General features: G+C 42.1%; 3 protein-coding genes across 17 annotated transcripts; 2 read left to right on the top strand and 1 right to left on the bottom strand.

Annotated features, from left to right (window-relative positions):
- Positions 1-10917: 10917 nt before the first annotated feature.
- On the bottom strand, positions 10918-19449 carry tifa (TRAF interacting protein with forkhead associated domain). The gene is made up of 2 exons (XM_023802053.2): positions 19216-19449; positions 10918-12382 (listed from the first exon to the last, which is right to left on the bottom strand). The coding sequence occupies exon 2, from the start codon at positions 12346-12348 to the stop codon at positions 11755-11757; it is 594 nt and encodes a 197-aa protein (XP_023657821.1). The 5' UTR covers positions 12349-12382; positions 19216-19449; the 3' UTR covers positions 10918-11754.
- alpk1 (alpha-kinase 1) lies at positions 15527-36535 on the top strand. Of its 11 annotated transcripts, none has more exons than XM_023802047.2 (14): positions 15527-18049; positions 21503-21656; positions 21945-22099; positions 22619-22817; positions 23100-23159; positions 23760-23846; positions 23978-24054; positions 28498-28593; positions 28855-28959; positions 29162-31439; positions 31611-31758; positions 31944-32106; positions 33747-33933; positions 34729-36535. In XM_023802047.2, exons 2-14 carry the CDS (start codon positions 21548-21550, stop codon positions 34953-34955), a joined length of 3891 nt encoding a protein of 1296 aa, XP_023657815.2. In that variant the 5' UTR covers positions 15527-18049; positions 21503-21547; the 3' UTR covers positions 34956-36535. The 11 variants fall into 11 exon arrangements, with proteins under 11 accessions (XP_023657815.2, XP_023657816.2, XP_023657811.2 ...); XM_023802048.2 differs by having other exon boundaries at positions 21500-21656; XM_023802043.2 differs by lacking the exon at positions 15527-18049 and adding an exon at positions 19405-19469 and having other exon boundaries at positions 21500-21656.
- A 106-nt stretch (positions 36536-36641) lies between these two features.
- LOC140593242 (uncharacterized) lies at positions 36642-60515 on the top strand. Of its 5 annotated transcripts, none has more exons than XM_072717193.1 (7): positions 36642-42510; positions 55329-55449; positions 56426-56773; positions 58783-59133; positions 59466-59585; positions 60183-60229; positions 60374-60515. In XM_072717193.1, exons 2-7 carry the CDS (start codon positions 55419-55421, stop codon positions 60497-60499), a joined length of 1023 nt encoding a protein of 340 aa, XP_072573294.1. In that variant the 5' UTR covers positions 36642-42510; positions 55329-55418; the 3' UTR covers positions 60500-60515. The 5 variants fall into 5 exon arrangements, with proteins under 5 accessions (XP_072573294.1, XP_072573295.1, XP_072573297.1 ...); XM_072717194.1 differs by lacking the exon at positions 55329-55449 and adding an exon at positions 42827-42972; XM_072717196.1 differs by lacking the exon at positions 55329-55449 and having other exon boundaries at positions 36642-36790.
- The last annotated feature ends 9684 nt before the right edge of the window (positions 60516-70199 follow it).

Raw genomic sequence — 70199 nt, 5'->3', positions numbered from 1 at the left:
AGAACTGTTTTATGGATTGTGAATTCAGCAGGAGCTTCCAATTTCCTGAAGAAGGATAAAAGGGATGTTATAATGATTTATATCTGTGTGTCGACACAATGGATAATTATCTGTGTTAATGCACACATTGGATAGTTGATCTTTCTGCAGAGGGAGTAAAATCTTTCCGTGCCACGGGCATATGCCACTCGACATGCCACCGCTACGTGCGCATGGCACTCGACATGTCACCGCTACGTGCGCATGGCAGTGGCAGCTGCCACTCCACATGCCACCGCTACGTGCGCATGGCACTCGACATGTCACCGCTACGTGCGCATGGCAGTGGCAGCTGCCACTCCACATGCCACCGCTACGTGAGCATGGCACTGGACATGTCACCGTTACGTGTGCATGGCAGTGGCAGCTGCCACTCTACATGTCACTACTACATGAGCATGGCACGCGATGTTTCACTGTTATATGCGCATGGCAACCGACCCGGCACGGCCATCGGCGCATTTCACGGGACCCGGCACGGCCATAGGAACCTGTCACTCGACCTGGTGTCTTCACATATCGGCTGTCATTCGACCTGTCACCGCTACGTGCTACTGTCACCACTTAAAGCTTGGTTTATACTCGCAGAGGTGCGCGCGGCGAAAATGACTGCATGGTGGGTCATTTTGCGTGGTGGTGGGCACGGTATTTTTTGTAACTTCGGAGGTTAGCAGAGGATTAGCAGGAATAAGCTTTCAGAGCACTTGTAAATTACCCAATATTGTCGGAGACTATATAAAAACATTCGTTTTTCTATGTATTTTTGTCGAGATGGGAATTCACACGCATGTTATCTTTGACATTTGTTTATGTCCTTGAGTATTGTTTGTTTTTGGTCACATTTCAATACATTGTTTTATGTAGCCTAGTTACACCAACTATTTGCAAATCTGCATAAAGTTTAAATTGTTTCTGAATACCCCTTTATTTTTAATTATCCCTCACCCATTTGTCTGTTCATACCTTAAGCACCAGTGTTTTATCAAATTTTACAAATTCAGAGGCCTATAACGACCCCATTTCCTACACCGTTCATTTGTACACTAGTCATTTGATCTGGTATTCTCTGTATGCATCTGTCACAACATTCTCTCAAATTACTATTAAACAACCAAAGGAGATCAAGAAAATTAAAATTGTCATTAATATTAAGACTACTGTCAAGGCTAAATTAAGCAATACGTTTCAATCTAAATTATAATACTATGTTGCTTTTAATATATAGTAACAGCAACCTAAAGTGACAGAAATAAAGTGACAAGAAACACGATATATATAATCACACCAACCACTTCTTTAATAAGACCTCTATAATGTTCCCTATTTGCATTTCTATGATCAAAAATAAATGATGAACGCGAAAGTCTTTTTTATTGTACCGTAATATACTTAGACCGCAATCTGTTTCTAGTAATTAGCACTTTTGTGTGCTCATAACTGCCCATCCTGTTTCACAGGTACATCATGAATTATCCAATACATAACTGCACACACGTCCGGAGTAATTTACTGAGGGGATTCAGTCTTGAAACGGCAGCTGGCAGGAGGAAGTGACGTCACAGGCACCCGTCAAGACAGGTAGCGGCAGCTGCCACTAAGAAGTGGCAGCTGCCAGTTCTTAGTGGCAGCTGCCACTTCTGTCCGTCGCTAGTGGCGCTAAACAGTGACAGGATCCGTTCGGGAACAGTGCCTGCCGGTAGTGGCAGGTCTAGTGGCAGGTCCCGTGGCAGGTCTAGTGGCAGGTCCAGTGGCAGGTCTAGTGGCAGGTGCCGTTCAGATACAGTAGAGAGGCACCTACCCGCCACTCCTGGAAGTAGCCTAAACCAGAGATTCTGTACATCGGCTTAATGATCATTTTGTGAATATTATAATTATAAATAGTACAACTAAATGCAGGAATTTTAACGTAATTTTATACAAAGCTTCCTTAGCTATAGAAGTTGAGGAAATTAAATAATTTACATACCAAATAACAATAGTACCTAGAGATGTTTCAATGTAATAAGAAATATTATTACATTGTAAAATTAATAAATATAATATAATAAATATAAACAGTACAATCATTGTCTTCTCAAATATGACAATGAAGAGTTTTGCAATCAACAACAATAACATCATGCATAGTCATACAAGGATTAAACAAGTCCTCAATTTATTTCCGTATCCCAGTTTATCCTAGCCGATTCAAAGAATCTCTGGTTTACTTCCATGAGCGGTTGGTAGGTGCCTCTCTACTGTATCTGAACGGCACCTGCCACTAGACCTGCCACTACCGGCAGGCACTGTTCCCGAACGGCAGCTGCCGCTACCTGCCTTGACGGGTGCCTGTGACGTCACTTCCCCCTGCCAGCTGCCTTTTTGGGACTGACCCTTACTGATAATTTATAGTATTTCGTGTGCTCATACCTGCGCAATCTTTTTCGAAGGTAGCGTCATCAGTGTTTACGTGCAAAGCGCATTGTGCCATCTCATAAGAGATTGAGATAGTAATCAGTAGTCTTTTGTGTGCTTGGACTTCATACAGTTTTTACAAATTCTAAGTTGCAAGTTCCATATTTTTCTTCATTACTTATAAAAATGCTTCGTCTGTCGGCACATTTATAATGCATATATCGCATTAATGTCATGCCAGGGTAATTTTAACGACATACATTAATTAATTCGTCTTTTAGCCCTGATAGAACTTTAAAACTGAAAAAGAGATTAGCACCGATTGTTACAGACAGTAAGCAAATGCATTTATTTATTCTTTCAAATACTTTCGGGAAACTGAAATCGCAATTGCTGAATCGAGAAATGGGGATTCACTTGTATTTCAAATTCAATTAATTATAATCAGTGCTTGAAGTGGGCCAGAACGCAGCAGAACGCAGTTCCGGAACTTCTGTATTTTCGTCTTTTGGGTTCCGCCACTTTTTCCTGCGTTCCGGTACTTACTGAAACTGATCCGACGCAGCGATAGTGGCCCGAGAATAGACAATATCACAAGACCGATAAAAGACTACATTACCCACGAGCCACGACAGTGCCCTATCATATGCATCCACTGAGTCCCAACCAATCGCATCAGCTTTAGCCCTAGTCTATTGTATTGGCCTACAAGTATCACACTGGTCTGGTTCATGTTGTTTTAATGGTTTTCAGTATTCCATTTGCGAATTAGAAAAAAGTAGCCTATGCCTATAGGTTATTGCTTGGAAGAATGATTAAATTAAAATAGTTTTTGAACCAACACATCCTAAAGACTTGATTTTTTTTTCACCGCACAAATGTCAAATGACGGAAAATTAGAGTTCCTGCACTTATTTTTTCTCACTGATTATAATATAGGCTACATGTATTTTACGATTCCTCAGACCACACTGTTAGAAAGACGTTTCTGTGCAGACCCGAGGTTGAAACCGTGAAACTCGCTTTCATTTGTAAAACAATAAGTGTTGATTGGCGCTGATGAGGGGGCGGGCAGTTTGTGTGGGGAGGGGGGGGGGGGCTCCACGAGAGGTGCGTCCGAGGTATTTCGTAGGTTTCAGGGATTCTAGTCCAGTGGCGTATACAGACGTGTATAGTCGCGTTGAGACCGATGACAGACACACATATAAGTGGCAGCTGCTGTACTGGTAGCAGTGACGTGCGAGTGGCAGCTGCCAGTGCCATGCACACGTATCGGTGACATGTTGAGTGGCAGCTGCCAGTGCCATGTGCACGTAGCGGTGACATGTGGAGTGGCAGCTGCCAGTGCCATGGGCACGCAGCGGTGACATGTCGAGTGCCATGAGCACGTAGCGGTGGCATGTGGAGTGGCAGCTGCCACTGCCATGCGCACGTAGCGGTGAGATGTCGAGTGCCATGCGCACGTAGCGGTGGCATGTGGAGTGGCAGCTGCCACTGCCATGCGCACGTAGCGGTGAGATGTCGAGTGCCATGCGCACGTAGCGGTGGCATGTGGAGTGGCAGCTGCCACTGCCATGCGCACGTAGCGGTGACATGTCGAGTGCCATGCGCACGTAGCGGTGGCATGTGGAGTGGCAGCTGCCACTGCCATGCGCACGTAGCGGTGACATGTCGAGTGGCATATGCCCGTGGCACGGAAAGATTTTACTCTTACTGTCTTTCTGTTAAGCAGCTTGGCTCCCTTAACTCCATTTCCTGCCACTGGGTGAGACCAAGTCACTGTCGTAAAGTGCCGTGTAAAACTTGATGCTGGGGCCCATTTTCTGCAGAGTATTAACTTAGCACTTCACTGGACATAAGGCAGAGCTAAACTTTTGACGGTGCCAGGCATACACACTGTGCTATAATATGGGCATTTTAGAAATAGCTTACAGTATGTGTCTTTGGACTGTAGGAGAAAACCTTTATGACAGAAGGAGACCACAAACTTTACTCAGACAGAGTAGCGGCAAGATTTAAATCCCCAACCCTTGATATGTCAGGCAACTGCATTACAGGCTTAGACCCCAACACCAAATAATACACATGGTAAACTACATTAATACTTTTGTAAGGAAAAGTATAGTCGAGAAAAATTAGGACGCCCCATTAAATATTTGTAAGAAATTCCAAATATTAAATCCAATCCAAATCCAATATTAAATCTTTCAAATAATATCTGTAGATAAAGGTGATGTAATTGCATCACCTATGCAAAAACAAGAAACAAATTCACTTATTTAACAAAGGAAATTAACTAAGATGCCAATTCCTACTGAGGAAAAAGTTAGGACACCCTGTGCCCTAATAGCTAGAATGTCCCCCCTTGGCTGAAATAACCTCAATGAGATGTTTCCTTTAACCACCCATCAATGTCTGACATCGACTGGCAGAAAGGCTTCCCCACTCTCCAATGCAGAATTCCTTAAGATGAGTGATGTTTGAAGGGTATCCTGCATGCACTTCCTCTTCAAATCACCCCACAGCATCTCAATAGGATTCAGATCCAGGCTTTGACCTGACCATTCCAGAACTCTCAATTTCTTTCTTGTAAGCCATTCCTTGGTAGATTTACTGGAATGTTTTTGGTCATTGTCATTTGCATGGTCCACCCCCACTTCAGCTTCAACTTCTGGGCAGATGTTTTCACATTGTACTCAAGCACCCTCTGATATGATGAAAAATTCATAGTGGCTTCTATGCTGGTGAGCTGACCAGGTTCTGCTGCAGCAAAGCAGCCCCACACCATGACATTTCCACCCCCATGCTTCACAGCTGGTATGAGGTTATTTTACTCAAAATCTGTCTTTGGTTTACGGCAAACATGTCCTCTGTTACTTCGCCCAAATAATTCAATTTCAGATTCATCTGTCCAAAGCACATTGTTCCAAAAGTTCTGGTCTTTGTCTAGGTGGGTCTCTGGCAAACTTCAGTGTTGCCAAGATGTTTTTTTGACAGCAAGGGTTTCCTCCTTGCACAGCTCCCATATAAATCAAACTTGTGCAGTTTCTTTCTGATGGTAGATGCATGTACCTTGACATCAACTGTGGCAAGAGCTTTCTGTATGACCTGTGATGACATTTTAGGATTTTTGGAGACTTCTTTCAGCATCTTGCGGTCTTTTCTTGAGCTGAACTTGCTAGGACAGCCTGCGCAGGTCATACTGCCAGTTGTTTTAATTGTTCTCCACTTGTAAATTAGTTTCCGGACAGTGGAATGGCTGATTCTAGACTCTCTTGAGATCGTTTTATTTCCCTTCCCAGACTCATATGCATCTACAAGCTTCTTTCTGCAGGCCTCAGAGAGCTCTTTGGATCTCACCATGGTGATATCACTCATGTCAACAATCAAGAGCAAACCAAACTAAATGTCTGTGGTTTGGCTCCACCAAAAAGCTCTGTAATGATGTTCTAATCATTTTCACCTGATATAGTGCATCAGAATCTAATTCTAGGAATTTTAAATAGTGATGAATGTCAGGGTGTCCTAACTTTTTCCTCAGTGGAAATTAGCATCTTAGTTAATTTCTTTTCTTAAATAAGTGAATTTGTTTTTTGTTTTTGCATAGATGATGCAATTACATTGCCTTTATCTACAGATGTAATTTGAAAGAAGATTTAATACTGATATGTTGATATTTCTTAATAAAGAACTAAATATTTAATGGGGTGTCCTAATTTTTTCACATGACTGTATATATGGGAAATGACATGACACCTTATTTTTCAGGCCAGAGTAATTTTCTTCCTTATAAAGTGTTAAAATTAAAAGTACCTAAATAAACCATTTTAGTTATTGACAATGTTGTGCCCATGTAAAGTGTCAAAATATCCTGTGGTGCAACTGTCACAACTACTATTAGAAAAACATTGAAAACACTCAAAATGTTTTTGATCTTTTGCTTTTCATATTTTGTATTATTTTATTAGGCTTTTGTATAAATGAGTAAAAGCAGAAAGCATTTTCATTTTTAATTCCATCAATCCATTCCATAATAAATAAATACATTTTCTCCTTCAAATTTGATTTTAAAAATGACCCTTTTGATTACTGGTTTTATTAGGCATTGTTGCATCTTTTGCATATCCATGTGAAAAAGAAGAAAAATCCTCAAAAAGAAGTGAAAATTCTCTTTTAATTTTAAAATACATCATTTGATTATAAATTTGATTATAACCCTTTACAGGAGAAGTGCTTGTCTCGATTAGGTGGTCATTCTAATGATTGTAGATTTAACTAAATTTGAAAAAAAAAATAGCACATCCAGATATCATCTGGTTGGACCACTAAAGAACATTATTAATGATGGATGTACATCACGTATTGCATTTTTCTGTACATTCATGTCAAATTTAAATCATATATACCTTGCACACACACAGTGGGTATAAAAAGTTAAACCCCTGTTAAAATGCCAGGCTTTTGTGATGTAAAAAATGAGACCATGATAAATCGTTTAAAAACTTTTCCCCCTTTAATGTCACCTATTACCTGTACAATTCAATTAAAAGACAAGCAAATCTGTTCGGGGGAAAAATATAAAAAATGCACAATAAGATGATTGCATAAGTGTGCACACCTGTAAAGAAATATTTCCTTGAAGCATCTTTTGATTTAATTACAGCATTCAGTCTTTTTGGGTGGCAGTCTATCAGCATGCAACATCTTTATATTTACCCACTCTTCCTTGCAAAAGTGCTCCAAATCTGTTACTTTGCAAGAGCATCTCTTGTATACAGCCCTCTTCAGGTCATTTTCATGTGAAAAATCCTAAAACAGTTGATAGAATGAAATTTCATGGTGGGGATTATCAATATATTACATTTCTTGCATTTATTTCATGATTTATAAAGACATGGGAGGGAAAACTGTTGAAAAACATTCAATTAAATTCACAAAATTTTATCCTAATCCATCATGAACTCATATTTATTCACAGGTTGGGCCTCATGGCATAATAGTAACTGTACTATCACAATAGTAACTGTAGTAAAAATGATTAATACAGTAACTTTTCATTCCAATGATTGTGCCAAGAGGTACAGGTTGATTTATTGGGTTCATGAATCATACTGCGACTTAGGATTATTCATGTTATAATGGTATACTTCAAGTGAGAAAATTGAAATTACAGTGATACATTTTATTATGACAAGACAAGCTGGTATAGAAAATGGATGGATGGATATTTGGTGACATATACTGTATCTATATTAGCAAATATATGAGTATTTTGACAGTGTCAGCTTTGAGCTGGTCCCAGGGAACAGGGCTGGGGTACATCCTGGATGGGATGCCAGTCCATCAGAGGGTAAACACTCACACACAACAATTTAGATTGAAACATACCAACTCACATCACTGTATGCCTATGGACTGTAGAAGGAAATCTGCACATATTCAGAGCAGGGATGGGATTCAAACCCCCAGCCATGGAACTGGACTTGTTTTGCAAAATAGTCCCATCCAGAAAACGACCAAGTTTTGAAGTGTGTTGGACATAAAAATAGCATATCCACAGTTCCAAAGTTTCTGAATGCAATGTCAGCATAATAACTGTTCATTGGCAGCTACACACATATGTTTGTCAGTACGTGAGATGGTACATAGTAGCAGCACCACTTGGGCTGGGGCATTTCTTTCCAATAGAAGCAAACCTTAATGGTACAGCATGTAATGACATCCCTGACGATCACGTGTCCTAATATATGGCATCCTTTGGACACTGCCCTTTCCTGTTTCACATGATAATGCCCAAAATCCAGCCCGTGCCCAGTGTACCTGGTGCTTTTATGGTACTTTCTCACATTCTATGCTCATACTCCAGAGACTGACATGATCTCAGAAACCACACTTCTAAACCAGGCTGCATTTAATTAAAGTATTCTGAATAATATTATAACTTCTAAGTCTCATAATCTCTCCCTTTCAAAAATGTGACAAGGTCAATGTCTTAACACTGAGTTCTGAAAGGGTCTTTTTCATTCTTAATGGCAATGTTTCTGTAAATATGAAGAGATGTGGGCTATACTCGTCTGGCTGGCTGAAGAGATGTAGATGTGTACATACTCAGGCTCTTCAGCTCTGTCTACCATAACTCCCTGGATTGCTGTGTGGCAATAAGGGCTGAGTATGCAACTACTAACTTATCAGTTGTGTGTTTGAGTCCAGTCACCTCTGTGTTTGTATTTAGTAGTTTTTTTCCCCCCCCTGAGTGTTTTCTTTGAATTATTTCTTTTAGCTCCTGTGTTTTGTGGGTTACATTCTGTTTTGGTTTTTTTGCTTTGTGCCCTTGGTTTTGTTTTACCTGCCTTTGATATTACCCTAGTTTTGGATTCTGTTTCCTAGTTTCTGAGTTCCTTGATTTTATTATTGCTCGTTTTCTTGTGCCAGTCCTTGTTGCTTGTTCTCACCAGTCCTGTGTTTCCTTGTTAGCCCTCTGTATTTAAGTTCCTGATCCTGCTCTATTCCCTGTGGAGTCATTGACTGTGTTTTTGATACTGTGATGTTGGTTTTTCTGTTTTGCTATGTTTGCTTCCTGGTCTGTATTTTCTCAGTAGATAATTTTTGTTCTGTTAGTTACATCATTCCTCTGTTTAGTTTTGACCCCTCGTGGTCATTTTGTTTTGTACAGTTTTCAGTGTATTCAGTTCCTGCAATAAACCCCCTGTTTTTGTGGAGCTGCAAGTGGATGATGGTGTGTAGTGATGGCGAAACTGAACCTTTCACAATTCTGACGGTGTATCCAGAAGCGTAATACTCCAAGCTTCATGCAAGGCAGAGTTAACACTACCATCTGCTGGTAAAAGTCCTCTAATGTCTGATATTGATGGAGTTATATGCCCACATTAAAATGAAGTGATGCTTTATTGCCATTTACCCAAGTACATAGGAATTCTTAGTTTCTGCAGATTCCATGTTGCTCCCCTTTGACAAATACACACACATACAGTTGAAACCAAGGCTAGGGGTCAGAGTGCAGGGTTAGGCATTTAGCTGACACCCCTGGAGCTTTTCAGGGGGTAAGGGCCGTGTTCAAAGGCCCAATCAGCATGTAACTCTTTATCTGAGGACAGGATTCGAAGAGGCAACCTTTTGTTCACTAACACAGATGCCTAACCCTCTGAGTCTGCTATAAAATGTTTCCCTCTCCTCTAAAATGATATCTACTGCTGTCTGATTAGCTACAGTGCTGTGAATGAAACAGTGGAAATGTCCCTAATGCTCTGCAGCCTGTGCAGTAAAACAATGTCTATAGCCCACAAATGTGATAAAAATGATCAGGGGCATCAGAGGGGCATGGATACACTGGCAGATTCAAGGGACTCAGCACTTTACAGTGGCTCTTGAATACTTCAAATATGTAACATTAGAAGGGGGGCCCAGAATTTCTAGGTATGACCCTGAACATGATGTCACATATTGAAATGGAGACCTACAAGGAATTGGAAAATGTAAGGTATGACTCACTTGTCCACTAATAGAATCCAATTCAGAGGTTCTGAATGTGTGAATTTGCTTTCCATTTATGTCAATGTGCATTAAATCTAACTTCAATTTATTTTAGGATAGGGGTTTTATTGCAGAATGCTTTAGTCATGATCTCCAGTTAATTTAGGGTTGTTACGGGCAGTCCACAGGTTAAGAACATCCAACTTACCAACAAGTTATAAATATGAATGGGCTGTAATAAAGCTTACGAAAAACTTGGATAAAACACAATGGTTCGTAATAATAAATGCATGAACTTAAAGTACATAATTATTATTATTGCTGTTGTATTATTACAATATATTTTTTTTATCTGACTTAGCTACAAATTGTACTCAAAGACAGAGTAGCCATATGGGCGTTTATCGCTGTATAACACAGCTGTTCCACTGTAGCCAGTACAAATGATCTGTCAGGAAGCTAGAGTTACTGTTTACTCATCCAAACCAGGATTGAACCAGGGAGGTGTTCCACGAAGCAGGATTCCTTACTTAGCCGAATAATTTGACAGATTTAAGGTATAGTCTGGGCTAATTGTAAGTGAACAAATATAAAATCCATTTAACCCAGACTGCCTTAAATTCGAGAAGTTATCCAGCTAAGCAAGAAATCCTGGTCCGTGGAAGGTAACACCAGCACCTAATGAAGGATATAGTGTAATGAAAGAAGGTGATTTCACACTGGAGGGTATAGTGTATTGAAAGAAGGTGATTTCACACTGGTGTTGAGCAGGGCAAGTGGCCCTACTTGAATAATTAACATAAGTGCAGTTTGCCTTAGACTCCAGTGAATGACTGGTAATACAGGCAAGTGCTTATTGGAGCAAGAGCTATACAATACTTTACAGTACTTCCTGAAAGAGTTTCCAAGTATTGTCAATGGATGGATAGTACATGTCCTCTTATCACAGTTAAATTATTGTACAGTAGATCATAAAAAGCGATAGACAATTCCTTTACTTTCGTTCACTTTATTAAATGCATAAAAGGTAATTTACGTTAGAAATAGTTTTACTGTAAAAAACAACTTCATTACAGAAAATTCATAAAAACTAATTTAAAAACTAAGTTTTCTGCAATTCAGCTTGTACGTAAAAGAATTCACATTTGTTTGAAAATACAGCTATGTAGATAAAAGAATGCCTAACTATACAAACAAAAATGCCATCTGGTGATAAACAATGTATTAATTGCATTGAGTGAAATAAGAAAAAAAAAACACAATTAACCCATTAAAGGTCAACTTCACAGTTAAATTAATATAAAAAATGCCTTTTGAAACAGTTATAAAATGTTCACCCAATGTCATTCAAGTGACCATAAGCAAATACATCAGCAGCAGACAAAGGATTGAGTAAGGCGATCAAGAAAAAAGTCTTATAGGTGGTCAGTATTGTGTGGTGGTTCCTGAATGGCTGTAATCAAACAATTTCCCTTGCATTGTAATTCTCTACCCCTCACACAGAATGCTAGAGTGAAGGTTGAGAGAGTAGTTTACTAAAAGATTAGGAAATAAATAACTTTCCCCAAAGAATGCTTCTGGTTTAGGCTGTTCCCCTTTCAAGTTAGCAATGAAATCAACAGCATATTCATATTTAACTGGATGAACAGGGATGTGGTTGAGTAATTGCTTAGAAAAGCCTGATAGTTGAAACTAAATTCTTGCATGAACACAACAGACTTCATTTCTTTGCATAATTGCATTAGGAACACAACTCAAATTCACATGACATCGGCTCATTCTGTTTATGGGCAAAAGGTTCACTGCAGAACATGCCAGTCTCAAATTGTCTTAGGAGAAGAGTCCTGTACTTAAACAGCTCTCATCCGTTTCCAGGGGAACCTGGCTATTGCCACTGTGATTTGGATAATGGGAAGTCTGGAACCCAGTATCCATAACTGGGCTCCTACAGGGTATCCCCAGTCCCACCTCCTGGCAGGGGGACATATGGGCAACCTCAAACTGCACCTCAAAGCTGTCCTTTGCTTCTCCAGGTTCCTGGCACAGTAACAGCTCATACCCTGCAAAACGGAGCAGTGCCTTGTCAGGCAGCTGAGCCCACTGCAGATAGCCCAGATTGCCACTATTGACAGTCAGGCACCCCCTTTGGCTCAGGTTCTGCACCAAAAAATACAGTTGCGAGCTGTGGGCGGTACAGAAAGCCTGCAGGGCCAGCTGCTTGCGGGACACACGAGAGTCATTTAGGACAAAAGTGCAGGATTCCGCGTCACGGCCCAGTCGCAGTGGGTCCTCGGCTGGGTGCTTGAGGCGTTGGCCCAGGGGAAGCAGGCGGTACATGGACTGGACAGACTGCTGGGGGTGGTATAGCTTAATGTGGAGACATGTCCTGCTCTCTTCTGTCTTCTCGGTCTGAGATACATCCATAATGTACTGATGATAGACTTTCACTTCTGCTAACCTTCAGTGGAAGAAATGCAAGAGAATTTGGTCAAAGAAAGGACAGAGAACAAGCAGGGAGGAGCACAGAGCAGAGACAGGGCCATTTATAGGTATTAATTTGGTACATCTCTCTACACAAATATGCTACAAGGGTGACAGAAATACAGGATTAATTCCTAACCTCCCTAGAATGATGGGTCTCTGACTTATCATAGGGAATCACACTAAATGCCTTCTTATACATGCAAAAATACATACATACTTATTGGGCTATGAAGGTAATAGGAAAAAAAAGGATCATTAAAGGAATGTTGACTTTCTCTGATATTCTCAGATAAATTACTCAAATCAGGGTCGGAATGCAAATGACAGAAATCACAAATAATTAAAACACTGGAACATTAAAACTAACAAACAAACAGCATCTCTTGAATGTGTAATAATGACCCCTTTATTGTGTGGGATCAAGTTTCAGTTGCAGCACATAATGTTTCAAGAGAGTAGAAAACCAGTGCTCTGTAATCCTGGATCGAAATGCAACCATGTCAGTCATGCTGTTTATTATGATAAGAAAAATATATGTTGGAACCCGCCTATTATTCGATACCCCCGCTCTCCCATCCCATCCAGGGCGTACACCAGGTTTGTGTCCTATGCTCCAGGCCCCTGCAACCTTCTGCAACCCTGACCAGGATATGGGGCTGCAGGATGGTAAAGATTCTCTGTCTGCGGTCATAATGGCATCTTTCGTGTACATTTTGTAGAAATGTGAATTGTTGTTGAGTAATTCCATTTTAATGCAGCAAATGGTCCTCGCATCACCATCTGGCATGTGAATTACATGTACCTTCCAGAGCTCAGGATTTTATTCATTTATTTTTTTAATTTCCTCTTTGGGATCTAGGGCCTGTTTTATGGGTAGCAAAAAAAAACAATGAGACAGTTGAGAGTTTTCTTATGGGCTGTAACGTCTTTTATAATTACAGCTACACAGCTGAGCTTTTGGAAAACTCAAAAGGAGTCCTTCCCATCGGCAAATTTAACTTCATGGCCCTGTCGCATTAAATTGAAATTTCACATAAGTCTAAATTCATTTTTTCAAGGTAAAGTTCATCTTCTGAACTACTTTCAAGATCAAGTTTACAGAGAATATAGGTGGGGAGAGACAGGAAACCCCAAATAATATTAAAAGTGGACACTGTAAAAGCCCTACCCTTTGCTATCTGTACTTAAATGCTAGGAGTATTAAAATGAAAATTCATGATTTAGAGGCTTTTTTCCCCCTTCAGACTCATACAACATTATAGGAATAACAGAAACATGGATGAGTGACAATGATGGAGAAGAATATAATATGGATGGTTATACGCTGATCCGTAGAGACCGGATAGGCAAGAAGGGAGGTGGTGTTGCAGTATATGTAAAGGAAAACTTGCAGGCAAGGGAGCTCACTGATAATAATAAAAGAACAGAAGCTGTATGGATAAAACTAGATGCTAAAAACTCAAATGGCCTAATTGTCAGTGTTTGTTATAGAGCACCTAATGTAGCTGCAGAGGAAAGCAGAATGTTATATGACGATATCAGGATTATGAGTAATAAAAATGATGTGGTGGTTATGGGTGATTTTAATTTACCTGGGATACAGTGGGAGACAGTCTCTGGCTCTTCTGTAAATGAACTTAAGATGGTGGAATTGATACAGGATTGCTTTTTTACTCATTTTGTTAAAACCCCTACCAGGGGAGAAGCCATTCGTGATATTGTTTTCTCTAAGAACCAGGATAGGGTTGGAAAATTAGAGGTTTTAGAACAATTGGACGGTAGTGATCATAACATAGTTAAATTTGAGATAAATTTTAGTGTCCGAAAAGCAAAATCCAAAACAAAAATATACAGTGTTAGGAAGGCTAACTTTAATGGTATGACACTGAAACTAGAAACTGTAAACTGGATGGAGTTAAATAGCAAAACTGTTGGAAAGGTATGGGAATTTTTTTAAAGCACGTTGCTGCAAGTGCAAGTGGACTTCATACCTGTTTCCAGTAGAGCTGGGCGATAAATCGATTTAATCGATTAATTCGAATTTACAGTTCAGGACGATGTGTTTTCATGAAAATTGATTTTATTACTTTTTTTACACACGAGCGCCAAAAGCGGAACTAATGCGACGCACCATTCTTCACGGGTAAATTAGCGCGGCGCACCCAAACACTGTAGCAGATTCACTAACAACATTGCAATGACAGGGGAAAAGCTGGCGCTTGTGCCCAAGAAAGGTGTTGCTACATCTGTAATATGGTCGGACACAGACCAAACAAGTCCTCGTTGCAAAGACTTTAAAAACTGTTGCAACCAAAGGAAGCAGCACGACTAATTTATTCCAGCACGTAAAGCAGAGGCACGCAGCGGAGTGGGAGAAGTGCCGCTCCCAGCGAAATGAAAATAGCCGCAGCACCAGCACAACAAACAAAGTTAAGCAAGCAACCGTCCCTGACACATTTTCGAACTATGTGCCATATGATAAGAATCGGGCACGATGGAAGGCGATAGCAAACGCTGTCGCGATGTATAGTGCAAAAGACATGGTGCCCATACATACTGTGGAAAAGCTGGGATTCATTAACATGCTAAAAGTTTTAGACCCGAAGTACGTGCCTCATTTTTCTTAACACTGGCAATTTTTCAAAAGCTTTCTTTTGCACTGTGTCATGCCCAATGGCATAAAGTATTTACTTAATACCAAGCTGACATGATAAAATTGTGTGGTTTTTTTTCTATTATTATTATAATATTACTTATTACTTTTATTTATAAGTTTGAGGGCGTATTGTGTTGTTGCCAGTTTGAAAATAAGCTATAGAGAAAGCTTTCTAAAAGTTTTTACAAGTTTCTAAAAGTGTTTACAATGGTGTGGTCTGCCATCTCACTTACAAGCATCTTTTATGGCTTGTCAGATTGCACTTTAACCCTAAAGTAAAAAAAGCTAAATAAAGTTAAAAATTGTTTTGAACCATTTTTGTCATCTGTAGCTTGTTGAGTAGGGGAGGGGAAAATCGATTAAAATCGGAAATTGGATTTTTTGTGAAAAAATCAGAGATTTTATTTTTAGGCCATATCGCCCAGCTCTAGTTTCCAGCAAAACTAAATCTAGGAAACTGCAACCAAGGTGGTTTACTACAGAAATTAAGAATAAAGTCAGGAGGAAAAGGGCTCTGTTCCACAAATGGAAATTAAGTAATGATTTCAAAATAAAGCAGGAGTACCTAAGTCTACAAGTTGAGTTAAAAAATAACAGACTCGCTAAGAGGAATGTTGAAAGGAAGATTGCATTGGAGGCTAAGGATGACATTAAAAATTTCTTCCAATATTTTAACTCCAAATGAGCTCTAAAAGCTGACATTACTAATCTGCAGGATAGTTAATGTCTTAAGCCTAGCTAAGCTCAAAATAAATAAATCGCAGGGCCCTGATGGCATCTTACCTCTAGTTTTAAAAGACATGAGGGATATTATTAGCCAACCTTTAACTTTACTATTCCAGAAATCCTTATCTGCTGGTGTGGTACCATCTAATTAGAAGCATGGTAATATAAAAAGAGAATAGAAGTAATCCATCAAACTATAGGCCAATCAGTTTAACTTGCATAACTGGAAAAGTAATGGAAGCTATAATCCAAGTGAAAATGGTTGATTACCTGGATTCAAATAACATTCTGAGGGAGAGTCAACATGCATTTAGGAGAGGTAGATCCTGTTTAACTAATCTACTTGAGTTCTTTGAGGAAGCTACAAGAGAAATTCATCACAAAAAGGCCTATGATGTGATCTACTTAGATTTCCAGGAGGCCTTTGATGTTGTCCCCCACAAACAGCTCCTGCTTAAGCTCAAAGCTGCAGGGATTTTAGGAACTGTAGCAGCTTGGATCGAAAACTGGTTAACAGACAAGCAGCAGCGGGTAGTTATTACACGCACAATGTCACAGTGGCCCTGCGTTCATAGTGGGGTACCACAAGGTTCAATTTTTACGACCACTATTGTTCCTAATTTACATTAATGATATTGACACCAGTACATATAGTAAACTGGTTAAATTTTCAGACGATACCAAGGTGGGTGGTGTAGCAGATACTGATCTAGCAGCACAGAGGCTACAATGGAATCTTGATTTAATTAGTGACTGGGCTGATACCTGGCAGATGAAATTCAATGTAGATAAATGTAAGGTAATCTATGCAGGGAGCAGAAATATAAAGTACAGATATTTTATGGGTTCCACTGAAATAAAAGGTAGCTGATTATGAGAAAGACCTCGGTGTCTATGTTGATGCTTCCATGTCCCACTCTCGCCAGTGTGGGGAACCAATTAAAAAGGCCAATAGGATGTTGGGTTACATCTCTAGGTGTGTGGAGTTTAAATCAAGGGTGATGCTACAATATTGTGTGCAGGTTTGGTCACCATACATTAAAAAGGACATTGCTATCTTGGAAAGGGTGCAACGTAGGGCTACAAGAATGATTCCTGGTCTTAGGGAATGTCTGGAATGTCTTATGAGGAGAGGTTAGCTGAGCTGAATCTGTTCAGCCTCGAGCAAAGGAGAGTAAGGGGGGACATGATCCAGGTATATAAGATTCTAACAGGTCTGGATGCTGTTCAACCAAATAGTTACTTCAATATTAGTTTAAAAACTAGAACTCGTGGCCATAGGTGGAAGTTTGTTGGAGGGCATTTTAAAATGAATTTGAGAAAGCACTTATTTACACAGCATGTAGTTAGAGTATGGAATAGTCTTCCTGTTAGTGTGGTGCAAGCTAAAACACTGAGTTCCTTTAAATCAGAGCTAGATAAGATTTAACAACTATGAGCTATTAGTTGAGTTCTCCCCAAATGAGTTTTATGAGTCGAATGGCCTCCACTTATTTGTAAATTTCTTATGTTCTTAAGTCAAGTTAAGTAGGTCTTTAATGCCATTTTTAACCACATACATTTAGTTCGGCACGGAGTTAAAAACCAAACCATGTTTCTCTAGGTCCAAAGTACTAGATAAATTAACATACGATTAACACATCACAGCCTAACAACGTACAGTGCATAGTGTGCAATATGTTCAAACATTGCAGGACAGTGCAAAAAGACAAGACAACTGACTTCGACGAGTACAAACAGCACAGTAAACCCAATACTGATAAGGTGCAGTTTGTTTGTGCAAGGAAGTAGAAATAAAATACATAAAACAGCAATTCTAAACATTTTTAATGGGAGAGACAATACGAGAAATATAGGTAGAAAAACACTGTCATTATTCACTGAAGTTGCAATAAGATAAATAATAATGATAAATAGTAGTCAATAATGAATAGTGTTAATGAGTTTGTACGTGTGCGTGCATGTATTCAATTCAATTTATTTTTATACAGCGCCTTTCCCAACAGAGTTGTCCCAAAGCGCTTTACATGCATGTGTTGTGATAGGCCTACATAAAATATTAGAGAGAGATACAGAATGGGAAAAAGGAAGGAAAGAACTTAAAGAAAGCCAGAAGACAACAGAGAAGAGGAACCAAAAACTCCCAAGTAAACAGAAAAAAAACCACCTCTGGGGGTCTAACGACGACTGGCTGACCAACCCCCCCTGGGCATGCTAACATTACTGAAAACGGAAAGGAGTGGACTTGCTTGCTAAAAGGTAGATATAAGCTCCGATTAAGTATCAGGACATGTTGTTGTGTGTGGCTATGAAAAAAACAGTGAAAGACTTGGAGTAGCAAGTCCATTTTTTATAATGAAATACGAATGTATGCATAATACTTGCATAAGTAATACTTAACTGTTACTCCGTCCCTTTTAAGAGAAATGCAACCTTAAAACGTACAAGGTTTTTAATGGTGTTTTTGAGCCTCTAAAGCCATATGGGGGAGGGGTGAATTTTTTCACTCAATTGACCGATGGTATGCCTTATTTCATTTTGCAAGACTTTACGCTATGTTTTAGGTACACTACAGGAGGACTTTAGGCTGTTTATTTATTAAATAAGTAGTTTAAAGAGACTGGGATTAATGTGTAGTTTCAGTGACTTTTTTGTTCGGAGCCTCTTAACTCCTGCACTCATTTTCGATGTTTGAAATCAAGTAAACAGTACTTTTTTTCCCGATTAAGTGAAACAAATTATAAAAAGTACTATTTCTTAGCTTTCTACTGAGATATACCTCGGTCAAATAGCTATAATAGTAAAAAAAGTTACAGCTCACAAGAAAACACCGAATTATCTTTTGGTTCGCGGTGAGAAAGGGCACTGAATCTCGGAGGAAATTTTAAAAACAATAACAATAAAAATATTTGAGCTCTGGAAGATGTGTAATTCACATGTCAGATTTCATCAAAGTCAAAAAGGTGACCCAAAAGCTATTTTGGAAATTTGTTTAATTAAAACGGAATAACCCTATGTGTAATAATGTATAATACATTTTATTTTCGGTCCACACGTAGCCTAACTAAAGTTCTCAGCGTAAACTGATTTACTTTATAAGTATGAATTCACTTGTTACTTGTTTACACATATGACCGAAACACATTAGTTGCAACAATAAAACTAAAGTCACCGTATAAGATGACACATACTATGAACATATACTATGAACACAATAACAATAACAACGCGCTATAATAAACAAAATTTTAAAAAGGCGTTGAATTTCACTTTTTAAAATATTTAAGAAGATATATGGCATATAACGGAAAAATAATAAGATACCCCATTGAACAAAAAGGTTCTGACCGTAGCCAGAAAAATCTACTCGTCAAGGCGCACCACCGGCACAGCTCCACACAAATCCACAGCAATTCCCTACTTACCTTCCTGCAATGCCGATTGTTCCAGCCGAGCTAAGCAATAAACAGAGAAGTCCAGAAAGTGTATTAGTTTCTTTTGCAGCAAAAAAGACTATCCAACTCGTTTGCAATCTTTAAGACGCCTAGGCGAAGAAACGGAAGCAACAGGATACCCTACACCGATTACGTAATCGCCGTTAGACTGCGGTAATAGGCTCTTCTTGCAGTAACCGGATGCGCTGTTCTTTGTTGGGAAACTCCAACATTACAGAACCTGGGTTAGTTTTAATTTTGCTTTCATTTGCTTCTATTTTAATAATACGATAGTCATTCGACTTATATTACAGTGCGTGAAATGACCAGCAAAACCAGATTCCGAAACAGTTACGTGTGACGTTTTAATAGGTAATTAGAGTTTCTTGTGTTGATTGGGGGACTCTCCATGGATCCTGGGAATTTCCTTAAGCCCAGGGGTCCCTTACCTCATAAGCAGGTCTCCTCGGTGGCTGGAAATTATATCATCATGATCATTTCTGTCATGTTCAAAAAATCTAATTGCTGGGATTAAAAGAGTGGCACTGTGTACTCTTACCGTTACTGTATATGTCATTTATTATACAGCGCAGCAGAACGAATATGTAAGAGTGTGTACATTAATGTAGCGGAGACATTCTGCCTGGGGGTCCAGGCGTGTGCCCTCCTGAGATGAAAATCCCTGTAAAGTACATTTTTTTTAAATACACCTTTCTAGAACAGTCGAACAAAGCTTGAAGAAGGAAAATACAGTATTGTATATCTGTATGTCAATTCGCCCTCATGACGGAAAAAGTAAACGATTTGCAGACGACCTAGAAAAAAATCACAACCGAATCAATATTGATTACTCAGTATTGATTGCAGCAAGTAAGTTCAAACTGAAAAATACTGGCTCTGTTTTAAACGTATAGCAATTTAACACAGACTCCTAGTTCTGCGGTATTTAAAGTTGTTACTACGGGAGTCGACGATACGAAGTAGGAGGAAGCGGTTTAAATGTCCACAGAGTTTGCAATTTCACATGCGGTAGACACTTTTTAAAAACGTTTTGTCAAATTATCACGTCCGGCAGCAATTCTGTTTTTAATTATTTTAGTAGGCCTATGTTTAATTGAGAAGCTGTGTTTATGTTACTAGTAAAATAATGTACGGCAAACTTCAATCAAGAACTATTAAAAACGAAAACTTAAAAAAATGCTGTAGCGGTTAAAACAAATATACTCTAAATAGATCGACCAAAAGGGAGGCTGATTTTAATATTGACTGCAACGTTTATCGCACGCGAATCTAAGTTACTCCATAACCGGAAGAAATATGTCCAGTTTTTGTCTTGGCGTTGCCAGCACTTTGGATCGCTACCGATGTTTTCATCTTGTATAATTGGCTGCGATTTTAGAAGTGAGTACCGACTTTGATTAGAATAATCTGTTTGGGAAAAAATACGTTTTTTAAAATTGCGTTTTATTTTTTAATAGCTTAGCCTATATGGGACAACCCCGTACTACAGTATATGCTACGTGACGGGTGACAACTCTGTGTATTGAGATCCGGTCTTTCAGATTTCTGATGTTTTGAATGAACTGGAATAAAAAGTTTCCTGACTTTTTTAACCCACTGCTTTAATTTCTAGGTTTTTTATGTATATGTAATCGAGTCTAGATTTTATTTCTTAATGCAAGATTACTGGCGGTAGATGTGTTATACATCTACGACACTTGCGTGACACTAAAACGCGTGTCATGAAATAAAATCTGTTACAGCGTTCAAGATACATACACCTTTTTAAATCTCACAAGCGATCAGTGTCTAGTAGGTTACACACCGCGTATTCCGTATTACGCTGTTTTTCGGTTCGGCGTGTGAATACCCCTAATACAGTCGGCATATTTACCGTAACATGATTGACAATTACACAAAACAATTTTGGGGCATAGTGAAGGGGATGGTATATTTTGAAAGAGGATGTGTTTGTCATTTTTTCAAACAGGTAAATGGTATCCACCTATATCCAATGACTCGAGCCCTTTTTATCAAATTTGCTGTTTTTTATGTAATTATAAAAAAAGTATAATTATATATAAAAAAACGTAATATAAAACATCTGCAGTGTTTTATTTGTTGTGCAAGTAGTTGAAAGCACAACGTGGGACGTCATATACCAGGGACTAGGTAGCCAAGTCCTAACCGTGATCCTTAGCCCTCTGGCAAAGAGTCAAGACTGCGTGACTTCCCTGCTCATCTTGCTTTAAAATATTGCTGTATTCTGTACTAGCAGATCTCCAGGAATTTGCATCTACGGTGAGGGCAGGCTTCAGCAGCCATGAACAGCCAGGAGGTGGCGGCCCTGCTGGAGGAGAGCAGACAGGCTGCAGCTGCTGGGCCAGCACAGCCCTCAGAGGAGGACAAAGTGGAGTTCCAGAGATGTCAGGGTGAGGGACCACATGTCACTCTATTTACATTTTTTGAGAAGTCACCATCTAATGAACTGCTGGACCATTCTACAAAATGAATGAATGATATGAAGCTTTTGCTCTTTTAAGGTCACTCCGATAGCTTAATAAATAAACTTTTTAAAATTCTACACATAATGTAAATTATTATTGTTCAGTTAGTGTTGTAAGTCATTGTAAAAAACATATACCAATGTAATTTTTGACCAAGTCAAATCCTAGAGTTTTGGTATATTTAAGTCTGCAACTGTGGACTCTGACTCCCAGCATCCCTCTCTGCTGAACTGAGCATGCTCCTGGAGGAGGCTGTGGCGATGAAGTGGCCCTTTGTCCCAGAGAAATGGCAGTACAAGGAATCAGTAACTTCAGAGGACAAAACCAACCTTCAGGATCTCATCAGCGAGCATCTGCCCCAGTTACTGGTGATGGGATGATCCAGATCTTTTTAAAGTCACTAAAAATATCTGCTAAGGAGCCAATGATAATAATAAAATTACTAACTTGGGAATTACTAACTTGTTTGCGAGTCTAGAGTTAAAATGGAAATATGTACAACACAATTAGTCATATACTGTACTAGAATGGGATTGCATGTACCTTCGTACTGGACTCCTAAAACCTTCAGTGATATTAACGTTGTATCAATTAATTTTAAAGGAAGCATTTAAAGATGCGTGAATTCCTGGAACAGTAATAATACGAAATTTTGCTACATTAGAATCAGGATGCCTTTATCGTCACTGTACTTTGTAGCAAAAACAGAGGCCAAGAAATTAATATTATAGACATTTGAAGGGAAATTTGGCCCCTGGGATTTAAAAGAAACAAACTTATTAGAACCTTAACAGTATCTCATTCAGTGATGGTTTTTCACTATAGCTCATTTACAGACTGGCGAATCTGCTTGGGGTCTCTCTGGTGTCTTTGTCGCTCTTTTGCAGAAATTTCTCAGGGCCAGTATTGCGGTCGGGGACTCGCAGTTTGCCATTTCTGTCGTGTTCCTGGTAGACCGCTTCCTGTACTGGGCAGATGCCTCCAAGAAGCTGCTGTGTATCGTTAAGGCTCTGCACAAGCACTATCCAGCCACTCCCATCCCCCCTCAGGTGGTCATTCGACAGGCCCGCCTCTCTGTTAACTCCGGTACGTCATCTGGCCACAGATCTCCAGTCAGAGGAGACTGAGCGGTCAGTGCATGTGGAGTGTGTGCTTGGAATGGAAGTTCTGGAATCTTGTAGGCCAATAACATGTTAAGTGTATTTTGAACAAAATGACATTTTTGAAGACCCTCCTTATTTTTAATATGTCTTGCTTGTATGAATTATGCCAGTTTCTTTCAAGTGTTTTATTAATTTACAGGTAAAACCAGAATTTCAGTGTTTTATAGAAATCACTGCCATTTTGACATGTTCGTTCTCACTGCAGGTAAAATACAAAAAGCAGAGTATATCCTCAGCAGTCTGATTAACAACTGTGGAGCGACAGGTATGTGATCTTGGTGTCTGAGGGCAACCGCTCTTCTGCGTGTTAGTTCTTCCGCCTTTCTTTGTCTTTATTTCGTCAGTTTATGATACGACATTTAGCAGTGTGTGGCTTTGTAGGTTAGGGCTCTGTGCCAGTGACTGTAAGGTCACTGGTTCGAATCCCATGTCTGGCAGAGTGATGTCACCGTTGGGGCCTTGAGCAAGACCCTTAACCTAAATTGGTCCAGGGACTGGCTGACCCTGCTCAGTGATCCTCACTTGTATGTCCTTTCGGACAAAACCCTCTGCTAAATAGATGTAAATATACAGGTGTTCTCAGGCCAACTAAGAACTGAACCCATATCCCATGTCTAAGATCCACCTTATGGAGATGGATGGGAAATGCTGGTATACTACATTTGACTGCCTCTGTGGGTGTTTTTTTTTCTCTTTTAAAAAGATCAGTGGTCATTGTTGACACACCACAGCACACAGTACACAACAAAGAAATGTGTCCTCTGCATTTAACCCATATGTGACGTTTCGTGCAGCTTTTAAATGTGTGTTGTTTCCGATAGTATTTTTCTTTGCTGAACACCATTACCTATCTGTGTGTCGTCAGGGCACTGGGTGTACCATACAGATAGTGAGCGAACTCTTGTCCAGGCAGTCAGTATCCAGATACGAGGGCAGGTCCTGCAGAAGCTGGGTAAGCAGTGTCTGTGTATTTCTGCTGGATGGAGGCTGTGCTTCCTTCTGCATGTGTATGATTGTGCTCAGCTGGGTGGGTCTGGGTGCACACATTTATTTAATGTTTTGACTGAGTGTTTTGTATTTCAGGACTGTGGCTTGAAGCTGCTGAGCTGATATGGGCATCTCTTGTTGGCTTGTTTGCTCTCCCTCTACCTGACAAAAAGGTACACATGTCCTCTATAAAAAAACGTTCTAGTGCCTTAGAACTATTACAACCATATACAGCTCCCGAAAAAATTAAGAGACCACTTTATATTTTTACAAAATCTGCATTTTTAAATCCTGGTTTAATCGTGGTTCTGCTGGCAGAAGGCTATACTGCGAGGCAGGCTGCTTCCAGGCTCAAAGTTTCTAAAACAGCAGTATACAAGAGCAAGGTCAAGTAAGAGACACTGGCAATAACCAAAAACCAGCCAGATAGAGGGCAGAAGCAACTTTCTAATGCCAGAGATGACCGTAAACTTATCGAACAATCTCATAAGTCGAAGGATGGCCTCAAGTGACCTTCAAAACGAATGTTAAACTTTATGTGGTGTGAAGTGCACTGCTTTAAATCGCTGATCCATAACTGGCTCCTAGAAGCAGGATTGAAGACCCACAAAGCAAGGAAGAAGCCCTTCATCAATGCAGTTAGGTTCACCAGATCAGCACTGATTCTTTCATTCATCACCACTGACTTGGACTTGGACTAGGGCTGGTGGGGGGGGGCATATTACAAGCCTAAAATACACACTCTCCCCACCTCTCCATAAACATGTGACATGATTATGCTCCCCCATGATAAATTTCTCCCACAATTTATTTTGCAGACTGGCTAGCAGACTGCTACCAATTTAAATTTGTTGAGTAGGGGGGCTGGTCACAAGAAACAATATAAACTTTATTATAGAATATTCAGAAAATAATCTCACACCCGCAGTTTAACAATCTCTGCTCTTTATGTTCCTGGGAAATTTTGGATAAAGAGCCACGGAATACGTGTTTATAAGACGACAGCTGCAGGCTCCGTTTTTGCCCTCTGCTGCCCTCTGTCCTGCAGTTCCAATTTTAGCTTGATTTGGGATCTATCATGGGGAAGGTTTTCAAGGGTAGATTTTCATCCATATATTGTTTTTGTGAAATGGTAATAAGATCGATCAAAGATCAGATAGAGTAGAGAAGTGCCGCATAACCACTTACCCTTTGAAAAGTTTGTTTAATTGCTGCTTTAAGGATGATGATATGTCATTGGAAATGTCCTACATCTCCTGATCTGAAAGAATGGGTTGATATAGTAAAGTCAAAGTAAACTTTGTCATCTCAGTTATGTACATGTACAGTGAGACGAGACGACGTGACTCCAGTTTATGCAGTTTACAATAATAAAGGCACATAGAAATACAGAGAAACATACAAGTAACTGTAATAAAGACTAAACAAGCATTTAAAAAATGTGAAATTAAGTACAGAGAATATTTTAACATTCAGGAGTTGTGCAAATGTTCCATCAGCAGCCAGAGTGGAGGACAAAAGTAAACATTATACAGTGTAATTATGTGTGCGTTTTGTGTGCATATGTAGCATTTTAATATAGTATGTAGGACTTGTAATATTGGTGGGTCATTCTAGAATTGCGGGTACATTTCAAATAGAAAAAGAAGACAAAAAATAGTATTTTCTTTTTATGTTAAACTTTTTTATTTTCATAGAACAGACTTCAAAGTTAATATTTTCAATATTTGCTGATCTTAAACTTGTAAGATTTTTAGAAATTATTCTGAAAATCAAAGTACGAACAGAAAAATCTGTCAACTCTGTCATAGACAAACTGGGTCAAATATATACAGTTAACAAATGTGACAAAATTTAAAACACTGTCTGCCGTAAGAGAACTTATGTCTTTTCATCAATTAATTCAAGTTTAAGCCTGATAAATTTTTTACTTTTTCTTTTAGAGTAAAAAATATCAACACTTTTAACTGAAACGTTGCCAAGATATTGTGCATTTTCTCTAAACATAGCTTTAAAAATGACTGAAATTCTACAACATTTCATGTACCTGTAGTAAGAAAACTATTTAGGCTAATCAGTTTCTAATCATTTTTTTAACAATAAAACATATATAATGATATTTTTTAAAGCAAAATCTTAAACAAACATAGTTGACACTGATGGTAACAGAGTTGATATTAATAACAGAGTTGACCACCCATAGTCCAAAAACAACAATGTTTTCTGTCACACTCTGAAACTTTTGAAACCATTTAAAATGTAAAAACAACTATCTAATCTTAAATACTAATTACAGATCTTTCATGAACTTGAAAATTAACTGTGTGTCCGTTAACCGTGTGTCTGGAAAATAAAATTCAACAGCTGCTCTCTCACACCCTGGGCATGCACATCAATTATTGGCAATTTCTGCCCATATGTCTTTGTTTATTTCTACGTGGCGTCCGGTCACTGGAGTTGGTTGAGGGATGATTCTGAGGACATCATCAAAGAGATACCACAAAGTATCCTCACGTTTTGGCCAGAAGAAGTGATTTTTTCCATTTTTATGCATGCAGGATAAAAATTAAGTGCGAATTATGGAGTATACCTTTAAGACACAACATCTTGGAGGAAACAGTTCAGTTATTATGTTGTTAGTCCTAACACAGAACTTAATTTTCCTCAATCTGCATGTGTCTACATAACCTAAATAAATTTCTACTCTTGGACCTAATGTTACCTGGATAACTGTGGTTCAGGGTCTAGTTCAGGACTTTGTGGTGGTGTCATCTCTACAAGTCTCTGTCTTTTTGCTCTGCACCTCTGCTGTGCCTCTCTCCAATACCTGCGCTTGTACCTTTTCTCCCTTTCACACAAATCAGCCACTTCATTTGTGTGCCCTGCATTTTTCCTTTTGTGCCATCTTTCTCTGTCCTTTCTCAAATTTTCTGACTTCCTTACAGGGTCGGCATCTCGCCGTGCCCTGTATTGCCGCTGCCTTTCTGCTGCTGACAGCTTCATTTACCTATCATTAATTTTCCTTAAGCTGTAATGATATACAACAACAAATGTATAATTTACAATAAAATGAATCCATATTTGTAAAATAATACAAAATGCTTAAATGTGGTAGGGAACATTTGACTGTTAATCATTGTCAACTCTGTTATCATTAAACTTTTTAGACCACTAACAGAGTTGACAATAACAGAGTTGACATTTTCCACCATTTTGTGCTTTAGCTCAAGATGCTAACCTCAAACCAGATACCACATGGCATGTCTAAAACAGAAATTTATGTATTTTCATCATATTATTGTTTTTAAAAAAGTGAATGAGAGATTCACTGAAATATCACAATAACAGATTTGACAAATAATTAATCTACTATTGGTGTATCCTAAACATTTTGTACAAATTAATGAGAGAGGAATAATGACATACCTTCCCGCCAGAGGAAGTGATATCACTTGGAGCAAGTCACATGCTTTTTCTATCAGTGCTTTAAAGATTGTTATGCCTTTTTATAATAGAGTTAACGGAGTTGACCAGAACGTAGAGACAGACACAAAATGTATTTTTTAATTACTAAAATTACAAATAATATAGAAAATAGATGTTTTATGCAACTGTTTACATAAATTAGTAGAGTAAACACACAAAAAAGATTAAAATTAGACGTAATTATTTCATGATAATTGAAGATGAATGTATGATTCAGGAGGCATAGACAGTCAAAAATAGGTATAGAGGGAGTCTTTAATTTAATATTTTCAAGACAAAATGTTCCTAAATACACATTATTTTTAGTGATAGCTTGATATTATTTGTGTAATTATTCAAAACTCTTTCAATAAATTTTTTGTTTTTGAAAAATAATAAAAGGTTTATCTCGGAGACGCAAAATGTACCCGCAATTCTAGAATGACCCTGGTGTGTTTTGTGCAGGTAGCACTGTAGCAACGTATAGTAATGGAAACTACTTCATATTAAGTTATGCTGGGAAGACTCAATGGTGAGAGGAAAATGAATGGGGCATGGTGTCTCTTTTTACATTATATCATGTTCAGTTAAACAGTTACAGAATAACTTCGAAAATAAGCGAGATGAATGATAAAGAATAGAGTAGAGTAATAATAACAACAAATGGCTATCCTGTTCACAAGTTTAAGCCTCTTATTGACTTCTTTGCTGACACTGAGTGCATTTTTGCAAAGGTTCCATCAAATGCTTTTTGAGTCATTGTGCTAATGAGATCAAATGTCTGGAACTACATCCCCTCCCCTTTTTTTTGCTATCACTGTACAGCACTGCTTCCATTCTGGTGCAGTTTGTCTCAAAATTTTAACAGGTCCAGATTTGTATGATTATGTTTAAGAGCCTGCAAGTGTATGTGACCCATGATTGACTAGCTTCAGTGTACAGTTTGCCTGGCATATGCTCAAGACCACCACAGCCCTGCAACCCTGACCAGGTAGAAAGGTTGGAAGATAGATGGATGAGAGTACTGTTTGCTGTATAGTTGGATTGTTTGTTGTACTTGAGTAGAATTAACATCTTTGTCTCTATGTTGATTGTTAGACACCCATATGTTGGACTGGGGGAGGTTCACTGGGAATATAATTATCTTGCAGGGCATTGGAACATCCCTTGGGCTGTTGGCTAGCATTCTGGTGTCCATGAACGACAAAGACTTTCATGCTTTTACAACCTGTCCCCAAATTGACTTGGTAAGTAAGCATGCTCAGACCGAGACTACACCCAGCTATGTGGCAAATCCTGTCTGTCTCCATGTGATATTTCTACCTTGCTGTTCATCTTATTATGAAACATTGTCAGGTTATGATTGTTTTGCCTTTTGTGTGAGATGATATTTTTGTAGTAAAGACTGTTTTAATGAATAACCAGATGAATCAGTGTAATAAACTATGGCAGTTTTTTGTATTGGTCAAAAGTAATTAATAATGTGTGCCTGTTTTTTACTTATGAAGTCCTTCCTGAAAGCGAAAGGGCATCGTCTCCTAACAGCAGCTGAGGCAGCCAAGATGGCTGTGGTCTACAGCCAATATACCTCCCTTTATGTGTTGTCCAATGTGGTGAGTTCATTTACAAACAAGAAGCGTTTCAGTACAAAACTGAAATTAATTAAGGGCAGTTAAATGGTGCCTATAGGGAACACCAATGTAAAGACTGTTTAGCTGATTGAAATTGATCGGGTGATTTGCATTATGTGCTATTGTTTCCATCAATTTGTCATATTATTTCTTTCTTACTCTAATTTGCCTTCTTTTCTTGCAGGTGACCCAAGGAACCTGCCTTCTGTCCTTTAGTTTTTCTCCAAGCTGTCCCAAGACACAAAGAGAAGTCTTCCTCAGCCAAGCCAAGGAGGCCTTTGAAATTGGCCTACTAACTAAGACTGAAGATGAGGCAGTGCCCAGTAAGCTAGAGCTTCACTTGTTTGTTAAGGCAGCCTTCTCTTTAGTTGTTACTCAAAGATGGCTTGGATCCCCAGCAGGGCCAGTTGGCCAGGCTAGGCAGATATGTCAAGAGGCTATGGAAAGGCTACACGCCTACAGCTTGGCAAATGGCCCAGACAAGGATCGGTTGAGTATGGAGATTATGTCCTTGGTGGATGAGGTGAAAAAGCTCTTCCAAATTCAACCTTTCTTAAACTCAGATGAGAGGTCCTTCATTCCCAATAGCTATAAATCCATGGAGGAAGTCCCTGTAAAGTTTTCAATGGCAAATTTCTCTGAAGTTATAGGGAGGTTCAGTCAGTACCATGCCTCAGTTTGTGATGCCTTTGCCACGTCAGGCAATCAAGGTAAGAGTGGGTGTAAGGGCTCGTATGGGCCTTGCATCACAGCATTGAAGACGGTCACAGAAACCCCTGACACAGCATGTGCTTTGGGGAACCACTCAGATTTGAGAAAACCTGAGGGATCTCCAACCAATAGTTGGGGGAAACAGAGAGAACAGAGGGATAACATGGGGAAGAATGGAGGGAGCTCCAGGGCTTGCTTACTGCCGTCAAGAAAATATGCTTCCTCTACTTATCTAAGAGCTCCACAGTATCAGGGGTTCAGCTCTACTACTCTTGTCGATGCACAGTGTCCCACAGAAGATGGTGAAAAGGTGTGGCAAAATAGCAGTATTGAATCAATAACCTCTGGAATGACTAGTACAGATAAAGCAAGAGAGGCAGATAAGTACAGAGAAAGGCCAGGATCATCTACCAGCTCCCTTGGTGATAGCTGGGGTTCACTCTCCTCTTGGCAGAAGGCATCACTCTCCGATACAAGCTCTTCACATTGCATGGGAGGGGTCAGTGAGGAGGAATTTACTTCTCTATATGCAGTGGGAGTGGATGGAAGGATTGATATGAACTGTCCCACAATGTTCACTGAAGAGAATGAACAGATAGGCTGGACTGAAATCACAGCACCTGATAGTCTGGTGGTAGGTGGCATGAAAAGCCTGGCTGGTGAACTGATGAATTTTTCCAGCTGTAATACTGGTTCACTGTCTTCGTGGCAAACTCCGTGTCTACTGGAAAACGGGCATAAGGACATTCAAGGGCATGTCAGGTTACGAAGTACAGATAATCTGGAATGGGAAGTTGACATGCTCTGCCCCACAGAACCTGTCAGAGAACTAGAGCAATCTAAACAGCATGGGAACAGTGTCAACGAAAGTGACATCTGGCAACTGGAAGGGTGCAATGAGAGGCTGAAGTCATCCTCTAGCTCTCTTGGTGACAGCTGGGGTTCACTATCTTCCTGGCATAAAATATCACCCTTTGACAACAGTTCTTCACTTACCAAGAATGGGGGTAGCAGTCAAATTGCAGAAGGACTGGATGAGAGGGCATTTATGAGTTGTCTCACAGAATCAGATGAGTTGGACAAACAGAGTGGCTGGACTGAAAACAAGAGAAATTGTGGACCTATTGGATCAGAAAAAGTGAAACCAAAACAGCCAGGTGAAAACCTCCAACCACAAACATCTCCAATGAAGGCAGATGTAGGGGTTAGCCATCCAAGCATGATCAATCAGTCACTCCCTTCAGTTAACTTATCCAAGAGCGTGGCACCCCACACAGGTCAAGTGCTGCTTAGTCAGCACCAAGGACCTAAATACCCGTTGGTCAAAGGATTAGGTGTCTGGAGTGGCTTCAGTGGACTGCATGCAGTTGATCCTGAGGCAGAGACTGAGGATAACATGCCTCCAGATTGCCTCTTCCAAAGTTCACCTGTCATAGTCCATGCAGGTGCCTGCCCGGAAGCATCTCCTTCAACAGACACAGAAAACTCTTTTGTCATCACAGGGGATGAAAAGAGTGAAGGGGACATTGGATGGCCACATTTGAATAACAGAAAGCCCTTGATAAATAGCAGTCCGTCTTGTATGCATTGTCTTTGCCAGTGCATGATGGCTAGTGAAGTCCATGGGCAACTCTGTACACTAACTGAGCAAGACTACAAATCGTTGATGTCAGGAGTGTGTCATGATTGTCTTTTACACAGACTGAACAACACAGGGATATTCAAACTAAAAAAATTCAACAGCGTCTACAGTAAGTACCATTTTTGTGTTCATAATTGTAATACAAAAATACACAATATGTGAAATGCTATAATCTAGGTTTTTACAGAGGTTTGTGTGAAACTTGCAGAATATATAACATTTTGGGTGTATAAGTGTATGGACAATATACATCAGTTAGCTGCCTTTATGTTCATGCCAGGTGCACTGCTTTTGAAGTACTCTAAGGTGGCAGGCTTGTGGACGGCATGGGAGACTGAGGTCTACGTTGGAGATTCTATGAGCAAACAAGGCATGCAGAGAACTGCATTCTGGGTACAGTTTCTACACCAGGAGGAGATGCTGGGCTGGTACGCAGATAGTTTGCTCCATATTATAGCCTAAGAAGAACTGGTCAAAAAAACACTCTCCCAGCAATTACCCAGTGTCAATCAGCGAAAGTTTATGAATGGATCACTGGGGTGCATAAGTAGCCTTACAGTTGTTGTTTTGAGTTCTTTGGAGAAGTATGCTTAACCCTCATGTCTTACCCTAGTTATGTTGGGAAGGAATACCTCACAGCGAAAGAGCTGCATTATCACCTCAGTGATGTGGAAAGGCAGATGACAGCACAGCATTATGTGACAGAGTTCAACAAGAGGTTGTATGAGAAAAGGATTGAAATGCAGATTTTCTTCATTCCCTCTGAAGTGTTGTTGGTATGTCACTCAGCCTACTGACTCTCCCAGACCATCTTCACCCATCATCTTTACAATTGTGGTTGCTAGGGCTGGGCAGTACATCAATAAAATATAGTATCTTGATAATGAACATGTGGGCGGCATGGCGGTGCAGTGGTTAACACTGTCACCTCACGCCTCTGGGACCTGGGTTCTAATCCAGGATTCCATGTATGTGGAGTTTGCATGTTCTCCTTGTGACATTGTGGAGTTTCCTCCAGGTACTCCGGTTCCCCCCCACAGTCCAAAAACATGCTGAGGCTAATTGTAGTTGAGAAATTGCCTGTAGGTGTGCTTGTGTGAGTGAATGGTGTGTGAGTGTGCCCTGTGATGGGCTGGCCCCCTGTCCAGGGTTGTTCCCTGCCTTGCACCCATAGCCTCTGAGATAGGCTCTGCACCCCCTGCGACTCTGAACAGGATAAGCAGTTACAGAAAATGGAAAAATGGATGGATTATCCATCCATCCATCCATTTTCCAACCCGCTTATCCTACTGGGTCGTGGGGGGTCTGGAGCCTATCCCAGAAGCAATGGGCACGAGGCAGGGAACAACCCTGGACAGGGGGCCAGCCCATCACAGGGCACACTCACACACCATTCACTCACACAAGCACACCTATGGGCAATTTAGTAACTCCAATCAGCCTCAGCATGTCTTTGGACTGTGGGGGGAAACTGGAGTGCCCGGAGGAAACCCCATGGCGACACGGGAAGAACATGCAAACTCCACACACATGTAACCCAGGCAGAGACTTGAACCCAGGTCCCAGAGGTGTGAGGCAACAGTGTTACCACTGCACCCCCATGCCGCCACCCTGGATGGATTATGAACATCCATATCGTTCAATATGGGAAATATCATGATATAGCCTAAACAAAACTATTTTTCTTGTGCAATTATGTTTTTAAACAAATTCCGTTAAGATATGCGTTTGTTGTTGGAGTAATTTGTCATCATACCTGTCACATGCTCCATAATTGTATTAGTAAAGTAATTTGATCATCATAATCAGAAAAATGCAAAACCACCTGTCATATTTTACTGTTTTCTACTTTTGAATTTTAGAATATGTAGAGTGTTTACTTCAGTTTGTTTCCTGTCTTACAACTAGAGGAAACAATGCTTTACAGGTACCACAGGTACACTGGAAAGCTTCTTTACACATATCCCATCTTACTCTCCTCTGAGACTGCAGGGTCAGCCATTTATCCAGCACCCTGTAGCATTTTGAAGGGTTAAGGATCTTTCTCATGGGCCCAATGGACATGTCACTGTTCTGCCAAGGACAGCCTTGTTTATCCCTAGTGGACCTCCATGTCTCACCATGCCTATAATCATACAGTTAAACAAAGCTATATTAATAGGAAAAGTTGACTCTTATGCTAGTCATTAAGGAATATTGTGTTTTATCAATAAGTAGTCTAAAGAAATAATGCATAATCTTATCCAGCAACGTATTTTTATTAACCTCAGGACTATTCCCTACAAACTAACTTACTGTAGTACTAAGAAGCTCTATTTTCTATCAGAAAATTTTGTGACACACATATGTGTATGAGACTTCCTTCACAAAAGTATCTTCTTGTAGGTTAAAGTTTGAATTTTGCTGTATTAATCAGATTTTGGAAGGCAACGTCATTGTGGGCTGCATGACAGTGGAGCCGTATATGCTGGGAGAATTTGTGAAGCTGACCAACAACACAACGAAAGTGGTTCGAGATTATAAAGCCACAGACTATGCCATTGCCTTTGGCCATTTTTCCTTTGAATTCTCTGGTGGCACAGAAATTGTTGTAGATCTTCAAGGTATGCCTATGTGTTCTATACCATGCAAGCACCATAGAACAGGAGGTTTGTGTATCAAAGTTGTTTTGAATTAAATGAACTGGACTCCAGTTATTAATAAGCTAACTGAAGTACATATGTTGAAGCAAGCCATAGACATAGCGATTTTGATAGATTGGAGGAGATATTCATGCCAAAATTTGTAATGTTACCTATAGTCAATGAAAGGTGCGGGTTCTGAGACATAGCATCCCGTACAGTACAATAAACTAGCAATTAATAGATGAATATGCTATTTGTAGATAAGAAATCATGAGTTTGCTTGAACAATTTGACTAGAGGTCAAATTGAAAATAATGAAAATGATAATGACAAAAATGCACATTCTTACCTGGTCCCTCATAGTTTGGAGTTGGAGGTGAGGTTGTACATTACTGATAACTCAAGCCACAGATGTACTGTAAAGTGATTTAATCTGTTGAATGAATGATTGTCCAAAATTAACTTTATATGGTGACTCTAAACCATATAAACTTTGACAAATGCTTTTTTTTTGCATCCAGCTATTATTACAGTTGAGTTTATCTTGCTCTCTTTTGCAAAATGTATGTGACCAAATCTGTGTGTGTTTGAAGAGACTCTACTTTTCATAAAGCCAGTTTGGTTGGCATTGATGAGACCTGAGATTAGAGTCAACCTAGACTGCTAATGCTTTGTTTATAATTTCGAGGTTAGTGTTGATTAGCGATGGCTGGAACAGAGGGCTGGGTCATTGCCTGGTTTAAACTGAGATTATGGCTCTCTGTCTCTCCACAGGTTGGGTGACAGCAAATGGAAAGGGGCTGACCTACCTAACAGACCCTCAGATCCATTCCCTCAGGGCAGCTGGCAGCAGGATGAACTTTGGAGAGAGGGGCATCAGAAACTTTCTGGAGGCTCAGCATGGACCCAAGTGCAATGACATCTGCAGCAGGTTGGCTCTTGACTGTCTAGGAAGCCCTGGGAAGGCTGGTGGTTTTACAGTTAAGGAGCAGGAATTATAAGCAGAAGAGTAAGGGAAGGCATCTGTAGTACTTTTCAACTTGATAATTATTTTGCTAATCCCTTCAGTACCGGTTCTATTAATGAGGGAGTGTGTGACCTTGTATCTAGATGCTTGACAAGCAGTACTGGTTTCCCCCAGTGCTTACTCTCCCCAGTGCTCGTCTGCCTATACACACAACTACACTTTTAATGACCCCTCAGTCAAACCCCTGAAGTTATCAGATAACACCATAGTCATTGGTCTCATCAAAGAGGACACTGTCTTTCTACAAATTGTGTTTTTGCCTACCCAATGGTACTGCAAAACAAATGTGGAGATCAGCATACACAACAGTGGCCTCCTGCCACTGCCCCCTCTTATAATACAGGGCAGCATAGTGATCACTCTGGAGACATTCAGGTTCCCAGGAACCACATTTTTCTCAGGACTTTAAGTGGACAATCAAGACCAACCAGGCCCAGCACAGAATTTACTTCCTATGGCAGCTGAACACAGTATGCACACACTGCATCAATTCAGTGGACATTGGCAGAGAACTTAGCCTCTCCTGCATCCAAAGAGGGCCATTAAAATCATTTGACTCAATAACTGCAGCACTCACAAATGAACAATTATAAAGAAATGACATGAGAATCTGTTTCTTTATGCTTTGTATATTCTGTAACCAGTGGTCGATTTGTAAAAGTACCTCGGGGGGGATTTGGGGGTCCTCCATGATAAAATTTGCTGAGCAGATTGTGTTTCAGAAGAGAGTTCACCTGTTGAGTACCCTGATATAGCTGGTAGATTTCCATTAGCATGAATGAAATTACACAAAACAGTTTAGGGGGATGGTGAGGAGGGATTTCATATTTTCAAGGGGGTACCAAGGTACATAATGATACAATGAGTTAAAATTCTTATTATGAAGTGTTAACAGGAAAATTACTGGTAGGCAATAAATTGCACCTAATTTGGGCAATGTCACTGAAACACTTGGACAAATCTCAGCTGAAGAGTTCAGTAAATCACTAAAAGAATTATGACTTACATTTGTAATTCACACTACGATGGTGTCACTGTTCCCAAAATCAATATGTTGGGAAAACACCAAACTGGCAATCACTCCAATTGATCTTGGAATGGAATAAATGAAAGACTCAATAAATTAAAGAAAATGTATTGAATACTGGGAACTTCAAGTCCAGAAATGACAGACCCTCTGAAGGAGCAAAGAAGCCAGACGTCGTCAAACCCATAGAGATGGATGATACTATAGATGTTTAATTCAATACTGATACAAGTATTTTATGAGCTAGTATTATTGATAGCGCACCTCATTTTTAAATTTGATCATTTAATAGTGGAATGACTAATTTTAAATGATTATCAATCTGTAATGGTCGGTGTATGTTTAGCGAAGTAAATCCCACTAAACAAGATGTATAATACTGCATTTATTGCAAAATAAAAATTAAGATCATCTTAATATGTGTAAAAAAAGAAATATAAATGTGTTGGGATTCCTGCATTTTTGTGATAAGTGTACGTGAGGAAGTGAAGTTTTCGGGAGAATATAGCAACCATATTCAAGAGAAATGAACCTTGGTCTTTGATACTTTCAAATGGCAATTTATGCCAACTGAGTAACATTTTAGTACGGAAGTACTGATAATGATATTGAAGTAGGGCTGTCTATGTGTCCATCCTTAATATGCGGTTTTCCACTGCCGTACCCTAACCCTTATATCAGTTCAATTTTTACATGTCAGATTTACCTTCCTATCCCATTCACAGCATCTCATAGCGAAAACACATACTAAAGAAAGCATGCTGCATTGGAAAAACAGAAAGGTAAGCACAACTTTTTCACACAAAGCATGGCAACACTAAGTATTATTGGTACCACTTTAAAATTAGACTCCCTTTTGCCACTTTTAAATCGTATTAACTAATGCTGTTAATGTTAACACCTTAACACTTGTGATTAATCTGTAAACCATAACGCTCTATTTTGTTTTTAACATAATTTAACCCTCTGGAGTCGGTGATCTTGAGTTTTTGACGTGGACACTCCTCCAGTTCATGCGAGGCGTAGGAGAATTAGACACTGACAGCAGGGAGATGAGAGAGTGCACTTGAAAAAAAAGTTTAGAGAGGGTTAATCCTGCTAAATGTACAATTATAGGTCAAAAAATGTTGGTCAATTTTCTAAATAATTATACAAATAATGATATATCAATAAATCGGACTTTACCGACACAAAGATGTTGGAAACGATACATCTTGAGTTCATCATTGTATCCGGTGCACATTTTGTCATGCCCTGTCATGTGAGCACAAGGTCAAACAGGACATGGTGTCAGAAGTTACACAGCTTGGACTCTAACCATGGCAAAGTTTAACCCTCCCTAAAACTTCGGCTTTACTCGTCTGGAACAGTGGGCAGAGTGGCGGCAAAGATTTCAGAGGTACCACGTTGCTACTAAATTAAACCTGGAGACCGGTAATGTTCAGGTTAACACGCTGCTGTACACGCTAGGGAAGGAGGCCGAACAAGTTTTCGATACTTTTATGTTAGGGCAGGACGAACACGTAAACGACTACGACACTGTGTTGGGAAAGTTAAATAATTACTTCATGCCTAAAGTAAATGTTATTCATGAAAAAGCCTGTTTTTACCAGCGAGCGCAGAAGCAAGGCAAATCAGATGAAGAATATACACTCGCCTAAAAGATTATTAGGAACACCTGTTCAATTTCTCATTAATGCAATTATCTAATCAACCAATCACATGGCAGTTGCTTCAATGCATTTAGGGGTGTGGTCCTGGTCAAGACAATCTCCTGAACTCCCAACTGAATGTCAGAATGGGAAAGAAAGGTGATTTAAGCAATTTTGAGCGTGGCATGGTTGTTGGTGCCAGACGGGCCGATCTGAGTATTTCACAATCTGCTCAGTTACTGGGATTTTCACGCACAACCATTTCTAGGGTTTACAAAGAATGGTATGCAAAGGGAAAAACATCCCGTATGCGGCAGTCCTGTGGGCGAAAATGCCTTGTTGATGCTAGAGGTCAGAGGAGAATGGGCCGACTGATTCAAGCTGATAGAAGAGCACCTTTGACTGAAATAACCACTCGTTACAACCGAGGTATGCAGCAAAGCATTTGTGAAGCCACAACACGCACAACCTTGAGGCGGATGGGCTACAACAGCAGAAGACCCCACCGGGTACCACTCATCTCCACTACAAATAGGAAAAAGAGGCTACAATTTGCACGAGCTCACCAAAATTGGACAGTTGAAGACTGGAAAAATGTTGCCTGGTCTGATGAGTCGATTTCTGTTGAGACATTCAAATGGTAGAGTCAGAATTTGGCGTAAACAGAATGAGAACATGGATCCATCATGACTTGTTACCACTGTGCAGGCTGGTGGTGGTGGTGTAATGGTGTGGGGGATGTTTTCTTGGCACACTTTAGGCCCCTTAGTGCCAATTGGGCATCGTTTAAATGCCACGGCCTAAATGAACATTGTTTCTGACCATGTCCATCCCTTTATGACCACCATATACCCATCCTCTGATGGCTACTTCCAGCAGGATAATGCACCATGTCACAAAGCTTGAATCATTTCAAATTGGTTTCTTGAACATGACAATGAGTTCACTGTACTACAATGGCCCCCACAGTCACCAGATCGCAAGCCAATAGATGTTGCATAGCAATGTTGGAACGGGAGCTTCGTGCCCTGGATGTGCATCCCACAAATCTCCATCAACTGCAAGATGCTATCCTATCAATATGGGCCAACATTTCTAAAGAATGCTTTCAGCACCTTGTTGAATCAATGCCACATAGAATTAAGGCAGTTCTGAAGGCGAAAGGGGGTCAAACACCGTATTAGTATGGTGTTCCTAATAATCCTTCAGGTGAGTGTATTCCCGCATTATATGAGCTCTCTGAGAGCTGCCAGTTTGGTTCAGCAAAAGTAGATGAATATTCGGGATGAACTGGTTATAGGCATCCTCGACAAGGTGTTGTCTGAGAAGCTGCAGTTAACCGCGAGCCTAACACTGGAAAGAGCAGTGGAGATGGTGAGACAGTCGGAAGAGGTAAAGGAGCATGTTAGCCAGTAGGCTACAGCTAGCACTGCTAACACTAGCCACCTCAGTAAAATGGCACGTCGACGCACACATGCTGCTCCTACACAACAGTGCAAAGAGAGGCAAAGGCAGCAGAGCAGCAGCAGTTTTCATCCGGTGAGACATCGTGATGGAGCCGGAAATGTGAGGAAATGCTCTAGGTGCGGTAAAAATCAAAGAACTCGCACTGTGCAGCCAGAAATGCACAGTGCCGAAATTACCAGAAAATTGGGCATTTTGCTGTCGTGTGCCATTCAACAATGGTGAAAGAGCTAACTATGTTAGTGGCCAGTAAAGCAGGAGAACAATTTCTCCAACATACCGTGGACTGTAAAAGCTGAACATTTGTGAAACACTTGTAACTTTCAAGATTGACACAGGGGCAGACACCAGCGTGATATTGAAAGAAACCTAGCGCAATCTCATGTGCCCGGCCCAGCTTGAGAGGAATGGTACGACCCTTGACAGTCCTGGGGGTAAGCTTGACTGTGTAGGCTCATTCACACAGTACCAAACACATAGGCCAGAAATACAAGTACACCCTTCATGTGATTAAAACAGCTAATGGCAGCAGCCAGTTGAGTCGTAATGCTGCGGAGGCTATGGGCCTGGTTAAGAGAATCGAGGAAGTTCAAAGCACCTTTGATGCAGACCTGGGCCTCTTAAAGGTAAAACCTGTAAAAATATGCCTTCGAGTGTATGCGAAACCATACTGTGTTAACACTGCACAGAGAGTATCCGCCCTGTTACTTCCAAAAGTCAAGTTAGAGCTGGACAGGATGGTCAGATGTGGTGTCATAGAAGAGGTTAAAGAACCAACAGAGTGGTGCGCCACAATGGTCCCAGTTCCTAAGAAAACGGTGCGTATTTGTGTTGACCTAAAGCGCCTGAATATGGCTATGAAAAGAGAGAGATTCGTCCTACCAACCATAGATGAAATTTTCAAACGGCTAGCAGAATCTCAAGTATTCTCCTTGATCGATGCAGCAAGAACTTTGTGGAAAATTAGAGTATTAACCACATTTATCACACCCATAGGTACGTTCTTTTTCAAACACCGTCCTTTTTGGATTTCGAGTGCACCAGAGATTTTTCAAACAGAAATGTCAGTATTGTCTCCTGGCCAGCTAGGGGTTGAGGTGTACATATTCTTGTCCATGGAAAGGATGAGAAGGAACTCGAGGGGATGTTCCAAAATGTTCTGCACAGGGCTGAAGCTCCATCCCCAGAAATGCCTCCTGCGAGACAAACAGCTGAATTACCTGGGGCATCGCATCGATGGAGAAGGCATCCGGCCTGACCCCTCAAAAATAGCAGCCATTTTAGAGTTATAGCCACCAAGTGATGTGCCGAGTCTATGGAGGTTCTTGGGTATGGTTCATTACTTGGGAAGATACCTGCCCAACCTGTCAGAAATTATAAAACCCCTCAATGACCTACTGAGTGAGACTGTATGATCCTGGGATGCAGCACAAGTGAATGCATTTGAAAAGGTAAAGAAACGTATTACCTCTGCACTCACACTCACTTTCTACGATATAAGTAAGCCCACTATTGTGAGCACAGACACAAGCAGCTACAGCTGGGTGGCGTTCTGCTTCAATGACATGCTGATGGGCTAAACCAGTAACATTTTGCCCCAGAATGCTGACTGAATCAGAAATGTGTTGCACACAGAAAGAGAAGGAGTGCTTATCTGTAGTTTGGGCCTGCTCGTGCACTTAATGAAATACAACCCACTTGCTGAGTATGTGCTGGGAAAAACACTCACAGTAGCAGATACGTTATCCAGATGACCACTATCTGCCATACAGAGTGAAGTGTGTGAACTAATGTGATGTCTCAGTGTCTGAAGATGCAGCTCACACAGTATGGCCCGTGTCTCCCTCTAATATATGAGCATGGACTGTGACCTGCAAGTGGTGAGTCATCTAGTGAGCCAGGGATGGCCAATACACATAGGTAGTGTTCCAGTACAAACCCAAGTATACCATCAGTGGGGTAACAGCCTTTCCATCTCAAAAGGGCTTGTTCTGTATGGGGTTGCATAGTCATCCCGCACAGTATGAGAGGTGACATTCTCCATCATTTGCACGGTGGACACCAGGGTATCACAAAGTGCAGAGAGAGAGCAAGCATGAGTGTGTGGTGGCCCGGGATAGAGGGAGAGATCCAAGAGTTTGTAACAAAGTGCCCCGAATGCATGCAGACAAGACCAACACAGAGGAAGGAGCCTCTGATGATAACACCACAACTGCAGGAACCCTGGAAAAGGTTTGGGGCTGACATCTGTGACTATTTTTTTCATGATTTGGAAATGGGTCACCTTCCTGACATGACAAATGACCTGCCTGACCTGTGCACCCCTTAAGAACTTCTTCACCAGATGGGGCTGCCCTGTAGAGCTGTTCACAGACAATGGGAAACAATTCACCAGTGAGGAATTCAAAAGCTTTTCAGAGGCTTATGATTTCAAACACATCACTTCCAGTCCTCACTGCCCTCAGTCCAACTGAGAAGCTGAGAGGGCAGTGCAAACTGTGAAAAAGATTATTTGACAGGCTGACCTGTTTCTAGCCCTCATGAGTTATAGAGCCACACCGTAACAAGCCACAGGTGCCAGTCCTGCGCAGTTGATGCTGGGTCGGCATGTCGGTGGCCCGACTTCAGAAAAGTATGTAAAGCTCATGTCAGGGCGAAGAAGTACTGTAACTGTCACACATGATTTGCGTCATTTATATTTTCTTTTGGTTACATAAACTCCGTTTCAATATTTGTTGCACCCGAAACAATTTTGTATGCGCTCTCTCTTCTTACGGACGCAAAGGGAAAAGGAAGAGAGGAGACTCGCCAGCTAAAGGCAGAAAAGAGTTTTATTTAAGTTTCACCCTTTCTGAGACTGATATATTCTCTAAGAGGACTCATTCCCTCTCGGTTGTGTGCAGCCAGCGAGGTATGTTTGAGTTTATTCATGTTTTAGTTGTATGTTTTGCTGTATTTTAAGTTTTAATGTACATGACGTGAATGCCTGTTCGCTGTTCTGTGTGAATAGTTCGACGGTGGATATATGAAAAGAGAATCTGTCGATACTGTTTAAGGACGGCGAAAGATTGTAAAAGAATAAATCCATCAGTAACCAGAAGAACCACGGTGTCGCGTATTTCCTGGAGGGAGTGAAAAGTACTACAAACGTGCCTACAACATGTGCCACGGTGTCAAACCACTTCCACCTCTGTCCAGGGGAGAGAGTGGCAGTGAAATTGGACAACGAACCTGGTTGGACAGCAGCTGGGACAGTTCAGCAGTCACACTCTGCTTTAAGGTCCTTCCTAATCCAGATAGGCTAAGGAATCTTGCGTAGCAACAGGCATCATCTCCGCCCGCTACCTCTACCAGTTCAACAGCTCGTTGAGACTGAAAGCACAGAGGTGAGTGGAAATCCATTTCTACCCACTTAGTCCATAGATCGCCACAGCGAAGCAGAATAACCTCCAGCAGCTATGAAGGTGACTGGGTAGTCTACCCCAGAGCTTAAGGAAATAACTAGTTGTTGATGGTTATGGAGAGCGATGTAATGTTGGAAGTATTAGAATGTAATTTTGAAATGGTTTATGCAATTATCCCTTTATGTCTCTTACGAATGCCCTGATGAAGCATATTACTGCCCATGCTGTTTTTGCTACTTCTTCTGTTAGTATTAAACTTGAGTTTACTGAGCTTATTTCTTAAGGGAATTTATTACAGCCTGCATGCATCTGCGCCTTTGACTCAAAGGAGGGGAGGTGTCATGTGAGCGCAAACTCAAGGACTATATTACGTGGATGAATTCCGGCGCCAAGTGATCGGGTCGCGAGAGGATACGTGTGGGGGACAAGACGGAAAAGAATTGTGTACGTTTCCCTTATATACGCGTGGGTGGTTGCTAATTAAAATGCCTCCAGTTATAAAATTGCCGTCTTTAATTTTGTGGGTAACAAACATTACACGCCCCCCTCGATGCAGCGGCAGCAGCCACACCTGAGTTATATCGCCTGCTTAACTCCCTATTTAGTCCTGTTCTGCGCTGCATTCTATGCAAGGTATTGTTGAAAGTCTTCATAAGAAGTACAGAGCGTTCTTCCTATTGTCTACCCCTGATCCGTTCCATCCGCTTGCTTTGTTCCAATTCCATCCCGATCCCCTCGGACCTCTCCTTTATACAGCGTGGTAAAGTTGGTTTTATATTCGATATTCGTTTGATATTCGGATTTCCCTCCCCTATATCTTTGAAACGATACCACCAAAAATCACAAAAGTCACACGTTTCAGGAGAAAATGCAGATTGTACTACAACATTGCATAGTGAGTGATATGTTCATTAATTATTGTAGTGACGAAGCATTTTCTGCGAAACTAATAAAGAGAGCGCTGGAAGTGCAGCTTTTTGCTAGGGACCGTCTACAAAGTGCAAAGTGCATTCTGGAGAAACAAGCATTGCTACTGGAGCTTTTCTGCTAAGATATTTTAATACACACATCCGTGAAATTGCAAAAATTTCACATTGATACTAAACCAATTTCTCCCATTTCAAAGGTTGTAGTAGTTGCCAGAGGTGCCCCCTGACTTACTACAGGTGGAATTTTACAGAAATATCAAACCACGATTCTGACGTGCGGGCTTGCGAGGCGAGCGGAGAAGCAGGCGAGCAAAGCCGTGATACGTAGAAATTGGAGTTTATTCCGGGGACTACAAAAAACACAACGTAACAACAACACTACAATGACAGATCTGGGAAACAAAGGCAGACGTGGACTAATATACACAAGACAGACTGACTTAAACTAGCGACAGGTGAATACAATCAGGAATTAATGAGGTAACGAGGGGGGCGTGGCACACACGAGGATCGGACGAGCAGGGCGTCACAATGATCGCACAGTAATTCAATAAGTTTTTTGGAAAATTACTGTAAACCACACGAATGGATTTCTCCCATTTCAAAGGTTGTAGTAGTTGCCAGAGATGATGACTGACTTAACTACAAGTCCCCCTAAAGGGACCAAACAGGGGACACAATGGAACTCAGTGCACAGCACCACCTGGGGGAAACAACAACTAAAAGACATTAACAAACAAACGGAAACTGTACAGGCACCCGGAACAAGCAGGACAGCAACAACCAGTACACTAACTGAACAAATGGAGACACGAACAGGGACACCTACTGTAGGACAGGAACATGAGACCCAAAGAAATCAAGGAAGGGGACAACGAAGGGACAGCACCGGAGGGCACACTGACTAAAGGGGGAGAAGAATCAAAAGGGAACAGGGGAAAACCAAGTGAACGAGGAGGGAACATGGGGACACCACCCACAAGGGGAACCAAACCAGGGGATGGGGGCACAAAGGGAGGAAAAACCCAGGAGCCGGAGGGAAGGCAGGAGCAGCCGGGGCCACAGGCAACCGCTAGGCCAGAGCTGGAGGGACCCTCAACAACCGCGAGATAGGAAGTGGAGGTGACATCAGAGGGGGCGAGGAGGAAGTTGAAGCCACCACAGGCGAAGGAGAAGCCACAGTCGGCAACGGCTTAGGCCACTGACGAGGCTGAGCTGGGGGAACCGCAGGCAACCAATGAGTCATCACAGGTGGGATCGTAGATGCCCAATGAGTCACTGCAGGGGAGACCACAGGTGACCACCGAGCAGGAGCCAGTGGGACTGCAGGCGACCGCCGAGCAGGAGGTGGAGGAACCGTCAGTGACTGCTGGGCAGAAGCAACGGGGACTGAAGGCAAACCTGGGGGCAGGATGGGTGGGATTTGACCTTTGTGTAAGTGGCCTCTCCCATTGCAAGAGACAGAGAGACAAGATCCTGGCCGGGATCTTCCAAAATGGGGTGGCCATGGGGTCTGGAGTTGGGACAAGAACTGGAGCCAGGACACAGGGTCTGGAGCTGGGACAGAAACTGGCACAGACACGGGAACTGGACCCAGGACAGGAACTGGAGTGGACACGGTAACTTGAGCCAGGACAGGACCTGAAGCTGGGACACGTGCAGGAACTGGGACAGATACAGGAACCTTAGGAACTGGGGCTAAGGAGATTGAGCACACTGGAAGTCAGGGAACAGAAGACTCTGTGTCGGGAGGCTGGAGACCGGGGTTCCCAACAGGGATGGAGCGGCGGGGACTTTAAGTGCCGATCTGAGCGGACCGGCAGCAGGGAGGTCAGACACAGACTCAGGAGTGGTGGCTGACGACCCAGGTGTGACAAACACCGCCAGGTCGAGTAGTGTGAGATACACCTCATGCTTAACCACTGGGAAGCAAGCGGGGTTCACGTGGGGTTTTAACAGGATTCCTGAGGAAAATGCTTCTCTGCGATTCTTTCACTTCTTTTTACCTGCAGCTTTAGTCAGAGCCAGGAATGGTTCAGGCAGTTCTAACAGAGAACAAGCCAGTCCACAGTCCAGGGATACCTGCCTGATCATCGTCTCTGCTACTTCACTCCTCAGATGCAGAAGGCTTTCTCGCATCTCCTCCACACGGTGCGGGTCTTCGGACGAGGAGATCTCTTCCAGGTTATCCCTCGACTGTATAGCAAGGGCTTGTCACTTGTAGGACTGGCTATTTTGATCTTCTCTGCACCATGACCACGACTCCGATTCTGCTTGCTGAATCCTGTTCTGTTTGCCTGTTTCCGACAATAAACCCCGTACGTTATTGCATTCTGTCTGTGAGCTTCTGTTTCCGACAACTTTTTTAATCGGGGCAGTCGCATTGTGAATTTTTATACCAGTGCATCGGTGCAAATCGGTTAATATTACCATTCCTACAGTGAAATATGCCTATTTAAATGGCTACACTGCGTAGCCGATTTTGTGATAACTAGTGCACTCAATTTGGAAATCAAGCAGAAATCCAAAAAGTCTTATCTAAGGAAACACTTATTATCCTCCAGGGGTTCATGTTGTGCGTTGCATACATACTCGCCCTTCTAGCCCTTCAGATTCTATCACTGAGCAGGAAGTCTACAACAGCAGCGAGAAGGGTCTGGCTGCAGCCCTCCACCAGGAATATGTCCTCTAGAGGGACGGAAACACGTGATCTCCACAAGCGAATCCGGACATGACGTTATCAGTGTTGCCAACTTAGCAACTTTGTCGCTATATTTAGTGTGTTTTTAGACCTCTCTGGCGACTCGTTTTCAAAAAAGCGACTAGTGACAAATCTAGCGACTTTTTCTAGTGTTATTGGAGACTTTTGGAGACTCTGACGTGGAAGCACGTATTGTTCTTACTCTCCTCACCGAGCAGCGGGTGCTACCGTGGGCTCCCCTCCCGTCCCAAAGCATTCACAGGTGGACAGTCCTCACGCAGCAGCCCCGCCCAGCTGCAGTCAGAGCAAGAAATGTTCACCTTTCCGCGTCCAGACTGCAAATGAATTGCGCATGCGCGAAACCACCACTGGCTGTTCCTGCCCTGGCTTATTGCCAAAAACTCCGCCAAGTATGACAGTTTTTAAGAATAAGTAATTTCTCTTTGGGGTCACTTTTGCCGGTCCCAAGCCCGGATATAGGAAGAGGGTTGGAATTATGATATAAAAAAACAAGAATCGACAGAAGAAAGTTAATTTGTAGTTCTAAATGTATTTAGGATGTTTAACCACCTTTTGTCTCTCCCACGACATTATTCCTCTCTCCTGCAGCGTCCATTATAATTACATGTACATTATGCAAATTAGGCGATGGCGTCATTTAGCGACTTCTAGTGACTTTTGGGACAACCAATAGCGACATTCCTTGCTGAGGAGTTGGCAACAGTGGACGTTATGCAACCATGCCATAGAGTGGTACCAGATATTACATAATCGTCGCACACAGCCCGGACTTTAACTCGACCGAACAGAAATCGAGTCTTTTAAAGTATGTAATTCGATTTAACTTTTATCAACATTGGAAACGGACGTTAATGTGTTTTAATTCTACAAGAAGGGACGTTATGTCAGGGTCAGCCTCCCGCTGTGGTCCTTCCGTGCCCCTTCCCCGTTTGACCAGCAGGTGGTGCTGGTCATCCCGTCCATACGTCAGTCCTTGTTTCTCCCCTGTCTCTTGTCTGGTCTCGTGGCTCAATGCATTAAGCATGTGCTGTCTGTTTGCCCCTCGGTCCTGAGTTCCCTCTTGTTGTGAGTTCGAATCCCGCCTCCTCTGTTTTTGTATTTTGCTCCCTAGTGTTTCATTTGAGTTTCTTTAGTTCTTGTGTCTGATTTTGTAGTTGGGTTTTGGTTTTGTCCCTTGTGCCCCTGCTTGTGTCTTTACCTGTTTTATTCCCTAGTGTTGGTTTCTGTTTCCTTGATTAATTCTTAGTTTCCCTGATTGTTAGTGTCTTTGAGTTAATTGGTTTCACCTGTGTCCTGTTTCCCTAGTCTTTGTTAATCAGCCTCACCTGCCCTGTGTTAGTCATTACCCCTGTAGTATATTAGTTCCTGCCTTTGTTCTGTTCCCCGCTGGTTCATCGCGTCGCGTCGTGTCTATATTGTGTTCCGGTGTCTATGTGTGGGTTGTTGCTTGGCTTATTTAGTTTTGGTTAGATCTGTGTCCTGTTTTCCTTCCTGGTTTTTGTTTTGTAATATTTAGTCTTAGTTTATTCCTCCCTGTTTTAGTTTTGACCCCTCGTGGTCTTTTTGGTTTTCTTGTGTTTTGTTGTCTTTGTTTAATAAACCCCTTTTTGTTTGTTGGAGCCGCAAGTGGGTCGTCCGCCCCTTCTTTGTGCACCATGCCGCGCTCCCGTGCCCGAGCCGCCTGCATCCATGACACGTTAATAGCATACGTTAATATTTCGGTACGTGTGAAATTCTCACTTTAATACGGAGCCTCCGAAGTCCCATAGGGTGATTTTTTTTAAATTGTGTGCTCACAAGTTATTCTGTGCGCATAAGAATTTACTAAGTGTTGAGGCCGAGAGTAATATGAAAACGATTTCTACCAAAACTATGTCTCGGCGTCTAAACAAATCGAACTGGAGAGACCTTCATTTACAGTCAACATGCGAGTAACACCATGAACACATTTCCCTTTTTTTTTTTTTTTAAAATGCTGCAAACTTTTTTTTTGGCATTAAGGCTGAGTTATACAGTCCGTGTGTATGGTAGCGACAGAGGTGAAGTGACATGAATTCATGCGGCATGACAATAGTTTTATCTTCGGTCACTATCGATAATCATAATACACTAAGATAAACAGGTACAGTAAATACAATAAATAGGTGTCAGTAATATCAAAAAATGTTAGTTGAACTCGGTGAGGTGAACAAATCAGCAAACCGATTAAAGTAACAAACATAATCTTAACGCTTAATAGTCTTAACGCAACCGAACAAAACATCAGTGTCAATATTAGTATGCATATTGCACGCAGGCTACATTTTGTTCATCTTTAATATTGTTGACACTGATGTTTGGTTTGGTTGCGTCAAGACATACTGTAATGAACCTACAATAGCGTCGGAGGCTATAAGAGGAGAATAGACCACCACAAGACTTCAACTACAATTACAAAGATAATTTTATTCAGTACAATTCATGCAGCGCCCCATCGGATCGGGTCTGGGTTCACAAAGGGTTCGGCCCCACTGTCTCCCCGTAGCAACCCTACCCTTCCAAACGTGTGTTAACCCACGTTACCATACAGTGGATCCCACAGCACACAAACATCCCTATTCGGGCACGGCACACCAATAGCACTACAATACCCAGTAATCCCCACACTTCGGGCACAGGCAAGCGTTACGGGACCAGTAGTACAGTACCACCTCTATAGTCCCGCCCTGATCCCTAGCGGGCTACGCTGCTTACTTTAAAAGACACAAAACAAACATACAAGGACAAGATTAAAACACAACATTCCCCCCGAGGCTCAAGACCCTCCCCCTGGGAAGGAATGTTCACACAGGTCCGCAATCTAAGACACCACGCGGAAAGGGAATTCCGCCGCCACTCCGTCACTACGGGGATGCCGCTTTTCACCACTATCAAACACCCCAAACTAAGCAGCAATCATGCACTCCTAACAACCCCCCGTCCTAACTGTCCTTCCCCTACCACACCAGAACCTGTCCCTGCAGCCCGCTATCTGGCTTCACCGCCGGCAGCCCTACACGGCATACGAGCGGCACTTCCCTCCCACAACCAACGAGTGCTGTGCCTAACAAGCGATCTCTCGAGCGCGGGTCTCTCCCCATCTCTTAACCCCACATCCCTAACAACCCAGGTGTAGCCACTTAATTAACCTTCCACGCCAATCCCTCCCCCCTCCACACACATACACCCACATCACATCATTACAATACAATGTTTGCCACTTTACTCGGTTTGTTGATTTCTTCGCCTCACCAAGTTCCCCTAACATTTCTTGTCATTACTGACACCTATTTATTGTACCTGTTTATACCGGTTTTATTATTGACTACCGATAATGAAAGAAAAAAGTATTGTTCATGGCGCTTCACCTCTGTCGCGACCATTCACACGGACTGTATACCTCAGCCTTAATGTCAAAGTAGTGCGCAGCAGCATTATATTTACTTCTTCCAGTAATATTAATTACAAGGCTGTTGTATCTTACAATATTGGCTTTGCCCCTGACCCATACAATGGTCAACTCTGATGCCTCCCGACAACTCCAACCTGCAAAGGAAAGGGTGAAATGGCCCAGGATGAACAGCAACAAAGAGTGGCAGCAGCTAGATGAGGATCTGAACAAGATCCTGGATGTTGCTCTGGCAGGGACAGTGGAGCGGAAAATTGAGACGATGACGGCAATTACGTACAAGATGCCCAGGGAGCGGTTTGGCATTGAGGAGAGAAAGACCATCAGTCCAAAGGCAAGGCAGCTGAATCGGAGGGAGAAGGAGATCCAGAGCTTGCGGAAAGAGATCAGGATACTCTCCAGGCAGTTCAGGAATGCTGCAGAAGGGGAAAAACAAGGGATTAAAGACCTGACATCTGGACTCCGAGACCGGCTTCGCAGGCTGAGGAAGGCAGAGCAGACACGGAAGCAAAGGAAGGAGAGAGGGGCCAAGAGGGCTCAGTTCATGAAAGACCCCTATAGGTTTACCAAGGCCTTGCTATGGGAAGCTAGATCAGGAACACTGACCAGCTCTAAGGAGGAGGTTGAGGAAGTCCTAAGGTCAACATTCTGTGACCCACATAAGTATGAGCAATTTCCTCCGGGATAATTAAAGTTTTTCTGATTCTGATTCTGATTCTGATTCTGAAGTATGAAGATCTGGGTAGCCACCCAAGGATCACCAGTGTCCCACCCCCCTCGAAACATCTGGAGACCAGAGAGCCAACCTGGAAGGAAGTGGAGGAGGTGGTAAAGAAGGCAAGAACTGCATCAGCCCCTGGACCAAGCGGCTTGCCTTACAAAGTCTACAAGAAATGTCCACTTCTGCTACGTAGATTATGGAAGCTCCTCCGGAAAATCTGGGTGAAGGGCAGAATACCAGTATCCTGGAGAGTGGCAGAGGGCTGTTTTGTGCCAAAGGAGAAGGACTCTTCTGAGATCAGCCAGTTTCGCACCATTTCTTTGTTGAGTGTAGAAGCTAAGATATTCTTCTCAGTCTTGGAAAGGCGAATGACAACCTACATGACAGAGAATGGTTATGTGGACACCTCAATTCAGAAGGGGGGGATACCAGGATTTTCTGGGTGCCTGGAACACACCGCTATCCTTAGCCATCTGATCCAGGAGGCCAAGGGCAATAAGGGCGACCTAACAGTAGTCTGGCTGGATCTTGCCAATGCGTATGGGTCTATGCCCCATATCCTCATTAACAAGGCCATGGAGCAGTACCACATCCCAGACAAGATTAGGCAGATGATTACAGCTACCTGGGGTCATTCTAGCTGCGGTTTCAGACTGCTAAGTTCATCACTGCATGGCAGATACTGGAGAAGGGGATTGTAACAGGATGCACAGTCTCCCCCATCCTGTTCATCATGGGGATGAACCTTCTTATTACAGCAGCAGCAGCAGAGGCCAAAGGACCAGTGACTGCAGCAGGGAGCAGGCAACCCCCACTAAGAGGATTCATGGACGACCTCACTATAACAACAACAACACATGTGCAGGCAAGGTGGATCCTGAAGACTCTTGGGGCTTTGGCATCATGGGCGAGGATGGTTTTCAAGCCCAGGAAGTCACGGAGTTTGGTGATAAGGTGGGGGAAGCTGACAAATGCGTTCAAACTCCACGTCCAAGGTGAACAAATTCCAACAATCAGGGAGAATCCCATCAAATGCCTGGGAAAGTGGTACGATGACACCCTCAGCGACAGGAACAACATCTCTGACACTGGAAAACAGGCAGATGAGTGGCTGAGGAGGATTGACGGGTCGGGACTACCTGGCAAGTTCAAATCCTGGATTTACCAGCATGGGCTTCTACCAAGGCTGATGTGGCTGTTGACAGTATATGAGATTCCAGTGACTGCAGTGGAGAAGTTGGAGAAGAAAATAAACAAACATCTGAGGCGGTGGCTTGGTATCCCTCCCAGCTTCACAGCAGTAGGGCTCTATATTCGGTCTGGCCAGCTTCAGCTTCCATTCTCATCTGTGGTGGAGGAGTTCAAGGTGGCCAAGTGCAGGGTGGCAATGGTACTTAGAGACTCTAAAGATGAGTGTGTCAGCATTGCGGGGGTCATAACAAGAACAGGCCGCAAGTGGGTAGCAGACACCGCAGTTAGGCAAGCTGAAAGCTCCATAGAGTTGAGGGATATCATTGGCAATGTCTGCACTGGCCGGCAGGGACTAGAAACCTCCCGTTTCATCCAGTGGGGGAAGGCAACTGTGCAGCAGAGGAGAGAGATGGTGCAAGCCGAAGTGCGGCACCAGGTGGAAGAGACACGGAAGGCGAAGGCTATCGAACTAGCAACCCAAGGAACGTGGACCAGTTGGGACATCCCAAAAAGGAGGGTCACGTGGACCAAAATCTGGAGGCTGGAACCGTTCCGTGTGAGTTTCCTCCTGAGGTCTGTATGACACACTCCCGTCACCTGCAAACCTGGTAAGGTAGGGCCTGAGGGAGGATCCACTCTGCAAATTGTGTGGGAAGAATGGCACACTCTCCCACATTCTAGCAGGGTGTCAAACAGCTCTGGCCCAGGGGAGATACAGGTGGCGGCATGATCAGGTGCTCAGCGTAACTGCAGACATTCTGGAGCAGGCCAGGAGAAGGCTGCAACCACTCAAGCCACAAACATAAGCGCTGCAGTTCATCAGGGCAGGGGAGCAGCCATCTTCTGCAAGGAGAACCAGGACCAACATCCTCCAGGGGGCACAAGGATGGGAGATGATAGTTGACCTGGGTAGGAAGCTCATTTCCCCCCCCCATCGTCCAGACCACCTTGAGACTTGACATTGTCATCTGGTCAGAGCAGGCAAAGAAGATTATCCTGGTAGAACTGACTGTCCCATGGGAAGAAGGCTGTGATGAGGCCCATGAGAGAAAGTATCTGAAATACCAGGACCTCATCATGGAGGGCAGAAAGAAAGGATGGCAAACGTGGCTGTTTCCAGTAGAGGTGGGGTGTAGAGGGTTTCCGGCACAGTCTGTATGGTCGGTGCTCACTACACTCGGCGTATCAGGCAAGGACCGTAAGGCAGCTGTGCACAGGATTGGAGAGGCAGCAGAAAGAACCTCTTGTTGGTTGTGGTTTAAAAGGGAGGAGGGGGGCTGGAGGCCTGGAGCTGATGGGCAGTGACCTGGCCAAGACTGCCGACCCGCCAACTGGAGGGTGTAGCGGATAAGGGTCGAAACATCCTGAGAAGGTTGGGCACCGTCTGACAACATCGGCTCCAGGCCAAGGCCACAGGCGTTCTAAAGAGCGACTGTATGTGTGGCATCATGTGATGTATTAAGCAAGCGCACACGATAAAAAAATCACTGTATGGGACTTAAGGGACTTTTGATATGAAAAATATCGAACTTCTTAACTTCAAAGGACACAAAGTGCAATTAACAGACCTTTAAAGCGTGACATGAGATATGACATAAAATGTGCCAATAGCTCATTCAACCACACAAGTATACCTTGTGGAGGTTTTACCAATACCACTACAGCTGCTTGCATTAAAGTTTTGGCAGAGATTTTAAAGGTTTTAGCTGAAATATTAATGTATCCATTTGCATAGGGTTGGAAAAGTAATAGCTTTATTATTATATAAACATATTAATATGAACAATTTTATAACTAGACACATTTCCGCAAAAATTGTAGGAGGAGCGTCTAGAAAAAGTGAGTGGAATAAAATATAAGAATAAATTTGGAAACCAACAAACAAAACTGACTCAGTCTACTTTGAACTATTTTTATTACAATGATATGATTATTAAAACAAAGGTATTAAAAATTAACTTTAAATAAAGACTATAGTGATGGGCACTGCGGCTCATCTCTAAGGCAATAAAAAAATTGCGTTGACCCGGAGGTGCTGATTATCAACACAGTTTTTAAGAAAGTGTTCCATATATTCTTTGTACTGAAACAAAAAGAAAGGGATCGGGGTCATCCAGATCGATCATTCTGTTTTAGTTTGTCAAGAGCTTTCTGGCAGTCCAGGTGTTGCATTCGTCTAGAACCGGCTATGAATTAGCATCCCATATAGATATGTGCATCCAAAATAGTACATTTAATAAGAATAATTGTCTTGAACAGTAATAATTACTTCATTTCACGGCACATGTAACATTTGTAACAGAGCTGCCTAGTTCACTAAAGCTAAACAGATTCAGAACTAAATAAATATTTATAAATATGTTTTTCTTTTTCAGTAGACACAGTCAGTCTAAGCTTAAGTAACCAATTTAAATTGGTCTAGGTGAGGTGTGTGGAGTTTAAGTCAAGGGAGGTAATGCTAAGATTATACAATTCCTTGGTGAGACCTCACCTAGAATATTGTGTACAGGTTTGGTCACCATATCTTAAAAAGGACATAGCGGCCTTAGAAAAGGTGCAGCGTAGGGCCACAAGAATGATTCCTGGTCTTAGAGGAATGTCATACGAGGAAAGGTTATTTGAGCTAAATCTGTTCAGCCTCAAGCAAAGGAGACTGAGGGGGGACATGATCCAGGTCTATAAGATTCTAACAGGTTTGGATGCTGTTCAACCGAATAGTTACTTCAGCATTAGTTCCAATACAAGAACTCGTGGCCATAGGTGGAAATTAGCGGGAGAACATTTCAAACTGGATTTAAGGAAGCACTTCTTTACACAGCGTGTAGTCAGAGTATGGAATAGTCTTCCTGATAACGTAGTGCAAGCTGAATCCTTGGGTTCCTTTAAATCAGAGCTAGATAAGATTTTAACAACTCTGAGCTATTAGTTAAGTTCTCCCCAAGCGAGCTCGATGGGCCGAATGGCCTCCTCTCGTTTGTATAGTTCTTATGTTCTTATGTTCTTATGTTCTAAAGCGAAATTTGGAGAAAAAAAAATCACCGGTTGAATGCTACCATTGTTGCTTGCTCTACCCACTTTTTTTCTTTCAACAAAGCTAAACACTCTCCCACTAGCAAATCCAGGCTGTGCGTGGAGATCATGTGATGTCTGGTACTGCCTCCATGCCGTAAGTTTGCATAACGTCATGTCCGGACTCACTTGTGGAGATTACGTGTTTCCATCCCTCTAGTGGAGATGTGCACTCTGCAGCCAGATGCTCTTGACAGCAGCTGACGAAAAGTCTCCTGCTGAGATGCTTCCGACAGAACAATCCGCAATTCACCACTGGGGGGCGCCAACGCAGCAGCTTGGTTCAATTGTTTCTGTTTTTGAAAGACAGTTATTCCTCTCCACATGTTCTTAACAAAATGACAACTTAACTGAATAATGCACTTTCATAGTAATTGTTTTTAATCCATGTTTATGTTCTGAACAATGACTCGTAAAGGTTCTAAAAAGTTACTATGGATTTTAAGTTTTTATTAAAATTTTAAAACATACCATCTCTTTTCTGCTGAGAGTTTCCAGTCCTATGTTTTATGTCTAGCAATTTGTACAGTTTCTTTAGTATATCACAAACACACATTATCATCGGTGAGAATCTCCTCCAGGACGCCACATCTCCTCAAGATTTTTTTGCAATATTGCATCATTGCATCAGTTCTCTAATAGGTTAGGGTTAGGTCTAGCTCATAGGTGCATCTCATGAACCTTAATTTGTAAAGCATGTATTGACAGGGCACAACATTGAGTTACACTTTCTGACAATAGAGTGACCCCGACTCCCCATTCCTTAACCCGATTGAGGGGCTCTACTCAGCATGGAGGTGGAAGGCTTACGATCGCCAGCCACATACTCAGATGACCCTGCTGGCTGACATGGATGCAGCATGTGAGGACATCACAGCAGATGCCTGCAGAGGCAGATAAGACATTACAAAAGATTCTTTCTGTGCTGCTTTGAAAGAGGAGATATCCATTGTGATGTGGATGAAATTCTGTGGGCCGATGGATGGGAACGTCAGTGCGTGTAAAAAGACTGCACTGTAATTCTCTATACAGCACCTAATGTATAGTTCTGCTTTAGTGCTGTTTCCTCTATTTGCATTTCTAGTTTTTAATTTTTCCCCTTTATGCTATGCAGTGCTGTAAAGTAGAATTGTTTTTTTCTTTTCTGTATGGCAATGACATGGTCTGTCAACAACTTACAGTACATACAGTAATGTGTAACTTTGTACTGTTGAAATTGATATATGCACTAGGACTGGTTTGATAAACACTGGTCTCAGATTGATAACAAGAGACTGAGACTCAGCTTGTCTGAGGGGGATGATTAGCGAATGGTCTCTCACAGTGTCTCAGTGCTCTGTACGAAGAATTTTATTGCTCAGTATCTGTTCCTATTTATATAATTTGGAATCTAATTGTTAGCATTTTAACTGCCGATCAAGGAGTAAATGTACAAATATGTAAGTGCAGGTTAAAATGCCTTTTTACTATTATTTAAATTCCCGTGTGAACAGCCAATCAGATCAGCCTGATGTGTATCTTGTACCTCTCTGTTTCCTGCCCTTTCATCCCGACCACGACCATGACCTCTCACTTAGCAGCAGAGCAGTTTATTCTAAACAAGTGGAACCACAAAGATGTTCAGACTCTTTGGTCTTCTCATTTTCATTAGTAGGGTCCTAAAATATTAAATAATATTTTTGGGGGGATTTTAATATTTTTATATATCCTGTATGATGTAATTAGTGTAATAAGCATTTGGCCATTTAATCTTCATCATACGTAATAGTTATTCTGATTACTATTATGATATTTGTCTATTTGTTTATTTATTCATTTGTGTTTCTCTGTTGTTTCAGACACTACACTGGCTGTGGATGTTGTTCAGCCCAATCTCCTGATGAGGGTCCAGCATGGAGACAGTGTGACTCTGACATGCTTCCGTCCAGCAGATGTTTCTTTTGCTGTTTGGTTTAAGCAAGCTGTTGGTCAGAAGCCCCAGCTCATGGCAAAAGCACTTCGCTACGTACCTGGTGAATTTTACAAGGAATATAAAAACATAAAACGCTACTCCTTACAGATTGCAGAGGAGAGTTTTAACCTCACTATTTCCAACATGGAGCTGTCAGATTCTGCAGTGTATTACTGTGTTGCTGTATTCTATGATGAAATCGTATTTGGAAATGGAACCTTTGTCATAATCACAGGTAAATGAGACTCCAACTATTTTCATATTAAAGTGTCAATAAGATTGTCCCCTGACAAACATTTTTGACAGTTGAGCTGTGTGCCAATATAAAATTAACAAAGATGGTTGATGTAGATTGTGTGCTTTGGTCCATGAATGTTTTTCTTAACAACATTAAACAAAAATAATTTTAAAACATTTTGCTGTTGGAATGACAATGTTTTTAGTGTTATTATGTGAAGTGGATTTTAGTTAGTTAGTTTAGTTATGTGTATAAAGTTAAATACAATAATTATGACACATAAATATATGCTATACATACCTATACAAAATCTACAGTGTGGCATAAACTGACACATGCCTTCATTTATGAAAACACTGCACAGTAACTACTGATGAAACAGCGGGATCCTGGGGTTATGTCAGTGCCTGGCAAAAGAAAATTATGCTTAAAGCTATTTAACTGAGCAGTTAGTGTATAGTCACTCAGAAAAAAATCTTTAACATAAGAATCAGGGATGTGCACCATTCAGAAATGAATTGAGAATGGCCCTTAATTTCAGTTCATTTTGTTAATCTCAATTAAATTTGAATTGTGGTTGAAAACAGGACGTGGCATTGCAATTCATATTTGAATTAATGAAGTAGAATGGAAATTTGAATTCCAGTAAATTCATATATGTACTGTAGATGTAGCTTTTAACTATACAGTCTATTTAATTATGAATTACACATAAGCACATTAACATTGTTATGTATCATTGTTATAAAAATATCATCTTGTTCAGGATGAAAGAATGCAACATTTGAAGTGTCACCTAAAATAATAATTAAACTGTCATTTTGTGTACCATGGTGGAAAAGCTGAGTGTCTATCCTCAAAAGTTAGTGTTGGCTGCAGTCACTGCAGTTTCTAACCTAAGAAACGTCCCAAACTCTTTTACTGCATCAAAAGTCAAACTAGTCCCTATTCCTGTCATGAAAGCTTCACATAATGTCACTGTTACCTGAGTCAACCATGTTTATCAGAGGATGCCAACCCTTTGGCTGCAGCTTCCTCTGCACATGCTGAGAGAGTCTTCAGTGTAGCAGGAAAAGATTTCAGGCCAGAACATTGCAAATTAAATCATAAATCCATTGAAGATCTTTTGTCGATTAAATGTTAAGATTTTGAACACTGAGTTGCGTGTGTTGGATTAAAGCACAATTGCATTTGCCATGATGTTTTGCTTTTTGCTGTAGTGCTACAGTTGAACGGAAAAACGTACTTTTCTACAAATAAGAAAATAAATAGGAGCGACTACATGAAACAAAAGTAATTCCTTTTGCTATGTATACTTTTTATTTATGTTATTTATTTATGTTAAAAAATAGACAAACTTAATCAGCAAACAATAACAAGTAAAGATAATACATTTGGCTCTTGAGTCAAATCATGCAGGTACTACAGCAGAATCCTCAAAAATACTAATACACATCAACAGCTAAATATGCAAAAACAGTAAATACCTTCCTGTGGAAAAGGGGCAAAATAAAGCAAATGAAAATGTAAAATTTTGAGTCACGAAAATTGTGAAAATATAAAGTACACTTTACACACTTCATTTGTTTGATTTGAAATAAATTAAATTCATCTACCTTCATACATTAATGACAAACATTATATGATTATAATGTTTGTTATTACCATATAATGTTTTTTTTTTTATGTATATTAAAGCTGTTAAATACATACCTATGTTAGGATATTAAGGTATACTCACATGCTGCTTATGAATGTATTATAAAGGTATTATGTAGGTGCAGTTAATGGAAAGTATTACCGAATATATACTAATAAACAGTAATACAATAAAATGAGACAAGAATTTCAACTGTTCTCCAATAAGTTACTTATTTCTTGGATGGCTAGAAGAACACCGCTTCAATTCCCAAACCTCTCAAAAATTTGTAAGAAAAAATTTTGATTAACTGTATTTTCCAGTTTGTCTCTCAAAGGCCTGTCATCATAAACATTTGGCTTTTCAGGTAAAGACTCCAACAGCAGGACTGTGGTACAGCAGCCTGTGTCTGACACAGTGCAGCCAGGAGACTCTGTGAGCCTGCAGTGTACAGTAGAGACTGGGAGCTGTGCAGGAGAACACAGTGTTTACTGGTTCAGACATGCATCAGGAGAATCCCTTCCAGGAGTCATTTACAGCCACGGAAACAGGAGTGATACGTGTGAGAAGAGCCCTGAGGCTGGATCTCCTACACGGAGCTGTGTCTACAGCCTCCCCAAGAGGAACCTCAGCCTCTCTGATGCTGGGACTTACTACTGCGCTGTGGCCATGTGTGGGGAGATGCTGTTTGGGAACGGCACACAGCTGGATATAGATGGTAACACCTAGTGTGGAGAGTATATCTGCATCCTCAAACTTTTATTTTGCTTATTCTGCTATTAAGACAATTATTTCTTATTTTAATGTGATGATTTTTGTAATTTAAGGGCATAAATTGAATTACACAGATGTTAATTGAATAATTATTGAAAATACTATTTAATACAAATTGTTAAAATGCAAAAAAAAACAAAAGTTCATGTTAAAAACGCACTACTTACAAAACAACTGCCGTAATTTCTTATAGATTTTATCTTCAACAAATGTAACCTAAGCAAATGGGAAATGTGTCTGTATATCATTATGCTGAAATCTATTTCTTTGTTATAGGCTATCAGAAGCTGCTGGATCCTCTTCACTCTGGCTTGCTGATAGTTTTATCTTGCAGCATTATTCTGAACGTTGCCCTCATTTGTATAAGATGTAAAATGACCTGTACACACTGCGCAGGTACGCTGCCCGGCTTTATACACTCAGAAGAAGGACAAAAAATATTTTTAACAAAGACTGACGTGCTTATAACATAACAGAATTGTTTAATAATAGATACAATTTTCATATTAGAAAACCACTGGGTAACCGTCTAAAATCCCTTATTAAATCTTACCTTATTTATTTAAAGATTTTTGTAAGGTCTTTGCGTTTTTGTATTAAATCTTTAGTATTTTGCAAAACTGTGCCTGTCACTGTGCTCATCTTCCCGGATCTCGGTCTGGCCCTGAGCCTTTCCCCTGCTTGTTCCCTGTTCTCCTGTTTGTATCCCTCGTGATCGCGTTTTGTTTTCCCCGTAACTGTTAATGTTTGTTCCTTTCCTTGTCGTGACACTTTCTCTTGAAATCTCCTTTATAGCATTTTATTAGATGTAAAATATAACAAACAACACATATCCAAACATGCACACTGAAACTGACAGAAATAATTTTTACTTAGATTTTTTGATAAAAAATAGTGTAATTTCCCCCCAAAATTAGAAATATTAACCAACCACTAAATTGTTATATTGTGTGATATTATACAATAGGTTAATTTATTGTATATTTTAAACAGATCAGAAAAACAGTGATTTATCAAAAGTGGAATGGTCACGCAAGCAGGTATGTAAAAAAAAACCCTCAAAATCAGTAAAAAAATTCCAACTGATTTCCATCCTGGGATCAGTATTTTAAGCGCAATTTGTGCAAATAAGTAATAGCAAACCGATTTTTATCCATCCTATTCTGCCATCTTTGTCTCCACAGAGCCATGATGAGGACACACTGAATTACGCTGCTCTGAACCTTAAGAACCCAAAACCCAGGAGACAGAAGAAAGATGGGAATAATGACACTCTGTATTCTGACCTCCGCTACAGGGATTATGAATAAAAATGCTTCTCATTCATGTTAGTTATACAGAGTGTTCAGGGTGTAGCTTTAATAATGTTCAGGAAGGCAGGGGAGCCAGTGCATCTGAGACTGGATCACGGGATTTTATGGCGCACCAGTGCTGAGTTTGGTGTCAGTGTGTTTTTTACTGGAAGTGCAAATGTTCAGGCCAGACTGGGGGCTGAGGGATGGGGAGAGGGGAGCCACAGAGATGATTTCTTCATGACATGGGGGGAATAAGTGGCTTTAATGTTGTGGGAAGGCTGAGTTGCTACAATCAGTTCTTTGATGCACCATAAGCAAAAATTATATTTTTATCATACCTATAATAAATAGACAAAATAAAATAATCTTAGACCTTTATGGGCAAATCAAACAATCAAACTCAACATCTGTGGGCAGAGGGCCAATCATAGTAAATTACTTCATACCTAATAAGGAAAAATAAAAAAGACAAGATTTTAGAGGCAGTTCCATTAAATATATTATTATTATTATTATTATCATCATCCTCATCACCATCATCATTATCATCATCATCATCATCATCATCGAATGAAATAGTACTTTGTACCATGATTTGTTTCGCTAAATTGAATTGCAATGTATATATATATATATATATATATATATATATATGTTTTTATGTATACAGTGGTACCTCGGTTCTCGAACTCGCTAGATCTCGAATTTCTTGAAAGTTGAACAAACCAGTTTGACGTAGAACTCGATCTGAATATCAGAAGTCGAACCGTGAACGCTGACCTAATATAAATTGTACGTGCCAGGAAATGAGTCATACTACAATGCAATTCTTACTTGAATGCCTTCTTCACAGACTGGACGATTAATCAAATAAAGCAGCGCAACATTACAGTAACTAACAATTAATAAACCACTAACTTACGTGTACTATTAGAGCATTTATGTCATTTATTTAAACTTTATTTTACCAGGTAAATTAACCGAAAACCAGTTCAACCAAGGAGACCTCAATAGATAGTTGACAAGTGTTTATTTGTTGAACAAATTTAAATGAGTATGTGAACAGTGATTTGGCAAAGCCCCTCTTGGTCGTTGGTTCCATCGACTCTGAAGCTGACAGATCTGGCTGGGCGACCAGGCAGGAGGCGAAGGAGCCAACCCCGGACCAGGACGGGGAGCCGAAGGTGGTGGTGGGGAGGAGGTGGGAGAACGAATAGCTGTAACGGCAAAGAAGTGGGTTAGATTTAATCTTTATATAAAACCTGGACCGCTGTGATTGGACACGCTGGCGTTCATTAGGTCTCCTTGTTTGAACTTTCGTATTCACTTCCATTTCTCACTGCTTTACGTGATATTCGGGAGAAATAGCAGATTACAAACATCATGCGTGTAACTAAACTCTTCAGCCAATAAGGGCTAAGGTGTGTCGTCACGGAGACGGTTCCAGTTTGTGCAGCTGCGTGAGAGGTCGCAATGCATCTAACCGTAATGCATTGCGTCAGGATCAGAATGCGTTGCTTTAAGCCAGCGCTGTAAGCAAGTCGAACGCACCCAATGACCGGACTGGGGAAACAAACTGAAACGCGGACTTAATACAGAGGACTAATGACAACAACCAGAAACAGCTGATCACATGGGGATCCCACACGAGGTTAACGAGGGGGCGTGGCACACGGAAGGAGCGGATGATCGGGGCAGGAGCAGGACAGGGGTAATGTTGGGATAAGATCTTTATCCTTTTGGAAGCCATTAAGAAAAAAATGCTCTTCTTGTTTTATCCTGTTCATTTTGTGTTTAAATGCGAAAAAAAAAAACATCTTTAGGTGTAATTTTGGGGGGCCGGGAACCAATGAATTGGTTTTCCATTATTTCTTATGGGAAAAATTCGATCAGAACTCGAACTTTTTAGGATTCGATCCGGAGTCCAGAATGGATTAAGTTCGAGAACCAAGGTACCACTGTATATGCTTTTGGAGTCTTGGATGCCTGTATTTCATTGTGCTAATGATACCAGTGTCATTAATAATGATGTGGATAATTACGAAGAGTCCAGTTTTTTGTCCCCTGTCCTGCTATTTGGCCTATTTTTCTTACAAAACCACATGCTGCTTGCATTCTACATGATACATCGGCTTGCAAAATTATTCAACCACAGAAACTCATCATAATTTTCTGCATATAAAAGAGTTGTATGCATATTTGTCCGTTTTCTGTATATATTTAACTACAGGTGAATTTAGTGTTTCCATAAATATTCAACCCTTCACGTTAATATATTCTTTATGTCTGTTTCTGAGCCAATCCAGTATCGCTTTGGCCTTATGCTTAGGGTCACTGTGATGATGAAAGATAAATCTTCTCCCCAGCTATAGGTTCATAGCAGACTGGAGCAAGTTCTCCTGCAATATCGTGTGGTATTTGTGTTCATCCATGTCCCTTCAACTCTGACATGATTCCCAGGCCCAGCACATTAAAAGCATCCCCACAGCATGATGCTGCCACCACCATATTTCACTGTAGCTATGGCGTTTCTTCAGGCGTGGTCAGTGTTAGTTTTACACCGCACATACCTCTGTGAAGTGTGGCAAAAAACTTCTATTTTGGTCTCATTTCACCATAAAATCTTCTCCCATATCTTAACTGGGTCTTTGTAGCAAATGCCATATGTGTTTTAATGTGAATCTTCTTAAGAAATGGCTTCTTGTTACCCTCTCATAGAGGCCTGTTTTATGGAGAGCTCTTGAAATTGTGGACCCAAATGCCTTCACTCCAGTTTCAGCTGAAGAGCACTGCAGACTTCTGAGAGTGACTTGGAATTACTTTAGTTGCTTTTCTCACCAGTCGACGTCTTGCTTCGATGATTAGTTTTGAGGGACGGCCTGTATTAGTATGGGTCTGGGTGCTGTGATTAACCTTCCGCTTTCAGATGACGGATCCAACAGTACTTTACTGAGTAATGCTCCTTTGTCTTCATTTTTGCAGTAATTTTCCAAAGAAAGACAATGGCTCTTCCAAAGCATACTTTATATCCAGAGAGAATCATCAGGATTAAGTAATTAAGTAGTACCTATTTATGTTTAATTATGGTTTAATAACTGTCACCTTTGTGTCATTTATCATTAATATGTCATTTGTGTAAACCTAGAGCTTCCAAAGCACAGGATTTTGAATACTTATGCAAACTGCACGTATCATATTCAAGGAGGTGTATTCACTGTACCTATGAACAGTTAAGAAACCGATGGGATGGTTAATAGAAAAGAAAAAAAGAGTGACGAGTGAGAGAATAATATTTCTGACTGAAAATATCAGTGCAAACATTTGATGGAATTCATTTTTATTTATTTTTTGTATGAAAAATCTCATCACATTGTGGGGTATATTTGGTCCCCACAATTAATATAAACATAATCCACACACCCGAATTTCATTGTTACGCTTTGATCTAAAGCAAAAACTTCAACTAATGGATAAAATTGAATTGTCTCTCAACTCACGTGTGTGCAGGAAAATAAATCATTATGCAAGTAACACCACAAACTCCATGTTAGAAAGTTAAATTAATGTGTCCAGTTGTGCTGTTGTTTTAGTCATGGGAGAGATGTCAGTGATGTTACTGTTTAATTGACTTATTTGCTTGCATTATGTTATTTCTTTATTAAAAAATTAATAAATTGTTAAATTTGAATGTGTGATGGAAATCTAAATAATGTAAGACACAATGCTACAGTACACACTGTATGCAGGGCACAATGAAAAGGCGCAGGCATTTTTTAAGTATCATGACCTTGCAGAACATGGACTGGGGAAGCAAGTGAGGATGACGAGGAATCGGGAATAAGGGTTTTAATCGACATTTGCAGAGGCAGACAAGACAGAAAACATAATGACAATACAATGACAGGACTAGGGAAACAGACTCTGAAGTGGACTTAAATGCACAAAACTAATGAAAACTACTCGAAACAGCTGATGACACGGGGATTCCACATGAGGTTAACGAGGGGGGCGTGGCCACAAGATTTTTGGATGGGCAGGTCATAACAGAACCCCCCCCCCCCCCCGGTGTGTGCGCCCCAGGGGAACAAAGGAAGGGACCAGGGACATGAACACGAACTGGACCTGGGAAGACAAAAGAAAACATCAACGGGGCCTAGGAAACAAAACTGACACACAAAACAGGCACAAGGACAACAACTGACATACCACGGGGAACACAGACAAGCACAAGGGCACCAAAAAAGGAGACACATGGAAAAACACCAACAGGAGGAACGAAGGGACTGGCAGGGGACGAAGGCACATAAAAACATAAGGAAGGAAGGAAGGAAACACAGGGGGCATAAAGGAACCAGAAGGTGAAAATGGTGAAGCAGGACGGGGAGTAAACACAGGTGGTAAGGAAGCTAAGGGCAAGGGGCAATGCGGGGCAATGTGGCCGCTGCAAGTTTTCGCACACCTCACCAGCAAGGTGCCCGTCTCCGGGAAGGGACATCTCTTCCAGGACATCTATGCTTCGGTTGGCTATAGCCCGCAGTACGGGATCGTCCTGGACTTCGGGCTGATTAAGCCAGTACAGTACCTCGTCCGTAATGCTGAGGTATTCCTCTTCATACAGACGAGGCAAAGTCTTTTGGAGTTCCGTCATTCTGTCATGACCGTGCAGAGCACGGACCGGGGAAGTAGGTGGGGATGACGAGGAATAGGGAATATTGGTTTTTATCGACATTCGGAGAGGTAGACAAGACAGAAAACGTAAGCACTACCACTAAGACGGGGGCACAAGACAGGCAGGGACTGGACCAGGGACCAACAGTACAGACACTGGACCAGACCAAGAACCAGTGATGAACACCAAACAGCACAGACCGCAGAACAGAAGAAAGAGGAGGTAGTACAGGGTTAGACAGGGCAGACTGGACCAAGACAGGATGGACACCAACAAAATCCAGAGGGGCAAAATCTCTGGAGAAAACAGGGCAGGTCTGGACCAGACAAGAATACACCAGGACAGGACAGAGCAGGGCAAGACATGACAGGTATGAACACTGGACACGGGACCAACCATAAGACACCGTTGGGGAACTTGAAGCAAACACCACACACACACACACACACACACACACACACACACACACACACACACACACACACACACACACCAGGACAGGATCGACATGTGCAAGTACCACAGAGGCAGGGACAGATTGACAAGGGAGGACTAAACAGGGCACCTGTTAGGGAGAACAGCACAGCAGGAACCTCTGGCAGTGAGTGGAGCACAACTGGGGGAACCTGTGGGCAGTGAGCAGGGCAGAGCCAGGACGTCCGGAGACGGGTGTAATGGTACCAAATCCTTCGTTAAGGTGTATGAGCTACATAATGCTGCATCCTCAGTAACACACAATTATTTTTAGTATGTTATCACTTTACAATTCATATGATCCATTGATCATCCAGCCGCTTATCATATATAGTTTGGCGGGTGGGGGTGACTGAGTCTATCCAAGCCTGCACAGGGCAGAAAGCTGGGCTCCACACCGGTGGGGGTGCCAGTGCATCATGGGGCACGTATGTACACACAGTCACTGACGAAAGAGTAACTACCTACTCAGCCACTGTGCTGCTCCCACTATAAATACAAAAAGTAGGAGCATAATTCCCATTACTGTTCATTTAACAAGACTGCTTACTCTACAGTCTGATTTCCAACATGCAATTCAAAAGTGACATATAGGTGTAAGCTATTTTCATTTGTTTGTCTGCTGAGTGCTTCTCTGCAGGGCTGCATATGTTTCCACTGGTTAGACGCAGCACAGGAAGACTGACCCACTGACTGCACTGTGCTGGGCTCACTTTTGCAAAGAGTAAAAACCACACGGAGAGAACAATACCTGCTTCATGTAAGACCCTGTTTCCTCTCTACCTTACCCAGATTATGCTTTTAGTAGCCTTAGATATCCAAACAAGCTACAGTACCATTTTCATTGAGAAAGTAGACATTTGACTGGAGCACATGAGTACTACACACAACAGTCCCTGTACATTGAATATAGAATGTATAGCTTTCACAATAGACCCTATGGTTCCCATTTATAATAGTATGCTGTTGTTTCTGTGTGTTGAAAAACTCTGCTCATCTGTCTTCCAACATATATGCTGGTCAGGGTGAAGTACTGATAGGGACTTTCAATATTGATAAAGATGAAATATTAGTCAGTAATAATGGCCATGATTGACACATACTGATATTGTCATGTCCTCCAGGGTGGGGCTGACCAGTTAGTGACAATTAGCACCTATCTCCAATAGGGCAACTCGCTCTCCAAGGATCATTTATTTTCCCTGTCCTGACCAGAGGAGGAGGCTATGTCCACGTATATCACTGACCCTCCCTCCTGTGTGTGAAGGCCCCAGTTTTGCAGTGGATCCCAGAGGCTGAGGTAGCATTCGCTGTCTACAGAAACTGTTCTTTTTTTTTTTCCCCTTGTCATGTCCGGCAGTTTAGCAAGCAGGATGTTATTCTGGGAGCTTTATTGTGCCAACACTTTTATTTTGCCAAGTGGAGCTTCGGATTTAAGCTCCTCTTGTTACTTGAGGTATACTCTTTATTAATCGGTTATATGTCATTGCGCCACAAAGCCGGAGCTGACAGGGGGGGTTAGTGGGAAAGAGATAGAGAGAGAAAGTGAGAAAGGAGAGAAAGGGGTGAGAGACAGAGGAAGTAGAAAAATAAATAAATGCATAATAAAAATAAAATAAGGAGGGAGGTCAGAGAGAGAGACAGGGAAAGAGAAATAATACATAAACAGTAGAACAAAAAAGAAAGAGTAATAAAAGGACAGCTTCTGCATCTTACTGCTGGACACTATCATCACACCAGCTGCTGTATCTGAAAGATAAGATCCAGGGACACACACAAACAGTATACACACAAAGAAACCAGTGGTACTATTATGACATGGGAATATGCTTGTGTCAGTATCTGCTCCTGGAATTAAATACGTTAATACCAGCGGAAAAAAAATAAAAAATACATATACACATATATATATATATATACACATACACACACACATATGCATAAGCAGACCACCAGGAACACTGTCTAAATATTGTCGTACCCGTATCTGCATCTAAGAGGAGGGAGTGGAAGCCACACACCAATTTTCACACATACTCTCACACACACACCCATACAAGGAGAAACAGGGGTAAAATAGGGGATGAGAGCCCTAGGCTCTCCTGTGTGTGTGTGTGCGTTCTAAGTGTATGTGTGTTGATATGAAAGTGTGTGTATACAAACTTGTGTGCGTGTGCATATGTACGTTAGTGATGCGCGGGTCGGGTATTTTTCCAACCCGCGGGTCCCGCTTTTATGAAATTATTTGGCCCGCCCCAGCCCGCCCCGCAAATAAAGTGACAATTTCTTTACCCGCCCCAACCCGACCCGCGGGGTCCGCGGGTTACGAGACGACCCGCGCATCACTACTGCTTGGCGCTTTCGTGACTTGTCACGTGACGTAACCTTATCAAAGAACTTAATAAAATATGAAAATAGATATTCCCAAATATTTAATATAGGCTATAGGGAATTGCACGCAACATACATGGATTTTTTATTTAATTTTGTTTTTAATGACCCGCCCCAACCCGCCCCGCAAATAAAGTAACAATTTCTTTACCCGCCCCAACCCGACCCGCGGGTTACCCGCGGGGCCCGCGGGTTACGAGACGACCAGCGCATCACTAATGTACGTGTATGTGTGTGTGTACGCATTTGTGTATGTGTATATGTTTGTGTGTTGTGAGTGTATGTATGAGTGTGCAGGTTAACATGGAATGATTCCCAGTGAGTGTGCGAGGCCACAACAACGCCGCCCCGGAGCCCCCAGACGGCCGGGAAAGCCCCGACGGGTCATGGACCCAGCCGCCCCACAGCGGCCAGGTACCCGGGCCCCCCGCTACCGGAAGGCTGCGCGTCCACCCAAGGAAGGCAGGGGGGGAGGCACCGGGCGCCCCCCACCGGCGAGCACGAGCCAGGAACCCCACGGCCACAGGCGGCAGCGAGCCGCCCCCCCCCCGTGCCCGGAGCCCGGAGCACCCTCCCACACCCCGTGGGGGCCTCGCCAGCCCCGGGGAGACCCGCCCCCCCCCAAGAACCCCCACCCGGGGGACCAGGGGGACTCCCCGAGAGCCACCAAGCACACCCGCCCCTGGCTACCCCTACCCCCCCTCCCCCAAGCCCAGATCCCAACCCTCCCTCCCCAGCCCCCGTACCCTCCCTCCCCCAAGTCCCCTCACTGCCGCCCCCACACCGCCCCATCATCCACGTGCTCCCCGTACCAGGACAAACATGCAGACACACCAATCCATGCATGCACTCATACACACACTCAGACACACACTCCCAGTCACACCTGCTCGTCTTTGAAGTCCGGCATCAGATGCCCTGGACTTGCCCAGTGGACGGCCCAGAGGATGTTCCCCACCCCCCCAGATTGCAGACGAGCGGGCACCCCGCCGGAGACCGGCAGCACCCCACAGATGCAGCCGCCCCACCCCCAAGCCCACCCGCCGGCGCCCGCCGCCCCTGCCACACCCAGGACCCCTCACCCCGTCCTCCCCCCAACCGCCCCCCACCCACCTTGATCATTGATGGTGTACATGTGTCTGAGCTAAGGTGTCGTTGAGATATGGGGGAGCATATGGGGAAAAGACACCCACCGGCCCCCCCAAGCCCTAAGTGTCTAAAGTGGAATTAAAATAGAGGGGAAGGGAGCTGCGCAGTCCAGCTGCGGGCTGCAGAAGCAGCCGACCCAGGACCTGCACAGCTCACCCCGCCCTCCAAGGCCCTATGTGGAGGAGTGGTGTGACGTGGATGTATGTCTAAAATGCAGTTAAGATAATGAGGGGGGGATGAGTGGCTAATCGCCCCCCCTTCCCTCTGTGTGGTGCGGTGTGATGTCTAGATGTGGCGTCTAATGTGTAAGATGGGGGGTGAATAGCTGATCACCCCCCATTACCTATGTGTGGTGTAGGTGGATGCGGGCCGGCAGGGGGGGCGTGGGGCGATAGTCGACAGTGCCGCAGGGCAGCGGGCGCCAGGCAAGGCACGCCCGGACGCACGGCGCCAACACCCAGGGGGACACCCCCGCCCCCCGCCGCAGCGCCCCCCCGCCCCAACCCAAGGAGGTGTCTGGGGCCTCATCTGCGCCGGCATCGCCAACGAGCCATTCATACCCAGATACCCACATTCACCAAACACTCGCACCCCACCACACCCGCACCACCCCAACACCGACGTGCTCCCCCGTCCCAGGCCATACATGCAGACAAACAGAGCATGCATACTCACCGGATACACACATACAGACACGCACGCCCAACACGCACACCCTCACCAGATACACACACAGACACGCATGCCCACACGCACACACTCACCAGATACACACACACAGACACGCACGCCCACACGCACACACTCATCTCGAGGCCCAACAGCAGATGCCCTGGAATTGTCCAGTGGTCGGCTCCAGAGGCTGTTCCCCCACCCCCCAGGTCGCAGGCTAGTGGCCCCCCGCCGGAGGCCGGCAGCCCCCCGCGGACGCCGCCGCCCCGCACCCGGGCCCGTCCGGCAAAAACACCCGCCACCCCCGCCATCCCCCAACTCCCCCGGTCCGCCCACCACCCCCCTTGATCAGTGGGAATG

Source organism: Paramormyrops kingsleyae, chromosome 10 (genome assembly GCF_048594095.1).
Source record: "Paramormyrops kingsleyae isolate MSU_618 chromosome 10, PKINGS_0.4, whole genome shotgun sequence".
In the NCBI taxonomy this organism is placed as follows: Eukaryota; Metazoa; Chordata; class Actinopteri; order Osteoglossiformes; family Mormyridae; genus Paramormyrops; species Paramormyrops kingsleyae.
Note: the sequence above shows the minus strand (reverse complement) of the source record. Positions and strands in the feature narration are given on the sequence as shown.

Coding starts and splice junctions, on each gene's coding strand:
- tifa (XM_023802053.2), bottom strand. CDS start 12,348: ATGGATGTATCTCAGACCGAGAAGACAGAAGAGAGCAGGACATGTCTC.
- alpk1 (XM_023802047.2), top strand. CDS start 21,548: ATGAACAGCCAGGAGGTGGCGGCCCTGCTGGAGGAGAGCAGACAGGCT. Junction 21,657..21,944: donor GGAGTTCCAGAGATGTCAGG/GTGAGGGACCAC, acceptor TCTGACTCCCAG/CATCCCTCTCTGCTGAACTG. Junction 32,107..33,746: donor TTCCCTCTGAAGTGTTGTTG/GTATGTCACTCA, acceptor TGTATTAATCAG/ATTTTGGAAGGCAACGTCAT.
- LOC140593242 (XM_072717192.1), top strand. CDS start 56,204: ATGTTCAGACTCTTTGGTCTTCTCATTTTCATTA. Junction 56,238..56,425: donor TGGTCTTCTCATTTTCATTA/GTAGGGTCCTAA, acceptor CTGTTGTTTCAG/ACACTACACTGGCTGTGGAT. Junction 59,134..59,465: donor CACACAGCTGGATATAGATG/GTAACACCTAGT, acceptor TCTTTGTTATAG/GCTATCAGAAGCTGCTGGAT.